This window comes from Ambystoma mexicanum, chromosome 2q (assembly GCF_040938575.1).
Source record: "Ambystoma mexicanum isolate Mex_15411 chromosome 2q, UKY_AmexF1_1, whole genome shotgun sequence".
Lineage (NCBI taxonomy): Eukaryota > Metazoa > Chordata > Amphibia > Caudata > Ambystomatidae > Ambystoma > Ambystoma mexicanum.
This window is the reverse complement of record NC_090924.1, coordinates 409,979,977-410,052,065: the sequence shown is the minus strand read 5'-3', so window position 1 is coordinate 410,052,065 and position 72,089 is coordinate 409,979,977.

Genomic DNA, 72,089 nt, shown 5'->3' with positions numbered 1-72,089 from the left:
GCCTTACTGCCATTTAAGATTGGTGTTCCGCCAATGATCTTTGTCTGAATGCCAGCAAGACTGAGATCCTCTTCATCGACACACCTTCTCTATCCTTTCCCTCACTCTCTAGCCGGCCTCCCTTGGCCCTCCTCCTACTCCCACCTGCAAGGCTAAGAACCTTGGGGTCATCTTTCATTCCACACTTTCCTTCTCCCCCCACATCTTGGATGTCTCTAAAAAGTCAAACTTCCTACTTCACCTCCTCAGAAGTACGCTGCCTTTCCTCTCCTTCCCCCAGAAGCTCATGGTCTCACTGTTAGGGAGAATTCTCTTTTAAGGCTAATTTCCCAAACCTAGTGAATCCCCCAGCAGCTTTGCTGGATTTTTTGGGGTTTGTTTTTTTCTCCTGCTAAGAGTGAGACTCTTTTTCCCACTCTTAGGCATGATTTGAGGTGTACTTTTGACTTTGTATGTGTTCATGGGCTATGGGGTAACCTCTTTTTACTCCATAGAGCATCATCTGTTTTTCCTATGTGTGTTACACAGCACACTAAGTGCAGTAACACAGGGGTATCATAGTGACCCCCAAACATAGACTCCATATCCTGGGACTGACTACTGTCTCCCAGGGCATGTAAAGTCACCATTGGCTTTACTAGTCCAAAATTGTGAACAGAACCAGTACAAACCATCATTTTGTGGAATTACAAGAGGTTAATATATTTACCCCAGGGTCTGTTTCCAAGGGGGCACTGTCCAGTCCCCCCTTGTCGAGTTTCTGGCTGGTGGCAGTGGTTACCACGCAAAATATTCCACAGGAATATTCTCTACGGGATTTTCCCATTGATTTTAAACGCACCACTTTTTGGTGCAATGTTAAAGATACTGCTGCTTTATTTATTTAATAATAAATCTGCGGTTGGGTCTTTTTGCCAGAACTCGCTTCCAAAATGGCGTTTGTATCCGTCTCTGTAACTCTCACCAAGGTCGAGCCCTTTGTTCCACTATTTTGGCGGGCTTCTCCACAGAAGTCCTCCAAGTGGTGCCACTCTGTCTGGGTTCCAAAGGAGGGGTGGAGGGGGGAATAGGCACCCTGGACTGCGTTGCCTCAGCAACCCAAGTCACACTCTACTCTGATTGGCCCAGTGGTGATCCGCCTGGCTCACCACTTAAAATGTGTGATTGACAGCTAGGCTTATGAATGGGGGTTTTTCTGCATTAAAGCAGGGCCTTTGGGACTGGAACTTCAGAAGTCGCCAGAGGACATAAAAATCCGACGAGGAAGAAGCTGAGCCACCTGCAATCCGACGACACCACCGGTGAAGCCCTGCTGCAACAAACTCACCACGTTTCCAACGACAGGGAAGATCTTCTGCTGGAGAGTCGTCTCCCTTTGAACTGGTAGGAACAACCAGTTCGCCCTTTTTTGCTTCCAAAGACGTTACTTGGTCGAATCGCCCATGCCAAGCACCCCAGCAGCTGGATAGACAAGCTCACCACTTTTGACCGCGAATAAAAGGACAGCACCTTTTAATCGGAAACTCTGCGGCTGGTTTCATCCCTGTGCAGTGCAACGACCCCAAACTTCCTCCACGACAAGATCCTCTGTTCCTCTGGCTGGAACAATGAACTGCAATCACTGGCAGGAACAACTGCCCCCGCTGGAGCTTCCTTCCCATTTAAGGAACTGTGTCCTGCCTGGCCTCCCTTTCTACAGATTGCTCAAGATGACCCTTAAATCCTTGGTGTCTATACTGGGTTGGCCCCAGACCTGCTAAACTTTGTTTCTTGAACTATACCAACCTTTTTCTCGAACTCTGCAAAGACTTTTAGTGCATTTTAAACCATGTGATCCTGGGCACATTTCGCTTTGCTCTATTTAAAGTGGGCCTGGCCTATGAACTTTGACTCTACAGTATAACCTGCCTTTCTTCCCTTGCTCTGAACTCTTAAAAAGCGTTGGGAACTGTTTTATTTTATGCTCTGCCTTTTCTCTCCCTTTTTAACCTAAACTATTGGAGTTCCATCTAGGTTAAGCGCTCACTTCTGTCTTAACAAATAGTTGTGCTTAACCCTGACTTGTCTGATAGTTATTAAGGGAGGTGTGTATACTTTACCTGACTGTGTTTTAACTTGCTTTTGATTGAGAGTGCTAGTATATTACTTCAAGTGTGTTTTAAAATAAATAACTCTATACTTTTATACAAAGCTCGGGTCAGTGTTTGTACTACTGTACTTTTAGCCCTATTGTGTATACTCTACATACTGCTTAACTCTTCTTGAGAGAAGTCTGACTGCTCAGCCACAGCTACCAGGTAAATCTGGGTGGTGCAGACTGCTATCAATTGGGTTTACTGCTTGCTCCTGTAGTCTTAATCTTTTTGCAGTGGTCCCTAAGGGAACTGCACAGGATTCTGCCTAACACTGGTGTACAGCGGTGGGATGTGTATTGAGTATACATTTTAGAGTGCTTATAAGGACCTTAGTGCAACTAACCACAAAGCTTAGCACTGAAAAAGCTATTTTCTAACAAGTCAAACTATGGAAAGTTACAGCCAGGAGTCTCTTTCTGCCAAAACTGCTGATTGTTTAAGAGTTCTGTGTAGACAGAAAGATCTCCGTGTGAAGGGCAAGAAAATAGAATTGATAGAAATATTGTTAGCAAACCAAAGTCTGGGTAGTGGTTCAGAGGAACCTACTCCCCCAGCAAATGTAGACAATATAACTCAGGATAATATGGATCAAAGTAATGACAGTATCACTGTAGAGTCAGAAGAGGAAGGTGAGACTGATGTAACTGCTTCCACTAGGCCTCTGCCTGCTCTGCCACCTCAGCCTTTGCCTGGGCCCTTACCAGGTCCCACATTAAGTCCTGAATTCATTGAACTGGAAGAAAATGAGACTTGAACTAGAATTCAAAAGAATAGTGCCTAATCTGAACAAAAGCACCAATAACTAAAGCTCAGAGAAAAGGAGCTCAAGCATGAGCTGGAGATGAAGAAATTATCTGTTGAAACTGCTTCTCTCACCGGATCCTCTAGGAGTTCCAGTCCCAAAAGACCCTGGATGCCTAAAGAGATTGTGGGTATGTATGAACGTAAGTTGGATGTGTTAGATTGGTTGGCTATGTTTGAATATAATCATTGGCTCCAGCGCATCACAGGGAATCAGTTGCTTCCTTGGTTGTTCTCTAGGCTCCCCTCTGTTGCATCTGATGTGGTAATGGAATTGGGGGAGGTGGATGGGATGGACTATACATGTGGAAACTAGCTTTGATAGCTAGATTTGGGAAGACCCCTTCCCAGTACCTTAAGAGGTTTAGGACCCTCAAAAGGCATGATGGTAACCCTTGGGCTACCTGGGTGAATGAAAGTTTGAAGAACTTAGAGGGATGGATTAAGAGTTACAGAGTGAACACTTATGAGGGAATGAGAAATCTTGTGATGTTGGAGTCAATCTATGATGCGTGCTCTCCTTAGCTCAGACAGCACTTAGCTGATTCAAAGGAAATAGATCCTAGAAAGCTAGCTAAGGCTGCTGACTTGTGGGTTGCCAACAGGGCTACTCACAAGGATTCAGGGGTTACTCAGAAAAAGGATGAGGGAAAGCAGCCACCAAAAGTGAATCCGGAGAATTCTAATACCTCCCATACCAAAGAGGGCCACAAACAACAAAATAACCAGGGTAAGCCACCAGGGAAACCCCTTCAGGCTAGTGTACCCTCTGGTCACAAACCAGAAGGAGGTCAAAAGAAGCCACCATTCCAGAGAGCATTTGGAACATGCTATCTCTGTGGGGCAACTGACCATATCAAAGGAGATCCCAAATGTAAGGGTAAACCTACAGGGATCAGCACAGTCTCCTTAGCCTTCACTCCTGAGGAGGAAGCCCAAATGGCTAGTGCTCACTTTGATGTCTTTGCTGAAGAACCTTTGGGTCTTCAAGCAAGTGTATCATTAGGGTCCATGGGTCTGCTTAGTAATCAGAATAGGAGTGTGTATGACTCCAAAGCAGAAAACTCTAAAGTTTATTACATGGACAGTGTTCTTGTCAATGGCCAGGATACTCCTGCCAGGCGAGACTCTGGGGCCAGCAGAACAGTAGTGGATGAAAGCTTTTTCAGGCCTGAGGATGTTGCTTAGGCACCCAAAGGTCCCACTAAGATGTCTGGAGGCCTTGTCCAAATGGTTTGTATTGTACCAGCCCTCATACAGTGTAACAACATGACAGTGAGATTCCTGTCAGTGTTCAGACTGAGGTGCCTGGGAGAGTCCTGTTGGGGAATGATCTAAAAACTCTCGGAGTAGTATCCAGTACCACCAGGTCTCCCAGTATGGAGACACAGAACCTAACCAAATTGGCTAGAGGCCACATTAAGCGACCATTCTACGCCTGTGGGAACCTCTACTGAGAACCCCACTACATGCCCTGGTGTTAGTAAATTGACCTCTAACCCAGGCACATTTCAGGCTAAAAGGTTAGGGAAATGGGAGCCCGAACCAAGCTCCATCATTGTTCCCCCAGTTTTAGAGTCTCTGACTCCCTCTGCTTCTGCTGAAGAGGAGGATAGACCAACTGGACACCTACCTAGGCCTAAGAGAACAAGTAATTCTCAGTGCTGGTGGAAAACCAGAAATGAAAAGTCTAAGGCCAAAAACCTTCAGACTGTTGGACCTTCTACTGAAGACTCCAACTCAAATCCTAGTATTGGGGGTGAACCTCCTAAAATAGGTAAGGATATATCTAAGAGGAATGGGAAGCAGGTAGATTGTCAAACCCCAACCCCTCCAACCAAGAGGCCTGAGATCCAACCTGCTCCCAACAGAGAGGTGGTGAGGAACCTTGGAGGCCCCTTTAGATCTAAGGGAATCCTTTATAAGGACCCCTTGAAAAAGCCTAACACAGGTTCAGATGTTGTACCAACTTCTGAGGGACTGGTCAACCAGATCCCCTATAAATTTAACAAGAAAGATCTTCCTCAAAGGGTTTGTAGGTCATATAGCTTACAAAGGAAAACCTTTGATTTATCCATTGAACACAGGTCAAGGTGTCTCCACCAAAATGCTGATGGTCTCTCTAGGATGTTTATAACCGAGTAGAGGTATGAGATTCGTCCAGGAGTGGATTCAATCCTCCTGTCCCTTAGCTTGGGGGGGAAGGGGTGAGTGTTAGGGAGAATTCTCTTTTAAGGCTAATTTGCCAAACCTAGTGAGTCCCCCAGCAGCTTTGCTGGATTTTTTGGGGTTTGTTTTTTTCTCCTGCTAAGAGTGAGACTCTTTTTCCCACTCTTAGGCATGATTTGAGGTGTACTTTTGACTTTGTATGTGTTCATGGGCTATGGGGTAACCTCTTTTTACTCCATAGAGCATCATCTGTTTTCCTATGTGTGTTACACAGCACCCTAAGTGCAGTAACACAGGGGTGTCATAGTGACCCCCAAACATAGACTCCATACCCTGGGACTGACTACTGTCTCCCAGGACATGTAAAGTCACCATTGGCTTTACTAGTCCAAAATTGTGAAATGAACCAGTGCAAACCATCATATTGTGGAAGTACTGGAAGGGGTTAATATATTTTCCCCTGGGTCTGTTTCCAAGGGGGCACTGTCCAGTCCCCCCTTGTCAAGTTTCTGGCTGGTGGCAGTGGTTACCACGTGAAATATTCCACAGGAATATTCTCTATGGGATTTTCCCATTGATTTTAAACGCACCACTTTTTGGTGCAATGTTAAAGATACTGCCTTATTTATTTAATATTAAATCTGCGGTTGGGTCTTTTTGCCAGAACTCGGTTCCAAAATGGCGTTTTTGTCCATCTCTGTAACTCTGACCAAGGTTGAGCCCTTTGTTCCACTATTTTGGCGGGCTTCTCCACAGAAGCCCTCCAAGTGGTGCCACTCTGTCTGGGTTCCATAGGAGGGATGGAGGGGGGAATAGGCACCCTGGACTGCGTTGCCTCAGCAACCCAAGTCACACTCTACTCTGATTGGCCCAGTGGTGAGCGGCCCGGCTCACCACTTAAAATGTGTGATTGACAGCTAGGCTGATGAATGGGGGTTTTTCTGCATAAAAGCAGGGCCTTTGGGACTGAACCTTCAGAAGTCGCCACAGGACCTAAGAATCCGACGAGGAAGAAGCTGAGGAAGAAGCTGAGCCACCTGCAATCCAACAACACCACCGGTGAAGCCCTGCTGCACGAAACTCACCACGTTTCCAACGACAGGGAAGATCTTCGTCTCCCTTTGAACTGGTAGGAACAACCAGTTCGCCCTTTTTCGCTTCCAAAGACGTTACTTGGTCGAATCGCCCGTGCCAAGCACCCCAGCAGCTGGATAGCCAAGCTCACCACTTTTGACCGCGAATAAAAGGACAGCACCTTTTAATCGGGAACTCCGCGGCTGGTTTCATCCCTGTGCAGTGCAACAACCCCAAACTTCCTCCACGACAAGATCCTCTCTTCCTCTGGCTGGAACAATGAACTGCAATCACTGGCAGGAACAACTGCCCCCGCTGGAGCTTCCTTCCCATTTAAGGAACTGTGTCCTGCCTGGCCTCCCTTTCTACAGATTGCTCAAGGTGACCCTTAAATCCTTGGTGTCTATAGTGGGTTGGCCCCAGACCTGCTAAACTTGGTTTCTTGAACTATACCAACCTTTTTTTTTTTTTTTTTTGTGTTTAATCACTTCGGATTTTTTTACAAAACAAGAAATGAATATCTGAAGTTCCATTTAAATGGTTTCAAATTCAGTGTCTGGTTCGAAGTAAGTACAGATTCTCGAAAAGGAGAAAGGAAAACGACTGCTATTGGAGCGTGTGGTGTCCCGGCGAGCGGCTCTAATACGGCAGAAAGAGTCGGGTGTAAAGAGACCTAACTTGTGTCAGTCCTTTGTTGGAAAGGTCGACAGGCGGGCAGCAGACGGCTATGCTTCTGTGGGACGCTTTAAGTTGATGATATGTTGCATGATGTTTACAGTGGCTAGGGCCCAGCCAGGTTTGTCGCCTGCGATCAACTTATTCCAACAGTTTTCCTCGTCGGACGCTGAGAAGTCGGAGATGTAGTTCTTCAAATAGATACGACGGATTTCTCGAGTCTTGGGGCAATTCAGCAGGAGGTGACGAATCGTTTCTTTTTCTGTTGGGGATTTACAGTGACGGCATTGACTTGTGTTCGATAGGCCTCTAATTGCCAAGATTTCGTTTGTCTCTAGGAGATTTAGGTGAATTCTCAGAAAGTAGAGACGGGCTGCTCTACTTGGGAAAAGTTTGAGGTATGTTTGCAATGTGTCCTGTTTCTTGAAGAAAGGTCGAAGGTGGCTGATGAGTTTATATTTGTTTGCTGTTTCTATGGTTTGAATCCAGTCCCACTCTTTAATTTTTTTGGAAGTTTTTACTGGGTTGGTTATCAGCTCTTCCTTACAACTTTCGGCTGAGTGTAGGAGGGCAAGCATGTTTGATTCCCATTTCAAAAGTGAGTTGCATGATTTCATTTCGAGTTCCTGGTTTATCAGGCGATAGGCGTATGGGGTCCCTGGCATAATGCATTTCCTGTACAGTAGAACACTGTTCAGCGCGACCGAGGTTCCCAAGGATAGCAGACCGAGTTCTCTCCTGAGCGGTGCTATCGGTGTCGATTTCGGGAAACCCAGGATTTTCCTCCAGAATAGCGCTTCCAATTTAGGCCATAGTTCTGCCGGGAGGTTAGGCATGGCGTCTGCACCGTAGGCTACCGTAGGGATCACCTTCTTTTTGTAAAAGTCCCTTACTGGGATTAAAGAGTAACGGCCAAATTTAAGGTCGATTGCCTTTCCCTGGATCGATAGGTTCTTAACTTTGTCGATGAGGGTTTCTTGCATTGATTTGTCTTTCGCAGAGCTGTCTAGTGTAACTCCCAGGAACTTAAAACTGTTCACCGTTTCAATTTGAGTGGCGCCGAGACGAAGATTGATCTTTTCCGCTTTCTTTGATGTTTTTTGGAGCCTCATCGTTTTGGTTTTGGACACGTTGATTTCTAAGTTGTTTTCATCCATGTACCTTTGAAGGTTGTTTAGTTCTCGTTGGAGTCCTATGGGAGTCTGGTCCAATAGGATCAGGTCATCGGCGTACAATAAGCGGCTGATCAGGACTCCTCCCAATTTTGGTGGAAAGGAGCAGATTAGTTTTTCGGAGTCTTGGAAGTCCCCAAGGTAAGTCCAGAACAGCGCGGGGGCGAGTGGGCAGCCTTGCTTAACGCCTCTCGATGTTTTTATCTCTCCCGACAGGGACCCTTGTTGATTTAACCTTACTCTCATTGACGTGCCTGAGTATAAGGCTTTGATCGGGTTCAAGATCTCGGGTGGACATTTCCAGTTTGTTAGTTTCTGCCATAATCTAGTACGATTCACTTTATCGAAGGCCTGTGTTAGGTCAATGAACGTGATATATAAGTCAGGTTTGCCTTCAAAGATCTTGTTTTTCAGTGTGTTCAATATCAGGATGTTCGCGTTCGTACCCAGGTTCTTCTTGAATCCTGTTTGGAGATTGTCTTGGCAGGGGGCGTTGGTTGCCCATCTAAGGAAATGTTGCAGGAGGAGGGATCCAAATAGTTTGCCTATTGAGTCCAAAAGGGCTATAGGATGAAAGTTAGTTGGATCGGCTCTGTTACCCTTTTTGTATATTGGGACTATATTCGCACGGGTCCATGATGGCGGTATTGATCTGGAAGTTGCACAACGAGAAAAAATAATACTCAAGAGGTATGACCACACTTCAGGGTGGGTTTTGAGATCGACGTTTGTTATCCCGTCCGGGCCAGGGGCGCGGGATGGTTTTAATTTCCTTATCTGTGTTAGAATGTCGTCCTGGTCGCTGATGTTAATCCATGCAGAGTTGGTTTCGGGTGTTTTACTCTCGGTAGGCATTGGTTCTTTGAATAAGTTTTCAAAGTGGGCCTCCCATACTGCGGCCGCAAATCCATTTAGTTGGTCAGGAGGGGCTCCTGGAGTAGCCGAGTGAATGAGTGTCCAGAAGTCTCTGGCGTGGTTGCCGTTTATTGCCCTGAGGATGTTTTCTGCGTCTTGCTGGAGCAGGTTGTGTCGATGGCTTCTCAGCCAGTTTTTATAGGTTTTTACAGCTGTTGAGACAGCTGAAGGTTGATTCAGTGTCAGAGCGAGTCTTTTAGATCTCCTTAACTCTCTCTTTTTCTCTTGAATTAGTTTATCGAATGTGTGCCTCCGCTGTGGACGGTTTTCCCTTTTCCTTCCACGTGGGATTCTGAAGGCTATCAACAGAGGAGTGTAGTCAGCCGATGACGGCTGATTTTGTGAGGTAAGGTCTTTGTAAGTTGTTGTTAATGAGTTTACTGCTTTTTCCGTCATTTTCAATCTTGTGCCTTGCGATGTTAGGTGGATCTTATTTGGCATCGTGATCTTGTTTGGCGCCACTGAGATCCAGGTGGTTTCTAGGAGATTGTGGTCACTCTCCTCTGTTCTTTTCACATTGAATGAAGTTACCAGATTTAGTAATGGCCGAGAGACGAAGATGTGGTCTATTGTGGATTTGGAGTTGGCTCTTTCCCAAGTTGGGAGTCTCTTTGAGTCGAGGAAAGCGTGGTCGAGGTTTAGGAAAGTTCTAGATTCCATTAGTTTTAGCCATTTAGATGCCCTTTGGTCGATAGGAGGGTCTTTCGATTTGGCAAGAGGAGGGTTGTCAGGGTTGTGACATTTGATGTTAAGGTCCCCGCATATGAGTATGTGATCGACTTTTTGATTTAAGTGAATCCAGTCGATGTCTCGTTCCATTTCTTTGATAAATTTCGAAGTGGTAGTCGTGGCCGGGTTCCAGTATGTAGTGATGATGACCATCGACTTTGAGTGGCCTACGGTATTCTCTGTGGCAAACGACCAGTTTAGCTTTATCATCAGCGTGTCGTGGGTCTCTTTCAGTTTTTCTATGTTCGTTAGACCTCGACCACTTCGGATTGCGACAAGTAGGCCAGCAGTTGGTCTACCTGTTAAGCCTTTTTTGGCTGCGACTATGTTGGTCACATACCCATCGATGATCGGAGGATGAAGGAGCCAAGTCTCTTGGAGGCAAATGATGTCATATTCGTTCCAGTTAATAGAGCTCGGGGTGGTTAGATGGTGGAAGCCTCTGGTGTTCCATGAGCATAGTTTTATTCGGTCGTGGATCCGAGTGTGAGGGTCTTTGGACGTGTCACAGTTGGTATGGTACATTGATGGCTATTTTTGACGCTGGGACTTCAAGGCCTTAGGCAGCCATGACCACATAGTCTCAAGGGTGGAGGCTGGCGTGGATTTTACCACGTTTGCGTAGGTCTCGTTTTGAACCTTCCTTTGAATTTTCCTTAAATCTGTTGGTTACTGTTCTTCCTGGTTGGTTCTTTGGGGTACTGGGGAGTTCTGAACAGTTGGGTTTGAGGGTTCTTTCCGTCTTCCAATGTCTTTGACACTTTTCGTGAGATGATGCTGGTGTTGATGGACGTATTTTATGTCAGTTTTCCCCTTTGTACGTTTCGTGATGGATTCTGGTACCTCGTTTTTACGGGTTTTTATTTCCCTTGTTGATTCTCTTAAATCGTACCCCTTGATTTGCAGGTCTTCGACTGCTGCTCTTAGTGTTTTATTCGTAGCGGAGGATGAAATATAAAGATGGGAAATTGCCTTGTTATGCCTATGACTTGGATCAACTATCCGGATGTCCGCGGATTTCAGCGCACACAGTTTGGGAATGTAGCTGAAAAGGTCAAGGACTGATCTTCTGTTTAAAATTACTCTTACCAACCTTTTTCTCGAACTCTGCAAAGACTTTTAGTGCATTTAAAACCATGTGATCCTGGGCACATTTCAATTTGCTCCATTTAAAATGGGGCTGGCCTGTAAACTTTGGCTCTAGCGTATACCCTGTCTTTCTTCCCTTGCTGGGAACTGTTTTATTTTATGCTCTGCCTTTTCTCTCCCTTTTTAACCTAAACTATTGGAGTGCCATCTAGGTTATGCGCTCACTTATGTCTTAACAAATAGTTGTGCTTAACCCTGACTTGTCTGATAGTTATTAAGGGAGATGTGTATACTTTACCTGACTGGGTTTTAACTTGCTTTTGATTGAGAGTGCTAGTATATTACTTCAAGTGTGTTTAATAAATAACTCTATACTTTTATACAAAGCTCGGGTCAGTGTTTGTTTGCTCTACTGTATTTTTAGCCCTATTGTGTATACTCTACATACTGCTTAACTCTTCTTGAGAGAAGTCTGACTGCTCAGCCACAGCTACCAGGTAAATCTGGGTGGTGCAGACTGCTACCAATTGGGTTTACTGCTTGCTCCTGTAGTCTTAATCTTTTTGCAGTAGTCCCTAAGGGAACTGCACAGGATTCTGCCTAACACTCACAAGCTCTTGTTTTCCCTAGGTTGGACTATTGTAAGATGCCTCTTTCTAAATCTACCAACCTCTACTCTCCGCCCTCTTCAACTAATCCAGAACAGGACTGCAAGACTTGTCCTTGGCCTCAATCCCTGGGATCGTATCTCTCCAGCTCTAAATTCTCTCCAATGGCTCCCAGTGGATGCAAGGATTAAATTCAAAACCCTCTGTATTGTCCACAAGGCTTTCTGGGGCCTGAGTCCAAAATACCTTCAGCTATCCCTCTGCAAATACCTCCCCTCTTGAGCTCTTCGCTCCTCTACCTCTAACTCCCTCAGGGTCAGTAGTTTTTCAAAGAACCTGGCTGGGGTAGATATCTATCTTCAGCTGGGGCCTCCCTCTGGAACAGCCTCCCTGTCACTCTAAAACTTAAGGAGAACCATCTTTGGTTCCGGAAGCACCTCAAGACCTTCATCTTTGCTTCTGCCTTAGCCCCCCACCCCACTCCCCTGCTGATCAGGACTCTCCTGGCATTGTGAACCTGGCCACGCTCTGTGCTCTGGCCCAGGTTCCTGCTCACCTTGCCACCCTCCCGCACTGCCTCCGGGACACCCCTTGCACTGGGGTCTGTATCTGTACCCATACAGCCCCCTCTTTTTCCTTCCTGTACTTATCTGACTTACCCTGTCTGCTGCCTTAAACTCAGCACTTGCTCAGTAGTGCTGGCTGCACTACCACTTTTGTTGCTTTTATTATTTATTGATTTATTATTATTTATTCTGTTCTCCTTTTCTCCACACTTTCCACTTGTCCCCCCTTCCTTGCACTTTTTCCCCTCCCGTTCTCCCATGCACGTGTGCGTTCTCAATGTCACTGTGTCTAGTAAGATCGTTGTTTTGTTCTCCCTTGTTCCCCTCCCTCCCTTGTCACGCTCTGAAACACTTGTGGATGAGCGCAATAGAAATAAAATATCAATTAAATTCAATTAAAAAAATTCAATTCAAAGTGTTCCCAAAGGCACTGAAATTATGTTCAGAAGCAAGCACTACTTTCACTCCAAGGTCCCACATTTCGGGGTCCTGCAGACATCCAAAAAGTGCAAGCATGAAATAGATCATACAGATGTTAAAATGGGGAATTTTAAATGTAAGTGTGCAATGGATCAAGAAGCCTCTGAAATGATACCCAAAGCCATAAAATAGTGAAAGATAAAAAAATATGTGTGTCAAAGGTACACACTGTTTCACAGCTGTAAAGAAGAAAGGTGTGTGGTGTCACATCAAGATATCCGTTCACCCCTCTTTACAGAAGCTGCCCAGCGGGCAAAAGGCATCCATGTTGGTTTATCATGCAACTTTTATGACTTTCAGCTGCACACTCAGTACTAACAGGAGAACACACGCAAGGTATGCCAAACAATGCATAACAGTTATGTTTCTATGTAACCTTTACTTGAATTAGATTTTAAATGCAAGTTAGGACTGTTACTGTGAAACAGTTTTGCAAACACAAATCTGAAAATATTACTATGTATTGCACAGTCTAAGCAACTCTAAGGAGTTAACAACAATGCTGTTACTTCCCTCCCATGAATGTTCAGGGTCGCCCTTATCCATTACTCCACCATGAGAATGCTCAGCCAAAAGCTCCAAGACCTTCTCTAACTGTCTTTACTCCACTGAGGTGTTTATGCCGAGGCAGAGTCTAAACATTTTAACTTGTGATGTTGTGATCTATTAATGGCTTTCCAGCCTTAGGGATGGGAGGTGCATGGGCTGCAGCAAATGGTAACTTGCCTTCTCTCATTTAGGCCTCCTTCTAACACCAGAGCTGTAACCATAAGGAGGTTTAGTTCTTTTTAATAAACATTTTATTTTTTTAATGATGCACCTGCACTATCTGTATATATTTCATATGTAAACTTTACCATTTGACAATCCCGCATGTAGAAATGTAGTTATATTGCCAGTCTTGGTGCTTTTCATGAGGTGACAGCAGGCAACTAGGAGAAACCAGATAACAGCTTTGAAACCAATATTTCTTATTCACAGCTCCCTCACTTGTGTCCAGTTGGCAAACAGCTTATGTTCAGATCACTTACTCTATAGGATTGTACTTGAAAGTAGGCAATTTGCCCCACTAAGTACCTTTCGTGCACTCAACTCCAGAACATACTGCCTTCTCCAAATCTTCGGCTGCATGGATCTGAAAACACTCTTTCAACTAACATAACATCGAAGATAACTAGCTTGAATTAATTAGAATGTAAGCAATATCTTACTAATCCCCTTAGCCATAAAAACGTCTTTATGTTGTTATGGAACCAAATTGGAACAAGATGGTGAGGAAGGGGCGTAGTTTGGCTGAGATGGACGGTCTGTTGAAGGGGCAGAAACTGGTGAAGAGGCGGAATCTGGGAGAGCTGGAGTAAAGCTGGGCAGGGTGTATGAATACACTTAGTTGGGCCTAACACAGCGAAATGCCTAAATACGCCACTGTTTGTGAAATGCATGAGGTGCAATTTTTGTGAGTTTTGGTGCAGCATCAGCAGGTGTGACCGCAAATCCGCCATTTATGAGCTATAAGAGACAAGACAAGCATTATATTATCAGGTCCAGAGATGCTAAGCTGTGTTAAAGTAGTTTATTGCTCCTTTACAAACAAGACGGTGCATGTAGCAGCCCCAGGCCTCCCTCCACCCACACCAGCAACCAATGAACAATGAGCCCAGGGCTCCACTATAGAATGCACGCACAGAGCCATTCCATGCACAATTAAATCTAAGCAAGTCACGATTCATGTGGTTCTCCATTCAGGTCTTGGAATGTTGAAAAGGCCTGCGGTGTTTCCCCTAGAATATGGAAGTACGTCACAGTTTCACTATTCCCCTTCTGATACTGGTCCTATCACCTCCGTTGAAATATTCATTAAGTGGTTGAATCTGAATTACAGTTTCAAATGATGTTTTGATTTTTCTTTCAAGCGTTTGTGCAGAAGGAAAACAAGCTCTTTCCTGGCACTGGATCAGCTTTCCAAATACTTTCGTTAAAAAAACCTGCGTGTTGATGAGGAAGTGAAAAACTCTGTGAACGAGTTCATTTAAACTGAATTTCTATTACATGTGTACCCGCAGTGTTAGCGTGGAAAGTGTAACGTAGATTCTGTGAGCGGCTGGAAGGGGATTAGAGTGGACCTGTCTACAGCATTTAGGCCACCCAGAAACCATTTGAAGCTGTACCACTGAAGTATTACGATATATATGATTTGCGCTCCCTTTGGTTAAAAAATGCTGTAGATATGTCTTGAATATGCAAGGAACCTGGAATTAGGAACAAACAGGCAGTGTTTGACAGCCTTATGCTTCAAGATGAGGTGGAAGTGTGGGTGGTCATAAACAAATATCTGTGAGAGGTATGGGAAACCAATAAGTTACTCATGTGTTTTGAACAACACTAACTTAGCTTTTGGCTACGTAAGGAAAATGGGAGTGTTTCACTCAAGGCTGCACTATGTAATTAAATTATGAGGATGGCATGTGTAATGTTAATGGCTCAGTTGGCTGAATCATTTTTTGGAACTTTTGTTTTCGCAACTTAGCAAGTGGTTAAAGTGCTGCATTGTCTATAGGTTTCACTTATAAAGACCAGGAAGCAACATAAGGGAAGAGAAACCTGACTAATATGTGGGATTTTCCCATTCATAGCAACATTTTTTTCAAAGACAGTTTTCCTTAATGTGCCAACATATATTTAGGCCGCAATGCCAGGAAATGCTTTGGCTTCTTTGGCCAGTTTCCAGCTTCCCTGTTCCCTGAAAGATGTACCAAACTATGCATATTCTGAGTACTCACATAAGCCGATTGAAAATATGACAACTTCCTTGGTACCAGATTGTGTTGTCCCCAGACAGCATTGTAGATGATACAGAGGGATTTGAATTTAATCCGTGCAGCAACCAGGAGCCATTGCAGATTTTGCAGGGCAGGAGAGATGCAGTTCCTGGGCTTGGGGCCAAAGATAAGTCTTGCTGCCCTATTCTGGATTAGCTGGAGGGGTTGCAGAGTGGATAAAGGTAGATTCAGTAGGAGGCTATTGCAATATTCAAGCCTAGAGAGAACCAGAGCCGTATAACATTGAGCCTCTGGGGGAAGGTGAGAAAAGGTAGAATTCCTTTGAGAAGGACGACCTGAAATTGGGACTACTTGGCAAATTCCTGAGTGTGAGGGAGGAAGGAGATGGAGGAGTCGAGGTTTCTGGCTTCATAAAAGGCAGCAGGGGGGGAGCCCATGGAAGAATGCTAGTCAAGGGAAGATGTAGGGTTCAGGGGTACCAATAGGAGGATCACTGTTGTGATGGCATTGAAGCCTAAATCATTGGAAGCGCACCAGGCCTGGATGGCAAAGAGGCAGTCAGGGATGACGGAAATTGCAAGGGCATCTGAAGTAAGTTTGAAGAAGAGTTGTCAGCAGGAAGAAGTTACACATACAGAAGGAGCTAAGCCACCATGCAGAGACAGCATCAGGACACAGGTTTGTGCTAGTACCAGGAAAGAGATTATCAAAGCAAAAGTGCTTCTTTCAAGGTCACTTCTGGGCCATCTCCTTGTAGTCAGTGACCCTACATTTCATAGAGACATGTATTCACAGTGGTCCTCATCACACTGATCACTAAATATGAAGCATGCAGAGAAAAAGGGCTTGGAATATTGAAAGGACATAAACCCTATGAGCCATCCTGGCTTTCTCTCTGATCAGAGGACCTCACTACACCTTACATCAGGGATACTGGGAATTAGTAAGATAGATGCTAGAAAGCAAGAACCAAAGGTGCAGAGATTGAATAGTGGGGTGGGGGTATGCACATTAACACAAGATGTTTTACCACACAGTTCAGAAAGAGTCCACAATCTCTAACAGAGGGCATTTACTTTCAATAGGGTGATTTAGTTCCTACAAATGATGTCTTTAAACGAGGCTAAAAGCTCTAAAGCGATCTGCCTCTGACACTTGAGTATCACTAAACATGAACCATGTAGGTTCTCACATAGAATTCTGCTTCATGGGCAACCTTGGTTTTATTAGGAGTTAGCATTGACTGCATTGTGGCTCAAGAGTTGGCTTACAGGCATTCCCCACCTGACTGCCTGTCTATATGTCTCAGGTGAAAAAATAGTTTTCACCAGACCGAAACAAAAAAAAGTTGATTTAGAAAGACTGAAAACAAAGTATAATTTGGTCTTTCTAAATCAATGAAAAACCCCTCTCAGCCACCTAAAACTCTATCTCCACTCACCCCCTTCAATCCAACACCAGCGCTTACCTTGGTTCGTCGACTCTGTACTCCCTCGGTGCACAGCCATTTTGTGAATGACAGCTGCTCCCTGTTACGCACACGAGTGTGTGCAGGGGCTGCCAGTCGTGGTCGTGCGAAGGACGTCGTGGAATCAAGTTAAGTGTTTGGGTGTGTACATGTGTGTGTACATGTATGAGTGGGAGAGGAGTGTGAATGTATGTAGTGGTAATGGGAGGGGGCGCAAGTTATGAAATAATATGATATGAAAAGTCATTTATAACGTGCCTGTGCACAAGTGTTTCTAGGCGCGGAAAAGTTAAACAATGTAAAAGAAAAATTTAATGACTGGGGGAGTGTCACAGGAAAGTGTGGTGCGGACCAGGAGCGCAGGAGCGGGAAGGGGCCGTTAAAGGGTGGCTTGGGGGGGGGGGGGTAAAACCCCCTGAATAACAAAAAATAAACAAGGGCACTGCGAGGGTTGGCGACCCAACATGTTATTACAGCATTTTAAAAACAAAACTCCAAAATGACTAAAAAAGAAAAAATGAAGTCTTCTTGGTGTTCGACTTTCAAAACGCAGTAATATCACATAGATCTTGTCTTTAACACTGATTTTCATCTCGCAGGTTATGAGCCGGCCCTAGTGCCTCCACTTGTCTGAGCTGTACAGACAAGGAGATTCTAAAGATCCCTCAGAACAGAGCCATTCCTCCCCAGCGCATATCACAGGGTCAGCGATAACAATCCTCTAGCGGTTAAGTTGGACCCCTACATGTAGCACACTACTTCAGATGCTAATAACTTTGGCCCACTTGAGGAATCTTCATGACACTTTCAAAAACAAAGTAAATAGCTAATCCTTGGAAGGTTTCAGGGCTGGCGGCTTTTCTGACAATTTCTTGTAAGGCAATGTATGCTCTGACAGTACAAATTGCTACGTTTTGGGATCCTTTCGGCTTGAAAAACATGTTTCCAGTGATTTGTTTTAAAACTGGGCCAAAGGGAGGAAAAATTACCTAGTGTTATCTGGTTCTGGGCAGATTATTTTCTTATCCACCTCTTTATTATTGAGGAATAGATGGGTTATTTGTGTGAATGCACCCAAGCTAAGACCTGCAGAAAAAGGTAACAGGCCACTCGATTGGCCAATATAAAGACAGTAAATTTGGTTGGTTAGGAGAGGGCATACATAACATTTTTTTTATTTATTTTTTATTATGAATTAGTTTAATACAATAAAACTTTTTCCACAGATCTCGTTATCTATCTCTATAATTAAAAGTCATCAATGTCCAGTTTTCTAGTTCATTGTCTATTTCAGGTTCATATGTCATTCTTATTCCAGCGTATTCATTATTTTTTCTATCAGGTTTATTCCTGCGCAAGATAATCTTGTGTTTTTTCCATGTAGAAATTCTCTCCATCAGTCTTCTATGTTTTGGTAGTGTGCTGTTTTAAGTACTTGCTCAACACTTCATCTCTCTCCTTCGTTATTTCTTACATTCCAGCAGTAAATGTTTCACTGTTTCCAGTGTATCTTTTATGTTACAGAGTCTGCAATCCCGTCGTTAACTCCTCGACGTCCTCTCGTGTGTAGGAATCAATTTGTCGGAAATACGTCGATCCTTCTTTGTAGAAGCTTGTCTCTGTGGAATTTACTTGGGAATCGCATCAGATAATCAGGCATAGCGTCTCTTTTTCTATGGGCGTTTTCAACATTCCTTACTGATTGGTATGATAGTTTCACTTCTATCGTCTTTATCCAATCAAGGATTTTCAATTTTCCTTTAACTCTTTCAGGATTCTATATTAACTCTGTTGTGTACGAGTCGATCTACGTGAGGTATTTACACCATTTATCTTTCCACAGGTTTAGTAATGTTCCAATTGTTGGTTGCAAGGATTTTGTATCCTGTTACTGGCTCGTCTTGGATTAGTTTTCTTAGTAGAGCAACTGATTTCCAACATACAACCAAATATAGAGATTGCAGGCCTAGCTCAGCTCTTATAGTCGAAATTGCAAAGCACTGGCAGATTTAGGACTGGTTTCTAAAATCTGCTTTCAAGTTTATCCCACGTCCTCCATGATAAATTGAGGCCTGCTACCGCTCTGTATGTTAATATAGGTAAAACGTTCTGTACATAGAACGCTCTTGACGGTATCATTGAGAATTTACCATATCGTCCATTTATGATTTTCCCTTGAGAGCATAGCATCCTTGTGTCAGGAAGCAAAGGGGGAGCAGATATTCTGCTAGATCCAGAGCTTGATGTCCCGTAACAGCGCCTATTCCTCCCTCTATTCTTGCACAAAGCCTTCATTTACCTCATGGAATACGGACACATTCCCACAGTGATAGCACCCATAAACATTCAGTACGATACTATTCTTTCCGACAGCTCTGGGGGTTGCCCTGGAAACGTGGACGCTCTGCGTTTCTAAGGTCACGTGTCTTCTCACGCTGAGCTCCGTTTCTCGGATCACGTGACCGGCGTTCTTTGTATTAATGCCCCGTTTGAACTTGGCTCTTCGCTTCTATTCTATAGCCTAGTGTTTCTTGTGACTATTTTGACCTTTGGATATCTTGACCCCGGCCTGTTTCTTGGAACTCTTGGTTTGCCCTTCTTGTCTACATGTTTGTCCGGATTTCTGCGACCTCTGAAAGTTACTCGACCTGTCCCTGCTTTGCGATTTGGCTCCTGTTTGCTCACGCTGTTTTGACCATTCGAATTGTCCCCGACCTGCTTCTGCTCAAGTGACTCGTCTTTGTTTTACCTGCATTGTTGCTGACCTGGACTGCTTCCTCGACTCGCCTTGGATCTGTGATCATCCCTGAAGGACCTCGGAGTACTCTTCCTTCCGCGGACTCAAGTACTGCCGTCCCACCCGGCGTACGGAACTACAGATGCTTTGTGTTGCTACTTAGGGGTCCTCGTGCTGGCAGTTGGTAGGTGGATCCCTGAACTCTCTTCATCAATGGGAACTGTGTATTGGGACTAATTTAGGCGTCCTCGTGCTGTAGGTTGATAGGTGGTCTCCTGGACTTACCTGTAGTCTCCTGGCTTTATCTTTCTTCACGGATCTGCAAGTAATAAGTTCACTTATTAGAGTCTAACTGCTCTGGTGTTATTCTAGGTTAGACGTCTCAAGTACCTGTATTCATATAAGCAACTTCCTGCTACTCATTCAGGTATTGCCTTCTATTCTTGCTTCCTATATTGGTTGTTATTGATGTTTTTCTGGAATTAATTTTGACTTCCTTTGCAGGCTGGCGGTTCCTGTGGCGTCCATCCATCTTTTGGTTAATAGATCTATCAGGGGGTATTTCTTGACTCCTCTGACAGAAAGAACTTGTCTACTACATGATGGGTTCAACTGCCAAGATGGAACTTCGCTTTTTGGCAAAGAATATTGAGCTCTGTGCTAACATATTCAGAAGCCTTATGGTTGCTACAAGTGACCCACTGGCCGCCCAAGCCAAACTGGTGGCTGATTTGAGAGCCCATGTGACGGCAGCCCATGAGGCCACCCAACGTAATATCCCTGAGACACAGGCTGGCATGCAATCCGCTGGGGTGAGTGCCACTGGCAGTATTCCTGCTCTGACTGCCGCTTCAGGGGCTTCCTCTGCTAGACAGGAAAATGCTCCTGTGGTTCTTGCTGCTCAGCACCCTCTGGCTCTGCCAGAGCGCTTCCATGGTGACCCGAAGACCTACAGACCCTTCATTAATCAATGTCGGTTAAACTTCTTGTTTCGTCCTTCCTCGTTTCCTAATTCGACTACGAAGGCGGCTTTTGTGTTGTCATATTTGGGTGGAACTGCAGCCATTTGGGCTAATCCGTTACTTGAGCAAGGTGGTAAGCTCCTTCATGACTGTGATGCATTGATCGAGGCCATGTCACAAGTATTTGATACCAGATACAAGACCCAGCCACTGATTTGGAGCTTCTGTACTTGCAACAAGAGGATGCCTCTTTGTTGAATTATTTGGCCAAGTTTAATCAGCTGGTGGCGGAGGCAAGTTGGCCTGATGAGAAGAAGGCTGCCTTGTTATATAAAGGTTTGTCTGATACTCTGAAAGACGTGTTGGCTACCGTACCAGCGGTGCCCTCTATGTTCGCAGAACTGTTGGATCTTATCTGGCAGATAAACGCCCGGAGAGCCGAAAGGAAAGGGGAGAAGCGAGGCCCTATCCCTGTTTCAGTCACAACTAATACTCCGGGTCCGGCAATGAAGAACCCATGCAAATCGGGACAGTGCGGGGTTCATTGTCTTCTGAGGCAAGAGTGCAACATAGGAAAAGCAATCTGTGCTTTTATTGTGGTTCCTCTGAGCATTTCTTAAGACAATGTCCTAAAAAAACTCAGAAATCGGGTAAAGCCAGAGCTCGGCAATAGAGGGAGCCCTGTTGCCAAACAGTTTGAATCAGGGTTCCTGTTGTTCTGTTCCTTTTGTCTTGAAAACCACTGTTCATGCAGTTTTGGACTCAGGTGCCACGGGGAACTACATTGATGTACAGTATTTGCGTCAGTGGAAAATCCCTGTCGTTCCTAAGGAACACCCTGAGGTAGTCAATGCGCTAGACGGCACCACCCTACTGTCAGGTTTGGTCACCAAATGTGCCATTGATCTTACCATGACATAGATGTCTGGACATACTGAAGTCATACATTTCGATGTTATCGCAGTCCCTCAATTTAAGCTCATCTTGTCTCTACCATGGTTGATAATACACAATCCTCTTGTGAACTGGCAAACCAGTTTGGTCACGTTTTCTTCTGAATATTGTAAAGGCCATTGTCTATCAGCACAGGAGGAGCCCTGTGGTCCATGCTCTCCCTTGTTGGATTCAGCTGCAGTCATTGGGGCTCTCACTACGTCCCTATCCTAAGGAATATGAGGCTTTCAAGGATGTTTTCGATAAAGTAGAGGCAGAGTCGCTTCACCGCACTGCCCTTATGATTGTCCTATTGATCTGGTGGAGGGAGCTAGAATACCTTCAGGACACATTTACTGCCTCACCCAGAGAGAAAACATTGTTCTTAAGGAATACATTGACAAGGCCTTAGAAAACGGCCTCATTTGTCCATCTCGTTCCCCAGCTGCATCTCCCCTATTCTTCATGACCAAGAAGGAGGGGACCTACAGCCCTGTATCTATTACCGTGAATTGAACGCGGTCACCATACGGAATCAATACCCGATCCCCCTAATCTCTGTCCTTTTGGATCAGTTGGGTACCTCTGAGTTCTTAACTAAGCTCGATTTGCGTGGGGCGTACAACCTGGTGAGGATGAGGAAAGGGGACGAGTGGAAAGCAGCATTCAAGCCCAAATATGGCCTTTTTGAATAACTCGTTATGCATTCGGGTTGTGTAATGCTCCTTCTACATTCCAAAGGTTCATCAATGATGTTTTGAGCGACAGGTTGGATTGCTATGTTGTCGTATATTTGGACAATATACTGGTGTATTCCTCGTCTTATGAAGAACACATGAACCATGTCTCCGCTGTCCTTCAGCGTTTAAGGGAAAGTCAACTATATGCCAAACTGGAAAAACATTTGTTTCACATTCAAGAAGTGGAATTCCTTGGTTATGACATAACCAGTGCTGGCATCAAGATGAGCAATGCCAAGGTCAAAGCTGTTTTGGGTTTGCCCGTACCCAGTACAGTTAAGAACTTACAATCCTTCCTTGGCTTTGCCAATTTCTACTGTCGATTCATCCGCTCTTTCTCTGAGACAGAAGCCCCATTGGCCGCCCTGACCAGCAACAAGCCCCTTTTTGCCTGGAGCTTGGAGGCTCAACAGGCTTTTGACGCCTTAAGGCAAGCCTTTACCACAGCACCGGTGTTACAACACCTGGATCCAGGACATTCTTATTATGTAGAGGCCAACGCTTCTGAGGTCACAGTGGGGACTATCCTATCGCAACTGTCCAAAGATACTGTATTACTGCACCCTGTAGCCTATCACTTGTGAAAGTGTACTCCCTATGAGCAGAACTATACAGTTACGGAATGGGAGTTGTTGGCAGTTAGGGATGCATTCACTGTTTGGAGACACCACTTGTTTGGTACCGCTTCTCTAGTGCAAGTACACACTGACCATAGGAACTTATTAGCTTTACAGTCCTTACAATGTACCACTGCTCTTCATGCCAGGTGGCATGAATTCTTCTCTAAGTACAATTTCAAGCTGACCTATCGCCCTGGACCAATTAACTCAAAAGCTGATGCTCTCTCGAGACTACATGGTGAGTCACCTTGTTCCTGGGGAGGTAACATTCTTCAGGGTAATCAAGTGGTCTGCACTGTACGTTACAGCCGTCATTGGTGTCTTCCATTCAGGAATGGGTAGCGAAGGGACCCAACCAAATACAGGAATTCAACATGGATGTCATCCGTTCCTTGCCTTACGTACAGGGTCACCTTTTTCTCCCCGATCTAGCTACTTGGCGTGCAGCCATCAAGTGGTGTCATGACACGCTGTTAGCTGTCCATCCGGGCAGGAAAAAGACGCTGGAATTGTTGTGACGCTGGTGATGGTGGCCTTCTATGACCCGGGACATGCGGTCCTACGTTTCTTCATGTTCAATATGTGCCCAATGTAAGGGTTCTACAATGAAACCTTAGGGTCTGTTGCAACCATTACCAGTACCTGATCATCCTTGGTCAATGATATCAATGGACTTCATCGTAGAGTTGCCCCCCGTGACGGGATTTGAAACTCTATGGGTGGTTGTGGATTTCTTTTCCAAACTAGCTCTGTTCATTCCTTGTCAGGGGTTACCTATGGCTACTGCTCTTGCAGATTTGTTTCTGCACAATGTTTTTCACTTTTTTGGTCTTCCAGATATCATTGTGTCGGACCGAGGTGCTCAATTTACCTCCCCATTTTGGAAACACCTCACGAGCTCCATAGGCATTGACAACCGTTCGGCTCTTGTCAATACGGTGGTTGTCAGACTGGAGCTGCCTTTGTCTTGGAGGACGCATCCGGTGTTCCATGTGTCGTTACTGAAGCCTTGTACTCAGGGTACCTGCTCGTCCTCTGCCTCTGCCTCTCATGGTCCAGGGTTCTGAGGAATATGAGGTCAATGCCATCCTTGATACTAAAATGGTCAGGGGGAAGAGGTTCTTTTTGATGGACTGGAAGGGCCATGGTCCGGGTGATCTGACTTGGGAACCAGCTGCGAATATTCACGCTCCTTATCTCTTATCCTGTTTTTTGGCTTCCATTGGGGGAGGATACTGTCAGGAAGCAAAGGGGGAGCAGATATTCTGGTAGATCCAGAGCTCGACATCCAGTAACGGCACCTATTCCTCCCTCTATTCCCAAACAAAGCTTTCATTTACCTCATGGAATACGGACACATTCCCAAAGCGAACGTACCCATAAACATTCGGTACAATACTATTCTTTCTGACAGCGCTGGGGGTTGCTCTGCGTTTCTAAGGTCACGTGTCTTCTCATGCTGAGCTCTGTTTCTCAGATCACGTGACCGGCGTTCTTTGTATTAATGCCCCGTTAGAACTTGGTGCTTCGCTTCTGAATTTGTATTCTATAGCCTAGTGTTTCTTGTGACTATTTTGACCCTTGGATATCTTGACCCCAGCCTGTTTCTTGGAACTCTTGGCCCTTCTTGTCTACTTGTTTCTCTGATTCCTACGACCTCTGAAAGTTAATTGACCTGTCCCTGCTTTGCGCTCTGGCTCCTGTTTGCTCACACTGCTTTGACCCTTCGAATTGTCCCCGACCTGCTTCTGCTCAAGTGACTCGTCTCTGTCTTACCTGCATCATTGCTGACCCAGACCACTTCCTCGACTCGCCTTGGATCTGTGATCATCGCCCACGGAGCTCGGAGTACTCTTCTTTCCACGGACTCAAGTACTGCTGTCCCACCCGTCGTATGGAACTAGAGACGCTTCATGTTGTGACTTAGACGTCCTCGTTCCAGCGATTGGTAGGTGGATCCCTGAACTCTCTTCATCAATGGGAACTGTGAATTGGGACTAATTTAGGCATGCTCGTGCCAGCAGTTGATAGGTAGTCTCCTGGATTTACCTGTGGTCTCCTGGCTTCATCTTTCTTCACGGACCTGCAAGTAATACTGCATATGGTAAGAGCGTTCTATGTTGAGTCTTCATTAAAGCACTTAGTTAGTTCACTTATTAGAGTCTAACTGCTCTGGTGTTATTCTAGGTTAGACATCTCAAGTACCTGTATTCATATAAGCAAATTCCTGCTAGTCATTCAGGTATTGCCTTCTATTCTTGCTTCCTATATTGGTTGTTATTGACGTTTTTCGGGTAATAATTTTGACTTTCTTTGCAGGCTAGTGGTTCCTGAGACTTCCATCCATCGTTTGGTTGATAGATCTATCAGGGGGTATTTCTTGACTCCTCTGACAGGTATATTGGCAGAAAGAACTCATCTACAACACTTCGGGTTCAACGGTGAAGATAGAACTTTGCTTTTTGGCAAAGAATATTGAGCTCTGTGCTAACACTTTGCCTTTATTATAAGATCTTTATCCCAATTTTCTTCAACAAATTTCTTTCACTGATTTAAGATTTTCAGGCCCAATCTTCCATTTAAATTCTTTCAGGGTTGTTCTTCTGTTTCCGCCAATCGTCAAAATCTTTGACTTTTTGGTATTTATTGCAAGATTGTTGTTCTCCATGTATGTTTGGAGTTTCTCCAATAGATGCTTTAATCCTCTTTGTGTTTGATTTACCAAAACTAAATTGTCAGCGTAACGTATTGTTGTTATCTTGAAGTTGTTTATTTTTGGAGGATGGTGTTTTGCGTCTTTCAATGCATCTGGGAGGTCGGCGATATATAGCTTAAAGAGGGGTTGCCCCTAGGGGGCATCCCTGCTGGACTCCTCTTTTTGTTTAATGCACCTTTGTTGTGTGTTCATACTCTTGTTGTTGTCTTCCTATGTAGTGCCATAATCGGTTGTAATATATCTTCAGGGCAGTTCCACTTTTTAAATTTTTGCCCGAGCTTCTGGTGATTAACTCTGTCAAAAGCTTGCCTTAAATCTATCAAGTTTCGTGCCAGTCCCTTTGGTACAGCCAGTTTGTCGTGGATCAATGATTTTGGATGTTTTTGCCCAGTCTGATAAGTTTTTCTGTAGAAATGATGCGTATAGCTTTCCGATCACATCAAGGAGTGTTATTGGCCTATAGTGTGACAGATCTTCTCATTGTCCATTTTTATAAATTGAACTATGGGGCTAGTAGTCCATGAAGTTGGAATGTACTTCCATTCTTCTATCTATTTGAAGATTATTAGAATAAACTTCGCCCAGCCTTTTGGATCCTTTTTTAGTTCCAAATTTGTTAGCCTGTCTAGCCCCGCTGCAGAAGAGCTTTTTAGATATTTTATTGCCTTTTCAATGTTGTTCTGGATCATTACTACCAAACACTTTAGAGTAATTAACTATCCAGTCAGCTTCTCTTACACTGTTATTTAGCCTACTTTGCTGGTTTAGAGTCTGGTTATTTAACAGTGTCCACAGATCTCTTCTTGTTTGTTGTCCTATTGCTTTCATCATTAGTTCCCCTTGTTCTTGTGCTTGCTGTTTCTTAAATCCTGTCAGCCAGTTTTTATAATGCTGTCTTTTGGTTTTAATTTGAGCCAGCTTCGCTTAGGGAGACAACAACTTTTTTCTTTATTTCTACAATTTGCCATTTCAGCTTCTTGTTTCTTGCCACTACAAGTTTGCTATATGGATGTTTCGGTTGTAATTACGGTAACTTTGTACCTGTTTTCTTGGTTTATAGGTCATCAACAGCCATTCATATGATGTATCATCTCCCGGCCCTCTTCTTTGTTCTTTATATTTGGTTGTTATTGCTGTTATGGCTGTTTTATTTAGTCTCAGTCGATTGCCGCCCTGGTTTATTTCAAGGATTCCGTTATTTCCGTTTTCCCATTGTTCTTTTTTACTATTCCATGTCAGTCTTACCATGTTATGGTCACTCTCCTATTGTGGAAGGATGTCGAGTCATTTTACCTGGTTTAGCTGGTTTTTCGATATCCATATGTAATCTATTGTAGATTTTTGATTTCCGTTTTGCCAGGTTTCTTTTCCTGGAATATCTCCCATTGTCTGGCTCTTTAACATAAATAAATTATGAGTTGGTTTTTTTGCCATATCTTATTTGATCAAGGCACAGCATGTCTTGTTTGTCAAGGCATTTGATGTTCAAATCTCCACAAATAATGACGATTGGTCTTTCCTTATGTTGTTGTGCCTCTTTTATTAATTCCATTATTGTGTTTATTAGTGTATTAGTCCTTATTTTCACTGGATTCCAGTAAATGTTTATTATCATAAATATTTTGTCCGTTAATTGTACTAGGGCCAATTGTACAAAAGGGCTTGGATTCCCATAATCGATTATTTTCAAAAATGTTGTATATTTTACCAAGATCATCTGTCCTGAGTTGGGTCTTCCTTTTTCCCCTTCAATTGCCGGGTTGATTAGGACTTCATGGCTCTCGCTTTTTGGCGTTTCTTGTAGCAACGTTTCCTGTAGGCATACTATTGTTGCATTTTTTAGAAGATGGTCTGGTTTGTTTAATAGATGACAATGTTCTCTTGTATCCAGGATATCAATAAGTCTTTTCCTTCCTCCTCTTTAGTTGTTTGTTATTCTTTATTTGAATTTGCTAAAGCTTTTAGCTAGCCATTTCCAATCATTCGTCTTGTTTGCAATTTTCGTTTCTTCTTCCTCACATTTCCGTTCTTCTTTTCACTCTTCATTTGGTTATCAACTGTCACCTTTATTGGGTTTCTTCTCATGTGGTCCTCAGTATATTTTATCTGTCCGGATCTTCTTGTTCTCATCTCATCTTTTCTATTTGCTTCTATGTTAATGCCTTCCCGTGTGATCTCTCTTTTTGGTGATAGGTAGTCACTCAACCTGTACCCTGCCCTTTCCAGGTCGAGATTTCCTTTCAGAAGTTGCACTTTCACTTTATGTGAATACATGTGTAGTATTACATGATCAACTTGTTTTTCATCAATATATTCAACTATTGCAATATCGTTGGATGAAAAGTTCTTCAAAGCCGGGATTTTCATTATTAGGTGCACAACATTATTCCTGTTTAGATTAATATGTCTGTTTTCTTTGAGTATACAATCCAATTTTCTCTTTCTTCTTTACCATCTGTTTTTGTCTTGGATCTTATTTCAAGACCTTTGTCTTTTGATCTTATGGCAGGGCCACTTGGATTCCAATCTTGATGTGTCTCCTGGTTTGTTTTTATCCTAGTTGATTGGGACTCTGATCTTATCAGGTCAAGGGTTTTCCTTTTTTGCGCTAATGTTCGAAATTGCACTTCCTCACTTGTTCTACCGTGTTCCTGAGCGTCATTTTCAGAGATTTCGTTTGTATGTGATTCGCATTGTCTTTGTTCATTCCTTTGAACTTCTTTCTCCTCACTTTCTTCTTCAACCTTGTCTTTTTCTGACCATGACTCATTTATTTCTATATAGAAAGATACATCGTCAATTACATCATATGTCTCGTCCAGCTCATCTTCTACTTGGTCTTCTTCTACTGACTTTACATTTGTTATTTCCGTCTTCAGTTTTTTTTTTACTTTTTCTTGTTGTTTGTTCCTTTCAGTTAATTGGACAGTTTATCCTCTTCTGTGGAGTTTGCATTTGAATATTTTGCAAAAATGCATGCGATCCATCTCCTCTATTCTTCGGTATGTTTTTTATGTTCTTTGTCTTTTTTCTTTTGTTTTATCATCTTTGTTTGCTTTGCTTATTTCAGTTTGACCTAGGCTGTTTTCTGTTTCTTTAGGTCTTTTGAACAGATTTTTGTGTACATGGAACACTGAGTATGTTTCATCAGTAGTCTGTTCTACTTTATCTTTATCACTCAACTTTCTACTTTTTCCAGGTTTCTGTCCGTTATCTAAAATTACTCCTGTTTTCTTTTGTGTTTGTCATTTTTTAAACACCTCCTGTTGTTCTTCTTTGTTTGAAGTTTCTCAATTTTCTGTAAAATTCTGGCTCTTTATTTGGTTCCCGTTCAATCTATGTTCCGATATTTCAATTGTTTTGTTTAACTTTCCAATCGCTTTTGCTTGTTTACTTTTTGGGTTGGATTTCTCCCCAAGTTCTAATATTTGTGTATCATCTTTGTATCCTTTCACTTCCATATCCTCGACTTGTGTTTCACTTTCTTTGTCCTGTATTATTTTGTCATTTATATTTCCCATTTGAAATGTACGTGTTCTGAGGCTGTGAGATGTACTCGCCACTCTATCCTTTCGTTCTATTGTGTTTCTCATCCATTTTATTGTATTCATCATGTCTGCCATTATTTGGTTTCTTTCACCTTGCTCGTTCATTGCCATATCCCATAATCTCCTTTGCCACGATGCTGAGGCTTTTGCTTCTTGATTCATCCTCCCGGCATAACATTTTTGAAAGCTGTTGATTTTTGCCCCTGACACTTAAAAGGATTTGTGAGCAACAGAACTGCAAGCATTTTTAAAATAGGCATATGGGAGACAACTGGGCAACTCTACCCCCACAGGTGAAGTCTGAGGGGACCAATAAGATCGCACAACAACCAATAAATGTGGTAAAAACCACAGTTTCAGCTACAGTGTTTGTGGACAGCATGGTGTCAAACCCTGGCAGAGGCCCACAGACCTGGCATTCGGTCTGCAACAGTTGGTTGGGGGCCAGGGATGGAGGTAGAGGTCAGGCCTCAAGACCGTGCAATTTGAGTAAAGCAGATTTAAAGGGCTGTGTATCAGTTCCACCAATATGTATTTTTTATATGAAGATAGTGTGTCCACCCGACGGCAGATTATGCAGTAATAAGTGGGGAAAATGTCCCTGTTTTTATGAATGTATATTATGGTGTCATTATGGCGAGAACGGCTGTAGCCCATAAAAGCTTACTTAATACATTGGAGGAATATTTGGCTCAGCTGGAAACAGGATAAAAGTACAACTCTGTCATTAGGGACTGTGAAGAAAAAGTACAAAAAATTCTCTTATCAAAAAAGCTTACTTAATACATTGGAGGAATATTTGGCTCAGCTGGAAACAGGATAAAAGTACAACTCTGTCATTAGGGACTGTGAAGAAAAAGTACAAAAAATTCTCTTATCAGGTAAGTGGTTAGAAAAATGTGAATACATATGATTACCTATATGTGACAATAGGAAAAGAGCCATGCTGGTGAGACCATATCTCTAAACGGAAAATAGGCCACTATAGTAGGAAGGCCATGGCTAGTGATAATTTTGTGGTCGAAAGTGATAGCCTTGGCCACTGCCCAACATAAAAAACGTGCCTTTTATCAAAACATTTGGTTAGAACCAAGATTGGCCAGTAGAGTAAAAACACATACAAATTTTGATTACTAATGAATGTTCGAAAGCCAGGAACTACCAAAACACCAGAAACTAATGTTTTAAAAAAGTAGGGGCTTCTATATTTTCCGGAAGCGTAGTAGGACCATGTAACGATGAATGGAAAACAAAGCAATTTTTCTGATGGTGATGTTGCACCCATTTTGAGGGACGACTTTCAACTTGATGGAGTTAGTGAGGCAATATTATGAACACGTTCAGGAAGTGATCCTGACAAGATTCTAGCAGACATATTGAAATAATCTCAGGTACTAGACTTCTGACAAAAGAGTTAAACCTATAACTAGGGGAAGGTCCATGGTCATGGTGCCAAGCAGAAATTGTTCCGGTTCATACAAGTGGATAAGGAAATCACTAATAGCTACAGACCCACACCCTTAACTGACAGGGAAAGCAAGATCTACACGATAATAGGTGTAATAGCACAGTGGATGGTGGAGAAGGATGTCCTGTTAGATGCTCAGTCAGACCTTTCTGTTGGTATTGGCATGATAGGGCAATGTTCCCTGTTAAACCTTATACTATTGGTGTATGTGAGTATATATCTTTTATATAATTCTGCATGCATTAGATGGCATTTCAAGCAAAGAATTGCAAAAGCCGGGATGGGGGAGGACATTATTCAGGCAACCCAAAACCTCTACTCTGATAATACTGCATTTGCCCATGATGGAGGAAGAGGTCAGGCCTCAAGACCGTTCAATTTGAGTAAAAGTAGTTTTAAGGGATGTCTATTAGTTCCAGCAATATGTATTTTTTTTAAATTAATGATATTGTGTCCACCCTAGCAGATGTTATGGCAGATTATGCAATAATAAGTGGGGAAATATCCCTATTTTTATGAATGTGGATAATGATGTAATTATGTAAAGGACCGCTGTAGCCCATAAAAGCTTACTTAAATGGCTCTGTTTGAGTAATTCCCCTCCACCTTTCGGCTTTCTCTGCTTCCTCTCTTCCTGTGCCCTGATGCCTGTAGGCTTTGGCGCAATATAAATAAATAAATGAAATAAATAAATGCATTGGAGGAATATTTCACTCGGCTGGAAACAGGATAAAAGTACAACTCTGTCATTAGACACTGTTAGGAAAAAGTGGACACATTTCTCTTATCATATAAGTGGTTCGAAAAAAAATGTTAACACATTTGAGTACCTATGTGTGATAATAGGAAAAGAGCCATGCTGGTGAGACCATGGCCCTCATCACGAGTTGGGCGGTATCCCTAATGGGATACCATCCAATTGTATTAACGTTACCGCCCAACCCTCCTGCAGTATTACCGCCGGATCTAGGGTCGGTAACAGTAATTTCCCATTAACCATTGGGTGATGGGAATTTTCAGCGCAATTAGCGTGTGCTAATAGCGCAATGCTAATTGAGCCCGAAAATGAGAATGTTCCTGGCGCATTTACCCCCACTTATAGCTCGGGGTAAATGCAGCCAGACTGGAGATTGGACGGACCCTTAAATGCAGCAGTAACAGTGTTACTGCTGCATTTAAGCGCTAACGCCCAACTCATGATGAGACCGCATATCTCTAAAATGAAAATAGTACTTACTCAATATATGACATCTTTGACCTGTCCCCTTGTGAAACACAGTAGAATGGCCATAATAGTGTCAAAACCAACAGTATTTTATGTTCTCTCATGAACATTGAACATGCAGCTTTACCAAGAATAATAGCATCACAGCCATGATTCATAACCTGATGCCAGAAGCCATGTTTGATTGGCAGCTATTGGGAAGTCCCATAGAGCTGTGTGGCTGTAATGATGATCTTTGACAGGGACACAGGAATGCTCAGGAACGTAAACTAAGTGACAAATCACACATGAGGGCACAATATCCTTGCCTGAAAACAGGAATAGGAGTTGCGTGGGTGCCTGGCACCAGACGTGACTCTTTTCATATGACAAAGCAGTCCTGGACGTGACTGTGTATCACAGGTAGGAAGAATAGAATTATAGCGGCGTAATGTGGTGTTGTGAAACATTCCTGTCCAGGTCAAAGGATGTTCCATTAGGAAGTCTATTGTTTTAAAGGTAATTGGGCCTCATTACGAGTCCGGCGGTAACCGTGGCGGTAAAGCCGCCCGGTTACCGCCGGACTCGTATTACCATTCCGCCTCCGTGATTCCCGGAATTACCGGGGCATTACAACCCCGGTTTTCCGGGAATCACGGAGGCGGAATGGTGTTAATCCCCATTCCCATCGAGTCCTATGGGACTCGATGGGAATGGGGATCATGGAAACACCGGCAGCATCTCGTAATGCTGCCGGTGTTTCCTCGTCCGCCTGCAGGCGGGCGGTGTTAAACCCGCCAGGTCAGATCTGGCGGGAACATCACCTCCCGCCTGCAGGAGTCGGGATCAGATGGTTCGGAAACAACGGTGGCGGCGGGTTTACCGCCACCGTTATTTTCGGACCGCCTGAGTTATAATGATGCCCAATGTATTTTACTGTTTTATGTATCATTCTAATTGTATAACACCTCATAAAAATGCCAAAAACTGTCTTCAGGTGGCCATTTTGTTGGTACGGGATGCTACACCAGTTTCCCTGTCTGTTTGTCTATAACTCTATGGAAATAAAAGATGACTCTGCTACTGCTGCTGCCGCTGCTGCTGCTGTGGTTAGTGTATTGGACTTATTGGGCAGGTTAACAAATCACCTGTACTTGAAGACTGTAGAGCAAAGGGCCAAATCAGTGCACTACATGGCTCGGATTTATGGTATAATTCTAAATGCAAGGATCTGGTGACTCTACGGAATGGTTTTTAACTATCTCTTATATTTGTCAAAGTCCAGCCCAAATCAGAATCTTTGACAGAAACTAGATGTCTGTGGTGGTTGCACTCTGTCACTTACCTTTTTTGGAAAGTGATATGGAGCCTTCCCAAAGCAGCGGTTTACCGAGAAATGGTGGAAGCCATGATTTTGCATGGTAAATTTAAACTAATTTCCCTCATTGGAACATATCTCATATATAAACATCTATTGTCTTTAAGAGCCGTTGGCCATCCATATTAAACATAACGACCACAGACAAACATTTATCAACTTCCTACCAAGCCTTCCCAATGTTCCAGCTAATTTGAGCTAAAAGTAGACAAAGTTTTCATGCCATACGTTGATATTGAAATAATTGTTTCTAAGTGTAGCAGTATCCTTAAGTCTGCCCAGAAGCCTTCCAACATAAGCAATTTGTAGTGAACTGCCCCTTGTACAGAACTTTCATATTGAGAAGGATTACATTGTTTAAATGAACATTGAAGGGGGAAGAAATAGCTTGACTGGCTGATTTTAAAGTCTTGTGCCAGCTTGGTGTTGCTCAATTTGCTAATCGTTTATGATGTAACTCTTTTGTTGACCAAAGTGATTTCAGCTTCCAGGAGATAAAGGATTGTTCTGATAATGTACTGAATGAAAACTTTTTTTTTCCTTCAGATTGGTTATCTAATCACCTGTTTTGTCTGGTAAAGTAATGTTGATGGACTATAACTTTTATTTTCCAATGTACAAATGGACAAAGCTATACTAGTAGAGCACAGGCAAGATTATGTATGTGATTCTGTCTCTACTTGCTGCCCACTTGCAAAATGTTTGAAACTGTAAAGCATGTGATAATTGAGTGTGGTTTTCTGAATGTATTTAGATGCTATCATGTTGGACAATTTGTTGATAATATGGCAACACAAAGAACACATAAATCTTGGAACATAATGATAAACAGTAAACAAATCTCTCTGATGTGATCTACATTTACATGTTGTACTATTGTTTTTATGAAGTTTGAGCATCTTTTATAAATGTGTGTGTAAGATTTGTTTTTAAACCGACAGGTTAAGGTTAAGTTGGACTCTCCATATGTAGAGCACCACTGCAGATGCTAATAACTTTGGCCCATTTGATGAATCTTCATGACACTTTCAAAAACCTATAAACCTAATTCTTGGAAGATGTCATGGCTGAGGGCTGTTCAGGCAATTTATGCTCTAACAGTACTAACTGCTAAACAGATTTGATGCCAAACCTTTGCAAGGACTTCACACCGCATCTGATTTGGGATCCTTTCGGATAGAAAAACATTTCTCCAGTGGTTTGTTTTAAAACTGGGCAGAAGTGGGCAAACATGGCCTAGTGTTTGGACTTCATCGTAGAGTTGCCCCCCGTGAAGGGATTTGAAACTATATGGGTGGTTGTGGATTTCTTTTCCAAACTAGCTCTGTTCATTCCTTGTTAGGGGTTACCTATGGCTACTGCTCATGCAGATTTGTTTCTGCACAATGTTTTTCACTTTTTTGGTCTTCCAGATATCATTGTGTCGGACCGAGGTGCTCAATTTACCTCCCCATTTTGGAAACACCTCACGAGCTCCATAGGCATTGACAACCATTAGGCTCTTGTCAATACGGTGGTTGTCAGACTGGAGCTGCCTTTGTCTTGGAGGAGGCATCCGGTGTTCCATGTGTCGTTACTTAAGCCTTGTACTCAGGGTACTATTTACCTGCTCGTCCTCTGCCTCTCATGGTCCAGAGTTCTGAGGAATATGAGGTCAATGCCATCCTTGATACTAAAATGGTCAGGGGGAAGAGGTTCTTTTTGATGGACTGGAAGGGCCATGGTCCGGGTGATCTGAATTGGGAACCAGCTGCAAATATTCACGCTCCTTATCTCTTGTCCTGTTTTTTGGCTTCCATTGGGGGAGGATACTGTCAGGAAGCAAAGGGGGAGCAGATATTCTGGTAGATCCAGAGCTCGACATCCAGTAACGGCACCTATTCCTCCCTCTATTCCCAAACAAAGCTTTCATTTACCTCATGGAATACGGACACATTCCCAAAGCGAACGTACCCATAAACATTCAGTACAATACTATTCTTTCTGACAGCGCTGGGGGTTGCTCTGCGTTTCTAAGGTCACGTGTCTTCTCATGCTGAGCTCTCTTTCTCAGATCACGTGATCGGCGTTCTTTGTATTAATGCCCCGTTAGAACTTGGTGCTTCGCTTCTGAATTTGTATTCTATAGCCTAGTGTTTCTTGTGACTATTTTGACCCTTGGATATCTTGACCCCGGCCTGTTTCTTGGAACTCTTGGCCCTTCTTGTCTACTTGTTTCTCCGGATTCCTACGACCTCTGAAAGTTATTCAACCTGTCCCTGCTTTGCGATTTGGCTCCTGTTTGCTCACACTGCTTTGACCCTTCGAATTGTCCCCGACCTGCTTCTGCTCAAGTGACTCGTCTCTGTCTTACCTGCATCATTGCTTACCCGGACCACTTCCTCGACTCGCCTTGGATCTGTGATCATCGCCCACGGAACTCGGAGTACTCTTCTTTCCACAGACTCAAGTACTGCTGTCCCACCCGTCGTATGGAACTAGAGACGCTTCATGTTGCGACTTAGACGTCCTCGTGCCAGCGATTGGTAGGTGGATCCCTGAACTCTCTTCATCAATGGGAACTGTGAATTGGGACTAATTTAGGCATCCTCGTGCCGGCAGTTGATAGGTAGTCTCCTGGATTTACCTGTGGTCTCCTGGCTTCATCTTTCTTCACGGACCTGCAAGTAATACTGCATATGGTAAGAGCGTTCTATGTTGAGTCTTCATTAAAGCACTTAGTTAGTTCACTTATTAGAGTCTAACTGCTCTGGTGTTATTCTAGGTTAGACATCTCAAGTACCTGTATTCATATAAGCAACTTCCTGCTAGTCATTCAGGTATTGCCTTCTATTCTTGCTTCCTATATTGGTTGTTATTGACGTTTTTCTGGTATTAATTTTGACTTCCTTTGCAGGCTGGCGGTTCCTTTGACTTCCATCCATCTTTTGGTTGATAGATCTATCAGGGGGTATTTCTTGACTCCTCTGACAGGTATATTGGCAGAAAGAACTCATCTACAACACAACGGGTTCAACGGTGAAGATGAAACTTTGCTTTTTGGCAAAGAATTTTGAGCTCTGTGCTAACACTTTGCCTTTATTATAAGATCTTTATCCCAATTTTCTTCAACAAATTGATTTGTTGAATAATATGCCCAAGTACCAAATTTCTTTCACTGATTCAAGATTTTCAGGCCCAATCTCCCATTTAAATTCTTTCAGGGTTGTTCTTCTGTTTCCGCCAATCATCAAAATCTTTGACTTTTTGGTATTTATTGCAAGATTGTTGTTCTCCATGTATGTTTGGAGTTTCTCCAATAGATGCTTTAATCCTATTTGTGTTTGATTTACCAAAACTAAATTGTCAGCGTAACGTATTGTTGTTATCTTGAAGTTGTTTATTTTTGGAGGATGGTGTTTTGTGTCTTTCAATGCATCTGGGAGGTCGGCGATATATTGCTTAATGAGGGGTTGCTCCTAGGGGGCATCCCTGCTTGACTCCTCTTTTTGTTTAATGCACCTTTGTTGTGTGTTCATACTCTTGTTGTTGTCTTCCTATGTAGTGCCATATTCGGTTGTAATATTGCTTCAGGGCAGTTCCACTTTTTTAATTTTTGCCCGAGCTTCTGGTGATTAACTCTGTCAAAAGCTTGCCTTAAATCTACGAAGGCTAGATGTAGTTTCTCTGTTGCTTTCAACGTTTGTCACTTAATTATGAATAGGGTAAATAAGTTAAGTTTCGTGCCAGTCCCTTTGGTACAGCCTGTGTGTCTTGGATCAATGATTTTGGATGTTTTGCCCAGTCTGATAAGTCTTTCTGTAGAAATGATGCGCATAGCTTTCCGATCACGTCAAGGAGTGTTATTGGCCTATAGTGTGACAGATCTTCTCATTGTCCATTTTTAAAAATTGAACTATGGTGCTGGTAGTCCATGCAGTTGGAATTTGCTTCCATTCTTCTATCTATTTGAAGATTATTAGAATAAACTTCGCCCAGCCTTTTGGATCCTTTTTTAGTTCCAAATTTGTTAGGCTGTCTAGCCCCGCTGCAGAAGAGTTTTTTAGACATTTTATTGCCTTTTCAATGTTGTTCTGGATCATTACTACCAAACACTTTAGAGTAATTAACTATTCAGTCAGCTTCTCTTACACTGTTATTTAGCCTACTTTGCTGGTTTAGACTCTGGTTATTTAACAGTGTCCACAGATGTCTTCTTGTTTGTTGTCCTATTGCTTTCATCATTAGTTCCCCTTGTTCTTGTGCTTGCTGCTTCTTAAATCCTGTCAGCCAGTTTTTATAATGCTGTCTTTTGGTTTTAATTTGAGCCAGCTTTGCTTAGGGAGACAACAACTTTTTTCTTTATTTCTACAATTTGCCATTTCAGCTTCTTGTTTCTTGCCACTACAAGTTTGCTATATGGATGTTTCGGTTCTAATAACGGTAACTTTGTACCTGTTTTCTTGGTTTATAGGTCGTCAACAGCCATTCATATGATGTATCATCTCCCGGCCCTCTTCTTTGTTCTTTATATTTGGTTGTTATTGCTGTTATGGCTGTTTTATTTAGTCTCAGTCGATTGCCGACCTAGTTTATTTCAAGGATTCCGTTATTTCCGTTTTCCCATTGTTCTTTTTTACTATTCCATGTCAGTCTTACCATGTTATGGTCACTGTCCTATTGTGGAAGGATGTCGAGTCATTTTACCTGGTTTAGCTGGTTTTTCGATATCCATATGTAATCTATTGTAGATTTTTGATTTCCGTTTTGCCAGGTTTCTTTTCCTGGAATATCTCCCATTGTCTGGCCCTTTAACATAAATAAATTATGAGTTGTTTTTTTTGCCATATCTTATTTGATCAAGTCACAGCATGTCTTGTTTGTCAAGGCATTTGATGTTCAAATCTCCACAAATAATGACGATTGGTCTTTCCTTATGTTGTTGTGCCTCTCTTATTAATTCCATTATTGTGTTTATTAGTGTATTAGTCCTTATTTTCACTGGATTCCAGTAAATGTTTATTATCATAAATATTTTGTTCGTTAATTGTACTAGGGCAAATTGTACAAAAGGGCTTGGATTCCCATAATCGATTATTTTCAAAATGTTTGTATATTTTACCAAGATCATCTGTCCTGAGTTGGGTCTTCCTTTTTCCCCTTCAATTGCTGGGTTGATTAGGACTTCATGGCTCTCGCTTGTTGGCGTTTCTTGTAGCAACGTTTCCTCTAGGCATAGTATTGTTGCATTTTTTAGAAGATGGTCTGGTTTGTTTAATGGATGACAATGTTCTCTTGTATCCAGGATATCAATAAGTCTTTTCCTTCCTCCTCTTTAGTTGTTTGTTATTCTTTATTTGAATTTGCCAAAGCTTTTAGCTAGCCATTTCCAATCATTCGTCTTGTTTGCAATTTTCGTTTCTTTTTTCCTCACATTTCCGTTCTTCTTTTCACTCTTCATTTGGTTATCAACTGTCACCTTTATTGGGTTTCTTCTCATGTGGTCCTCAGTATATGTTATCTGTCCGGATCTTCTTGTTCTCATCTCATCTTTTCTATTTGCTTCTCTGTTAATGCCTTCCCATGTGATTTCTCTTTTTGGTGATAGGTAGTCACTCAACCTGTACCCTGCCCTTTCCAGGTCGAGATTTCCTTTCAGAGGTTGCACTTTCACTTTATGTGAATACATGTGTAGTTTTACTTGATCAACTCGTTTTTCATCAATATATTCAACTATTGCAATATCGTTGGATGAAAAGTTCTTCAAAGCCGGGATTTTCATTATTAGGTACACAACATTATTCCTGTTTAGATTAATATGTCTGTTTTCTTTGAGTATACAATCCAATTTTCTCTTTCTTCTTTACCATCTGTTTTTGTCTTGGATCTTATTTCAAGACCTTTGTCTTTTGATCTTATGGCAGGGCCACTTGGATTCCAATCTTGATGTGTCTCCTGGTTTGTTTTTATCCTAGTTGTTTGGGACTCTGATCTTATCAGGTCAAAGGTTTTCCTTTTTTGCGCTAATGTTCGAAATTGCACTTCCTCACTTGTCCTATCGTGTTCCTGAGCGTCATTTTCAGAGATTTCGTTTGAATGTGATTCGCATTGTCTTTGTTCATTCCTTTGAACTTCTTTCTCCTCACTTTCTTTTTCAACCTTGTCTTTTTCTGACCATGACTCATTTATTTCTATATAGAAAGATACATCGTCAATTACATCATATGTCTCGTCCAACTCATCTTCTACTTGGTCTTCTTCTACTGACTTTACATTTGTTATTTCCGTCTTCTGTTTTTTTTTTACTTTTTGTTGTTGTCTGTTCCTTTCAGTTAATTGGACAGTTTATCCCCTTCTGTGGAGTTTGCATTTGAATATTTCGCAAAAATGCATGCGATCTGTCTCCTCTATTCTTCGGTATGTTTTTTATGTTCTTTGTCTTTTTTCTTTTGTTTTATCATCTGTGTTTGCTTTGCTTATTTCAGTTTGACCTAGGCTGTTTTCTGTTTCTTTAGGTCTTTTGAACAGATTTTTGTGTACATGGAACACTGAGTATGTTTCATCAGTAGTCTGTTCTACTTTATCTTTTTCACTCAACTTTCTACTTTTTCCAGGTTTCACTCGGCTGGAAACAGGATAAAAGTACAACTCTGCCATTAGGCACTGTTAGAAAAAAGTAGACACATTTCTCTTATCATATAAGTGGTTCGAAAAATGTTAACACATTTCAGTACCTATGTGTGATAATAGGAAAAGAGCCATGCTGGTGAGACCATGGCCCTCATCACGAGTTGAGCGGTATCCCTAATGGGATACCATCCAATTGTATTAACGTTACCGCTCAACCCTCCTGCAGTATTACCGCCGGATCAAGGGTCGGTAACAGTAATTCCCCATTACCCATTGGGTCCAATGGACCCAATGGGGAATTTTCGGCGCAATTAGTGTGTGCTAATAGCGCAATGCTAAGTGAGCCCAAAAATGAGAATTTTCCTGGCGCATTTACCCCCACTTATAGCTGGGGGTAAATGCAGCCAGACTGGAGATTGGACGGACCCTTAAATGCAGCAGTAACACCGTTACTGCTGCATTTAAGCGCTAACGCCCAACTCATGATGAGACCGCATATCTCCAAAATGCAAATAGTACTTACTCAATATATGACATCTTTGACCTGTCCCCTTGTGAAACACAGTAGAATGGCCATATTAGTGTCAAAACCAACAGTATTTTATGTTCTCTCATGAACATTGAACATGCAGCTTTACCAAGAATAATAGCATCACAGCCATGATTCATAACCTGATGCCAGAAGCCATGTTTGGTTGGCAGCTATTGGGAAGTCCCATAGAGCTGTGTGGCTGTAATGATGATCTTTGACAGGGACACAGAAATGCTCAGGACCGTAAACTAAGTGACAAATCACACATGAGGGCACGATATCCTTGCCTGAAAACAGGAATAGGAGTTGCGTGGGTGCCTGGCACCAGACTGTGACTCTTTTCATATGACAAAGCAGTCCTCAGCTGGACGTGACTGTGTAACAGAGGTAGGAAGAATAGAATTATAGCAGCGTAATGTGGTGTTGTGAAACATTCCTCTCCAGGTCGAAGGATGTTCCATTAGGAAGTCTATTGTTTTAATGTAACTGACAATGTATTTTACTGTTTTATGTATCATTCTAATTGTATAACACCTTATAAAAATGCCAAGAACTGTCTACAGGGGGCCATTTTCTTGGTACGGCATCCTACACCAGTTTTCCTGTATGTTTGTCCATAACTCTATGGAAATAAAAGATGACTCTGCTACTGCTGCTGCTGCTGCTGCTGCTGTGGTTAGTGTATTGGACTTATTGGGCAGGTTAACAAATCACCTGTACTTGAAGACTGTAGAGCAAAAGGCCAAATCAGTGCACTACATGGCTCGGATTTATGGTATAATTCTAAATGCAAGGATCTGGTGACTCTACGGAATGGTTTTTAACTATCTCTTATATTTGTGAAAGTCCAGCCCAAATCAGAATCTTTGACGGAAACTAGATGTCTGTGGTGGTTGCACTCTGTCACTTACCTTTTTTGGAAAGTGATATGGAGCCTTCCCAAAGCAGCGGTTTACCGAGAAATGGTGGAAGACATGATTTTGCATGGTAAATTTAAACTCATTTCCCTCATTGGAACATATCTCATATATAAACATCTATTGTCTTTAAGCGCTGTTGGCCATACATATTAAACAACGACCAGAGACAAACATTTATCAACTTCCTACCAAGCCTTCCCAATGTTCCAGCTAATTTGAGCTAAAAGTAGACAAAGTTTTCATGCCATACGTGGATATTGAAATAATTGTTTCCAAGTATAGCAGTATCCTTAAGTCTGCCCAGAAGCCTTCCAACATAAGCAATTTGTAGTGAACTGCCCCTTGTACAGAACTTCCATATTGAGAAGGATTACATTGTTTAAATGAACATTGAAGGGGGAAGAAATAACTCAACTGGCTGATTTTAAAGTCTTGTGCCAGCTTGGTGTTGCTCAATTTGCTAATCGTTTATGATGTAACTCCTTTGTTGACCAAAGTGATTTCAGCTTCCAGGAGATAAAGGATTGTTCTGATAATGTACTGAATGAAAACTTTTTTTTTCCTTCAGATTGGTTATCTAATCACCTGTTTTGTCTGGTAAAGTAATGTTGATGGACTATAACTTTTATTTTCCAATGTACAAATGGACAAAGCTATACTAGTAGAGCACAGGCAAGATTATGTATGTGATTCTGTCTCTACTTGCTGCCCACTTGCAAAATGTTTGAAACTGTAAAGCATGTGATAATTGAGTGTGGTTTTCTGAATGCATTTAGATGCTATCATGTTGGACAATTTGTTGATAATATGGCAACACAAAGAACACATAAATCTTGGAACATAATGATAAACAGTAAACAAATCTCTCTGATGTGATCTACATTTACATGTTGTACTATTGTTTTTATGAAGTTTGAGCATCTTTTATAAATGTGTGTGTAAGATTTGTTTTTAAACCGACAGGTTAAGGTTAAGTTGGACTCTCCATATGTAGAGCACCACTGCAGATGCTAATAACTTTGGCCCATTTGATGAATCTTCATGACACTTTCAAAAACCTATAAACCTAATTCTTGGAAGATGTCATGGCTGAGGGCTGTTCAGGCAATTTATGCTAAAACAGTACTAACTGCTAAACAGATTTGAGGCCAAACCTTTGCAAGGACCTCACACCGCATCTGATTTGGGATCCTTTCAGATAGAAAAACATTTCTCCAGTGGTTTGTTTTAAAACTGGGCAGAAGTGGGCAAACATGGCCTAGTGTTGTGTGGTTTTGGGCAGACTGATTGCTGATCCAACTCTCAAAAAGGATGGTTGGGAATAACGCTACCAGGAATGAAGATCACCCCTGCTAATAGCGCAGGGAGTCTTGATTCTATTAAAGACAAGGGGGCGAGCATTATGCTTCATCTTCATTTATTTCCTCTCTCCAGCAGTTTCAACTATATACACATTTAAACTTTCCATCTGAAGAAAAACACATTTAAAAAAATTAAACTAAAAACTACATTTCCCTTCTGTCCTAGGCCAACTGTAGTCCCAATGTTCTGGCCACGTGACCGTAGTACTTCCACTTCCTGTTCTCTCCCTCTTCTTGACTGCTTCCCAACTGCAATCCAACTGTAACTGAACTTTTAACTAGACCAACATAGTCTCTGCTCTTTCTATCACTCTGTTCTGCCGCTCCTCCACATTCCAACTTGAAGTCTTACCGACAACACCTCGTCTTCGTCAGAGATGACCTCAACTGTTCTTTTGCTCATCTCCTAAAGACAGATATAACAGAACATGTTAGGGAGGCGGATACACACCCTATTCTGTGAGAAAATTATTATAAGTACATTGTTATGAATCAACAGTACATTGTTATCAAATCAACATTAACTATCCCATGCATCTAGGGCGGGAAAGTAATGCTCATCTCTTTGCCTTTAATGGAATCAAGATTCCCTATGCTATTAGCAGGGGTAATCTTCATTCTATGTCACGACAGAGGCGAGCATTATGCTTGTTCAAAGCTTCTTACCACTGAATCAGCTATGGAATGTACCGGCTTAAAATAGAATGTTCTAAACGTGGTATCATTGGCCCAATCAGCCGCTCTTAGAATGTCTTGCAATGTCGCGCCCTGTGCCAGTGCATTCTAAGTCATTGCGCCCATAAGAGAATGTGTTCCAAACTTAGTCAAATTTATTCCTGCTAAATGCATCACCTCTCTGACCCATCTTTCTATGGTGGCTGTTGCTATGCCCTTGTGTGGCTTTCTACGTGCTATAAACAATTATGTCCTCCCCATTGGCCTCATCTCTGCTGTCCAACACTCATATTATTTTATGCAGGCTGCTACACACCATTTAGGATGTTCCTGCATATATGGATAAACTATCGTCAAAGAGTCTGTCTTCGTTCTCCTGACTAAGTTAAAAGTCACCCCTTCTGGCCCATATGTTTTCCTATTCACATCTAGTGCTCTGACGTCTTGTACTCTTCTACATGACACTAGACATAATAACATTGCTAGTTTTCCTGACAGTTGCTCTAATGACAGGTACTTGTTTCCAGGCCAGTCGGCTAACAATTTCAGCACTACTGACACGTCCCATAATGAGTCGTACTTCCGTTGTGGTGGTTTTCTAAATCTCATTCCTTTGAGCAGCCGAATTACTGCCATGTTCTCTCCTATGGACAAACATACTATTGGTATGTGACCCGCTGATATCGCTGATCTGTCTACCCCAATTGTTCTATCGGCTTTCCCATCTTGAAGTAGCTCCACTAAGAAGTTTAATATCTCCACTAAAGGCGCCGAAACGGGATGAACACCTCTCCTTTTGCACCACTGCGACCATCTGTTCCAAGCAGCATCGTAGCTCCTTCTAGTCGATGGTGCCTACGACACCTCGATAAGGCCAGCAGCTTGCAACGAAATCCCAGGGAGATTCCAACGTCTCCTGCTATCTTGCACGCCATCAGCGGAAGAATCCCTCTCACCCTCAGAGGATGATACAACCCAGATTGGTCCATGAGAAGGCTGTCTCCTGATGGTAGAATTCTCAGGTAATCTGTCACTAGCTCCATAAGTGTCGGAAACCATACTTGAGATTTCCATATCAGGGCCACTACTATCAGTGTTGCTGCCTCCCTGTGTACCTTTGTTAGCACTCTGCTCATTCTCATGAATGGCAAAAATGCTTAGTGCATCTCCCCTCTCCAGTCCTGCAGAAATGCATCTACTCCTGCCGCTGCCGGGTCCAGTCTCCAGCTGAAGTTTTTTCTCTTCTGAGCGTTCAGTCTGGACGCAAACAGATCTATTTGTATTGGCCCCCAGATCTCTTCTATTCGCTGAAATATCTTTTTGTTCAGCACCCAGTCGCTGGAATCTGCTAAGTGTCTAGAGTTCCAGTCCGCTATTACATTCAGCGAACCCGGGAGATATTCTGCTACTACTGATGTCCCTGCCTCTAGGCAGGAATGCCAGCAATCCTTGGCTATTTCCGCTAATAATCTGTACTTCGTCCCTCCTAAATGATTGATGTATCTGACTGCTGATATGTTGTCCATTTTCAGCAGTATACATAAATTCACTTTGTCTTTCATGAAAGCCTTGATCGCAAAGGATCCGGCTAATAGTTCTAGACAGTTGATGTGTAGTTTCAGTTCCTCCGAACTCCACTTGCCTCCTGTCTGCAGCTCTCTGCAGCAAGCTCCCCAGCATGCTCTGCTGGCATCCAACCAAAATATGGCTTTCCCGTTCCAAGCATCCATGTTCTGTAACCACCATTCTAGTTCTGTCCTGGACTCCGGGTCTTGAGGTACTAGTTGATGGTACCGTAAGCCTTGCTGTAAGTGTTTTATCTTTAGCCGTTGAAGGGCTCGATAATGCAAGGGCCCTGAAAATATCACCTATATTGACGCTGCCAGTAAGCCTACTACTCTCGCTATCATCTGCAGGGAGATGACCGGTTTGCTGAGGCAATTCCTTATTTCTCTTTTTATATCCCTTATCTTTCTGTTTGGCAATTCTAGGGTAGCTGTCTTGGTGTCTACGACAAACCCTAGGAATTCTATCCTCTTCGCTGGTATCACCTCTGACTTCTCTCGATTCACTAGGAACCCGAGCGAGGACAGAAGCCACGCCACCCAGTTTGTCTGGTATTGGAGTGTGTCTCTGCTGTTTGCCATCAGCAGAATATCATCTAGGTTTATGATCATTCTTATCCCTTTCTCTCAGATTGTCGCGGCTATGGGCCTCATGAGTTTCGTCAATGCCCAGGGTGCTGAGGCTAGCGCAAATGGCATTGTGGAAAATTGCCAGAATCGCCCGTCCCAGTCGAACGCTAGGAAGGTACGGTACTCATCTTGCACTGGTATCGTAAGATAAGCATCTTTCAAATCTATCCTCGAGAGCCAGTCGCCCTGTCTGAGCGTATCTCCGAGCTGATGGATCCCTTCCATCTTGAAATGATGGTAAACTACCCAACTGTTAATTTCCCTCAAATGTGTCACTGGCCTTACTTTCTCCTTCCTGTATACCAGGAACATATTGCTTATAAACTTCGGAGTTGCCTTGGAAGATTCTATCGCTTGTTTGTTCGCTAGGCTTTGCAGCTCTGCGTGCAATGTTTCCCTCTCCGTTTGCGCTCAGTCAATTTCTTTTTAAATTGTTTTAGTTGATTATCAACTTTTTCAATATAACATCAATTTGGAATATAAAACGATTATCAACAAAATCAATTCAAGTTACATGTTTGTTGCATTTATTTATCAAAACAGAAAACAGACATAAATCTAGACATCTAGAAATAATAAATAGAATGATCAGCTTTCATGCTGGCAATAGTTTTGAGCGTGCAAGGATGATTCAGTTAAGATTTGCAAGATTTAAACTAAGTAAAAATTGAACAGTATCAATATTTATAGACACAAGTTTGGTGTTGAATATATATAACCATAGTTTTTTCTGGTCAATTAGTCTGTATTGTTGAAAATGCTTGAAATAATACTTCTTTCTCTGGGTTACTAAAGCAGACCACTCAGTTAGTAGGTGTCGCCTAGTTTCCTCATATTGTGATACATTACAGAATCTACATGTTAAGAGTGCAGGTGTTTCTTGTTTATATTTTGCAGTAAGCCTTGTTGGCCAAAGATTAAATCTCCATCTCATTAGGGCTTGAGCATACTTAAAATTAGGAAATATCTTTAAATATTCAGGTATTACAGCTAGGGGTTTTATAGAGAAAGCTCGAAATGAGACATATGTATTGCATTTCTGCCAAGTTAAGTCCCAGTTCCAGTACCAGAGCTTTTTCTTTGCTTTGTCTGGGTTTGTGCACAGTAGTTCTACTGATATATCTGCATCATGCTTTTACACTCATCCTCCCAGGGATTGATATATGGATGTGAGTTAGATTCAAGCATTGTAGCTAATACTGGAGTTAAGTTCAAGTCCTCTACAGTTGCTAGCAAAATTTTTCTATATGCTGCAATGACCTGCCATGCCACCATGGATGCAAGAGAATTGAGACCGAGCTTGAATCGAATAATTGCTATTGGAGTCACTGAGGGTAAATTTAAGATTCTTTTCCAATAAATACCCTCGAGGAGCACCGAGTTCTGGGGTTTTGTCAATAGTTTTGTCTGTGCTCCGTAGATAATGGATGAAACTACTTTTTTTTTATAATAGATTCTTGCGGGCATATAGGACAATTTTCCGAATGTACTCGGAATTGTGTGGGCTTGAGCTGTTGAAGCTTTCATCCTAGTTCGCAATTCTATTTTGTATGGTAGATCCGAGATGTGAGTATTTATGTTCATCCCTAAGTATTTATAGTAATGAACTTGAGTTAACAAATTATGTGCTAGTTTCCAGTTACATTTTTTTTGTTCTATCTCATATTATGAGTAAATATCATCATCATGGATTTCCCTACGTTAATACTTAAGGAGTTAGTTGCTGCATATATATCTAGAGCTGCAAGTTTTCTATGAAGTCCAATTGGAGTCTCATTCATGATCACCAGATCATCCGTGTAAAGAAGATACAGGATATGTTTGTGTCTGAAAAAAGAACTTACTGAATCAAATTCATTACCAATGTCCCGAATAAAAAAATAAAAATATATTGAGGCGAATATGCATCCCTGTTTAAGGCCTGTATTTGTGCACATTTTTTCAGATTAAAGGCCATTTTGTGCAAGTTTAACTCTTAGGGATGCACCTGTATAAAATTGTTTTATAAAATATAAAAGATGTGATGGACATTGACTAATGGACAGTTTTTCCCAGAGGAACAGAGTCAAAAGCATGTTTAAAATCAATAAAAGCTATAAAGACTGGTTGTCTCGTTAAAATCGCCTGCTTTTTAATTGCAGTAAGAATAAACAAGTTAAAAAAAGTACCTACATTTTTAATAAAACCTGACTGATAAAAGTCTAAAAGTTTATTATCATTTAGCCAAGTGATAAAATCTTTTAAAACAAGGCGTGCAAAGATCTTGCCCGGGGTATCAAGGAGTGCGATTGGTCTATAATTGTTTGGATCCTGACGATTGCCTTTTTTAAAGATTGGTATGAGAATGGCTTGTTTCCAAGATTCTGGTATTCGAACCGTCTGGAGTATTTGTTTAAAAATCAAGAATAGAATTTTTGACCTTTGCTGTGGATGGGCTTTCAGAGTGCCATTAGATAGAAAGTCAGGTCCTGGGGCGCGAGAGGAACTAAGTTTATTAATTAATATCAGGATATCAATTTTATTCAAAAACTAGATTATAGCATTCAGCTGTGGATAGCTCTGATTTCACAATTGGTTCTTTGCTGGAATTAAGAAGTATATTAAAATGGTGTAGCCACGCTTGGCTACTGATAGGATTTATTCTTGCTGTATTAGCAGCATCATTATATTGTGAGTTTAGCATTTTCCAAATCTGACTTAAAGATTTGGCAGTCATCGCTTTTAGGATAGACACCGCATTTATTTGTTTTAAATTAGCTTTAATCAGTCTTGTTATAATTCATTTTAAGTGTGTGTCTTTGTTGTTAAGCCGTGATTGGCGATAACAGCCTCATGTCTCTCCGATATTTAGTTTTTAGTTGTCTAATTTCCAGATTATCTTTGTAGACATGAACAAATGTCGGTCGGGAGTGGGCTGAGACGGTTTCACGGATTAAGCACATATGATCAATATATGATAGTTTAGGCAAAGTGATACCTGAAGGTGATTTTGACAGAGCAGAATATAACACATCTAACTTTCGTTCCGACCATATGATGCAATTTCTGCTTGGATTCAGATTTATGGGCAAATGTATTGAAGACTGGAGAGATACCTCATGGGGATGCCACAGCGTGGCTAAGATGTTATGGTTACCCGCAGTATTAAGAATGCTTTCAAAATGAATAATGCGATTGAGTGCGTGAGTAGATATAAACGTATAGTCTATGGTTGATTTAAACAAGCCATTAGACGAAGTGAAAGCTGGGGGTACATCTCCCCTTATAATCCCATTCAACAATGTTAGGTTCCTGGATTTAATCATTAAGTTCCATTTGTCAGCTCTAGTTGGAGTTGCTTTTTTGTTTATGTTTAGGCAACTGATATTAAGATCACCTGTTCTGATAATCATTTTTATATCTTTGTGTCTTCCACGATTAGATCTAGTAGTGATTCGACGTGGTCAAGAAAAATATCTTCACTATGAGATTTGGGGTTCCAATATAAATTCATTAATGCTGCAGATGGAAATAGCGGATGATGTGGATTAGAAGAGTAAAGCTTAACTAGCTGAATGCCAAACACCAGGGAAGCCCAGGATTCTAGGACTATGTTTGAGTGAATTTTGACTGCAACTAATTGTCCGCCACTCGGTCTCCCTTTTAATTATTTTTTTGCTGGCATATGATTTATTTGAAAGTCTGGCCAGATTGGCGCCTTCGTCAACCATGTTTCCTGAAGAGCTACTATGTCATATTTATATAAACTTACAGCTTGGTTAGATAGTAAATGCTTAAATCCCCTTGTGTTCCATGTTGCAAAGGAACACTGATGATATTCTACAAGCTCAGGGACCTAGTGAGGGCAGACTGTTTTTGGCATTAATGCCTTAGATAGCCAAGTCCATTTGGAACTCGGAGGGGAATTAGTTTTGAATGGCCGTGTAGATTGTGCATTATTGGGAGAACACAAGCATGAGCACTGTGTAGGGGCTTGTTCAGAGGTCTTCGACTTATTTGGATTAGATGTAGCTGGAATTGTAGATGCTTGGAGTTGAATTAAAGAGCCATGAGCTTCCAATTTTGCTCTCATATTACAAATAGTTTGTTTTACTATGATAGAGGGTATGTCTAGTCGTACTACGTCTTTCATTGGTGAATCTAAATAGCTTATTGCTAAAATGTCATTGGAGTTAATTGCTGTTAAAGACCGTTAGGATAGTAGACCTATGAGGAAACAGATCTCTTGATGTTCTGTCCAACATGGTTAACACCAGGTTATCTGTATGTTGTGGATTTACTGGATTGGCTTCTGCAGAGGATGCTGCTGCATTAGCATATAACTGCTTTGGAACATATGGTAGTGTTATTTCTTGCCTATGAGATTGTTGAGAGTGGGGCGCTGAAGAGGCAGATATGCTGGCGCTGTTAGTAACTGAGCTGGTAATAGTATTTCTTTTTTAGCTAATGTTCTAAAATTAGGGCAGTCTATGTCTAAGTTAACACATATAACTTGTCTGCTGTTAACACATTTGTACTTTGGAGAGTGTAAACTTTTGTGTATGCTCTCTGTGTGAGACACTGGGGTAATTGGATAAACAGATAAATTCATCAAGTCTTCGTCCGTAATTGGGACAGCTGATGCATTCATCACAGGCAGTGGTTGTAGAGGAAGTATAACATTAGGCATTGGAGCAATACTCACATCCTCTGGCTGCGGTATCATAGATCGTGAAGCAACTGCTTCCTCTGCATCATCAACCTCTTTCTCCTGGGTAGCGGTGTCCTGTGGAGGATCCCGCTTGGGTGGTTTCTGCAATTGATCTTGATTTTTCAGAGCTTTGATACATTTCTTTACCACTTTTGCTTGATTTTCTTGTTTTTTTCGATTTTTGTTGCTGGGATTCCTGATTAACTTTTTTATTTTTTATTTTTTTGAGAGGATTGAATAAATCATATAGGGAGATATCTACTTCCTCTTCCTCTGTGATAATCGGGAGGACTTTTCCTGATAGATTGGCTGGAAAATCAACGTTGATTTGCTGAGCAGTAACTGAAGAGGTAGTAGAGCCTGATGCTGCCGTGGAGGAATTGCTTCTGTGTGGGAGTGTGGGGTCGTTTGGGCCCCCCCTCCTAAATTCAGTACGATGTGCATCACTTGCTCGACCAACAGTGGGAGTCGCTTCCATTGCCCTTATGCTAATGAACAGCCCTTATGCTGACAATGCCATAGGTGGGACTGTTGCAGAGACACTTGGCATCCATTTTGTGCACCCTCGACTCCATTTTGGACTACGCCTCACTGTGATAATATGAAAAGGCTTCTCTCCCCTCTGCAGCGCCTCGCACACCGCGCTCATGGCCCCCACCTTTTCTCACTGTGCCTGAAAGCTTTGCAGCCCCATTCTCACGCTTGAGCCGGAGGTAATTGCAACAAAACAAATGTAACATCTCGCCCTTCCTCTGAGGTCACTGTCCCATGTGTGAACTGGCCTGAACCATGCCTTGTAGCTCATCCATGCCCACAAACCTGCCTCTGGCCTCTTAAACCCGCTATTGGAAAATTACTGCCAGTGTAACCCTGTGTCCCTGCAAGGTATTCTCTTGATGTACCAGATACACGACCCTGCCATGAAGCCCACTCCAGTGTGCCCCCAACTAAAATCAGACCTCTGTCACAGTATATTGCACCCTAGAACTAACAAATGTCATCATGTCCCCTAGTTTCTTTGATGCGCTCAGACTCACCCACGATCGATGTTAATACACTTGTCAAGACTCCTAAGCCCGGTACTCCACATAAGTCTCAATAAGTAATGCAGTGATTATATGAATACAATTTATAGGTTTATGATGATTTGCTCAGAGGGTACAACGTCTTTTCTTCGCCTGCTGCTACATCGCCAGGCTTTCAATCCTGCACATTCCATCAAATATGCCCATAGTTTTTTTATGGGGGGGTGGGAAAGGGCAAATAAGGGTTTGGGCGGGTGGGCAATAGTAAAAAATAACAGGCCGATTCATGGAATCAACGTGCGCCGAAAAAACGGCGCACGCGTGCGAAAACGTGCGATTCGCAGTGAAATAGTGAAAATCGCAGTGCAAGTGCGATTATCGCACAGAAAATATTGCACATCTATTCATGGAAGTCCGTGCACGCGCGAAATGTGGGATGTGCGCTGAAAAAGTGCGCAGCGCACGCTGGCGCACAGGTCATCGAACGCCGTGCGATAAGGCCACAGCGAATTCGCACATAGCGCGGCGCACATAACAAAAGTAGGCGTAACACGGGACGTCACACGCAGAATGGGGAACAACTCGTGAAAATGTGGGCGTCACGGGGGAAGTACAGGAGGCAAGTGCGCAGAACGCCCACACGCTCGCCTACAACACGTATTCATGGAATCGAATAGGGAAAATCAGCGCACGGCCAAAGACGCGCACAGGCCCATACATGTCCGCCACACGAAAGCAGGTGGCAGCGTCCCTGCGCAGGAAAAAAATGTGCGCCAAAGTCCTACACGCGCGAGAAGGCCCACACGCGATCGGGCCTGGGGAAGCGTATGCGTGTATTTCAGGGGTGCGTATGAAGTTCCACACGCAATTGGCCTGGGCGCATGTATTTCAGGGGAGCGCGAGAAGTTTCTCACACGCGATTGGCCTGGGCGCGTGTATTTCAGGGGCTCGCGGGTGTTTTCACATGCGATCGGCCTGGGGGAGCGGGGTACGTGTATTCCAGGGGCTTGCGGGTGTTTACACACGCGATCGGGCCTGGGGGAGCGTGTGCGTGTATTTCAGGGGTGCGCGTGAAGTTCCACACGCGATTGGGCTGCGTGCAGTTATTTCAGGGGCTGGCGGGTGTTTTTACACGCGATCGGGCCTGGGGGAGCGGGGTACGTGTATTCCAGGGGCTCTCGGGTGTTTACACACGCGATCGGGCCTGGGGGAGCGTGTGCGTGTATTTCAGGGGTGCGCGTGAAGTTCCACACGCGATTGGGCTGCGTGCGAGTATTTCAGGGGCTCGCGGGTGTTTTTACACGCGATCGGGCCTGGGGGAGCGGGGTACGTGTATTCCAGGGGCTCGCGGGTGTTTTTACATGCGATCGGGCCTGGGGGAGCGGGGTACGTGTATTCCAGGTGCTCGCGGGTGTTTTTACACCCGATCGGGTCTGGGGGAGCGGGGTACGTGTATTCCAGGGGCTCGCGGGTGTTTTCACACGCGATCAGGCCTGGGGGAGCGGGGTACGTGTATTCCAGGGGTGCGTGTGAAGTTCCACATGCGATTGGCCTGGGCGCGTGTATTTCAGGGGTGCGCGAGAAGTTTCTCACTCGCGATTGGCCTAGGTGCGTGTATTTCAGGGGCTCACGGGTGTTTTCACACGCGATCGGGCCTGGGGGAGCGGGGTATGTGTATTCCAGGGGCTCGCGGGTGTTTACACACGCGATCGGGACTGGGGGAGCGTGTGCGTGTATTCCAGGGGTGCGCGTGAAGTTTTTCACGCGATTGGGCCTGGGGGGGAGCGGGGTACCACTCACCGTCTGCCTTGCGTGTAGAAGAACGCGTAGCCAACACCCGATGTGAAGTAATAGCGTGTGAACCCCAACGGATGGAAAACACACGCACCGCACGAAAAGCAAGTACAGAGCAGTGTAAAGGCACGCGGGATCTCCAAGCCCTGCCAGGGCAACGCCCGTGCGCGAAACGCCACAGACGCGCTTACGCTGTAAGGGCCTTTGGTCCAATGAAATCGCGTACGCGTGCTGACGCGCTTACGCGCTAAGGCCCTTTCCTCGAATTTCACGCTGACGTGCAGGATTTTCACGTGCCAAATCACTCCGTATCAAGCTGGCCACGCAAAAACACACGGAAGACCACGCTCCTGCCCAGAAGGCCGAATCACTGCCCCCCAGTGCCCCGAGCAGCCTCCCACGTGCCATCTGCTGCTGCCTGCCTGCCTGCTGCCACCGTGCCCTGCCATTTGGTGCCTGCACATCAGCCATCTGCAGGGGTCCAGTTGCTGTGTCCACCCCTGCTGGAACAGAAGACTCCCCACTCGGATAACATTGCTCCACAGCCCAGCCCCAGGACCCAGTTGCCCACCCACTCCTGCCCCTGGGGTTGCCATGTCGGGCACATCAACATCTGACACCAGTGGCAACCCCCGGCCAGAGGGGCAGAGGGGCACCAGCTTCACTGCCACCGAAGTTGGTGTCCTGGTGGAGCAAGTCCTGGGGCAGTATGATGCCCTCTTCGGATCGTCCCGCGCCAACAAGGAAGGACGGGAGAGGATCTGGGCCGACTGTGTGGTTGCCATCAACGCGGCGGGGGTGGCAACCCGCACCATCCAGAAGGTCAAGAAGCGCTGGGAGGACTTGAGGTCCAGGACCCTCATAAAGGCCCGGCACCTCGTGGAGGGGGGCCGGGGCCGCATGAGTTCCATCCAGATGAGGGTCCTGGAACGCATACACCCAGCGCTCCACGCCCAGGTCCTTGAGAGGGAGACCCGTCTGGAGTTGAGCGGTAAGTGGCCAAGCATTGCTGTGTGAGACAGGGCATGTTGCAGTGTGCTGGTTGTCTGATACTTGCCTGCATGTGTGACATAGGCCATGTACGATATGATATGATATGGCATTTGTAACGCGCCTATACACAAGTGTTTCAAGGCGCAAGTACGCATGTATGTGTGCAGGGACATCATGGTAATGCATGTGCGACCAGTAATGTGTGAACCGCACGGTTGTTGCATGTGTTTAAATGCGACATGGGGAGCCCTATGCAGATTGCACACATGAGAGCATGGCAGTCTCTGTTCCTGGACATGGGTGGGGGTGAGGGATGGGTGCTGATGCCAGGTACATATATGGTATCCATGTCTGTGTGCCTGACCTGCGTGTCTGTGACTTGTGAATGCCATGGATGCATGACACATGTCTGTGACAATTTACATATTCACTGATGCAGCCTAGTCATCCTTACATGCACTGTGATTGGGGTGTACGGGGCCAGATGGATGTGACTGAGGTGAAGTGTGTGCGTGTGTGATAGGCATGACCCATGATGCATGTGAGTACCATTGCATTGTATGATTCGAGAGTCCATTGGACATGTATGGAAATGTCCATGGCATGCACCATGACTGTCACTGTGTGTGTTTTGCCTGGACTGACACATGTGTTGTGGAGTGACATGATGGAAGTGTACTTTGACAGTGGCACTCATCTGCTATTGCTTCCTGTCTAGGGGACCATTGTACAGTACCCTGATGCTTGTGTTCTATGTCTCCCTCTACGCAGCGGCTAGTGAAGAAGAGGGCGGAGACGGCGCTGTGGAGCAAGGCGGCAGGGATGCCCCCACGGCTGCAGCGGAACGGGTGGGTGAGCCCCCACAGGGGCCTGCTACGGCGGTAGACGGTGAGAAGCCATCCAGGTTGGTGGTTTCCACAGAGGAGGAGGAGGCCGCCACTGAGGTGCACATGGGGCCTGGTGGGGGCATCCCTGCTGGTGCAAGTGGTGCAGTCCAGGGGCAGGGCAGGAGGCAGCACAGGTCACTGTGGAGGGGCCTGTGCATGTCGCTGTCCCTGACCCTGTGGGTGCACCACCATGCACCAGCAGGGATGCCCCGTACCAGGCCCGTCCGCAGGTAGAGGGGATGTCCATGTCATCTGACTCCCCTCCACCTGCGGACGAGGGGACCCCTGGCCGTATGGAGAAGGTCCTGATTGGGGTCGCGATGCGCATGGCTGTGATTCGTGATGCCGTGCGTGCTTCCCAGGAGGAGCACGCACGTCATCACGAAGAGCACCGTGCCGACGTGGCCCAATTGGGATCGTCCATGTTCGGGGGTTTCCTGCATGTGTCGGCCAATCTGGCGGCCCTCTCCTCCTCTGTGGAGACTATACGCCAGTCGTTCTCCTTGCCGTCTTCCGGCCCAGATGCCACCAGGGCCCCCTGTGGACCTGCCCTGACCAATGCAGCCAGCTCGGTGGGGATCCCATCCTTGCCACAGTCGGGAGTCAGAGGTCCAGCAGGGGTGGACACCACAGCAACTGGACCCCAGCAGATGGAGGATGTGACGGCATCATCGGGCAGGGCACATGCACGACGGTGTCGGTGGTTTCCATCAGCCTGGATGCCGTCGTGCTGGCACAGGCAGTTGCGTCGGAGGCAGCAGCAGGCTCAACGTGGGAGGCATCATGGCTCGGGCCATCAACATCAGGGGTGCAGGCATCGGCCGGAGGGCAGGAGAACCCTGGAATGGGAGTGGCTTCCGTGTGGGAGCGGTTGTGCCAGCAGATAGGTGCGGAGCGGCAGCGGGCAGAGGAGGAACGGCTCACAATGGTCAGGGCGGAGGACTCCATGCGGAGGGCGCTGAGGCGGGCTGAGTGCCTCCAGGGTCTTCGCAGGGAGTTGGAGCTGGACACTGCATTATCCCTGCGGGACCTCGGGGCCAGGGAACATGCCCGCCTTCAAGCCATTGACCAGGAGTTCGATGATGCCCTGGCCCATGACAACAACCAGTGAGCCGTCGGACTAGCCCGCTGCCTTTGTATATAGTTATATAGTTAGTGTTAGGTTTCCTTTAATTTTATTTTTTTATTTGGTTGCGATTGGACAATGCGCCACATTTTTGTATATAGTTCAGTTTTTAGTTAGTTGTCATAGTTAGGTTTCATTTGGTTGGGCTCATGGACCCGGGATTATCTTGTAAATAGTTCTTCAATGGCTTTTTTTATTTTTTGGATTTTTTTCATCGCCATGGAGCAATGGTTTTGGTTTTTCATTTACACTTGGATTACTTTTCTGACTGTGACTTTGGACACCATTCATTTTGATTGTGCTGTGTGTTTTTGATTTTTTTCATGGACATTCATCTTCTTTTGGTTGTTTTGCTTTGTGGTTTTTCTCATTTCATTTCCATTCAAGTTGATTTTCAATACATTTTTATTTTCATCCTTCAATGTGTCGTATCATCTCATTGCTTTCATGCATGTCATGTTGGGTGTTTTAACATTCACTTGCAGCCATTGTGTGTGACAGACATGTGTTCATTTGCATTATTTACATTGGGTGTGTAACATGTAATTGCCTTTGATATGTGGGTGGATGTGATAGTTGGTTGGGCCTTTTGGCAGGGGAGGATGGCCATTACGGACATGATTGGGGATTGTTGGGACCCAGGTGCAGGGGGGCATGGATGGGACATGGGCGAGGGCCTGGTGGAGGGTGCCCCTGCACTGCCGGGGGGTAGGGGGGTGGGGAACATGAGTTGGACATGGGTGGGGGCCTGCTGGCAGGTGCCCCACAGTGCTGGGGGGTGGGGGTGGTGGGAGACATGGGTGGGGGCCTGGTGGAGGGTGCCCCTGCACTGCTGGGGTGTGGGGGTGGTGGGGAACATGAGTTGGACATGGGTGGGGGTCTGCTGGCAGGTGCCCCGCAATTCTGGGGGTGGGGGTGCAAGGGGACATGAGTTGGTGATCATTAGTGCAAGGAGACATGTGCCTTTGCTGGGGGGCATGCCCACGTTGGGTGGGCTGCCTGCGGGACATGACCAGGGATGCAGGGTAGTCCCCTGTGGTGTGGGCTGCCTGCAGGGGCCGTGGAGGGTGTACAGGGAACACCTGGGAAGACCCACACTGGCAAATCACATGTAGGACTCCCCGGCACCCCTGAAATACACGTACCCTGCTGAAATCGCGTGTAAAACTTTCCGCGCACCCCTGAAATACACGCACAAGCTCCCCCAGGCCAGATCGCGTGTAAAACTTCGGGCGCACCCCTGAAATACCCGCACGCAGCCCAATCGCGTGTGAAATTTCCCGCGCACCCCTGGAATACCCGCACGCAGCACAATCGCATGTGGAACTTCGTGCGCGCCCCTGAAATACCCGCACGCAGCCCGATCGCGTGTGAAACCACCCGCGAGCCCCTGAAATACATGCGCCCAGGCCAATCGAGTGTGGAACTTCTCGCGCACCTCTGAAATGCACGCGCCCAGGCCAATCGCGTGTGGAACTTCTCACGCACCCCTGAAATACACGCACACACTCCCCCAGGCCCAATCGCGTGTGAAACCACCCGCGAGCCCCTGAAATACACGCGCCCAGGCCAATCGCGTGTGGAACTTCTCGCGCACCCCTGAATTACACGCACATGCTCCCCCAGGCCAGATCACGTGTAAAACTTCACGCGCACCCCTGAAATACCCGCACGCAGCCCAATCGCGTGTGAAACTTCCCGCGCACCCCTGGAATACCCACACACAGCACAATCGCGTGTGGAACTTCACGCGCGCCCCTGAAATACCCGCACGCAGCCCGATCGCGTGTGAAACTACCCGCGAGCCCCTGAAATAAACGCGCCCAGGCCAATCGCGTGTGGAACTTCTCGCGCACCTCTGAAATACACGCGCCCAGGCCAATCGCGTGTGGAACTTCTCGCGCACCCCTGAAATACACGCACACGCTCCCCCAGGCCCGATCGCATGTGAAACCACCCGCAAGCCCCTGAAATACACGCGCCCAGGCCAATCGCGTGTGGAACTTCTCACGCACCCCTGAATTATACGCACACGCTCCCCCAGGCCCGATCGCGTGTGAAACCACCCGCGAGCCCCTGAAATACACACGCCCAGGCCAATCGCGTGTGGAACTTCTCGCACACCCCTGTAATACATGCACACGCTCCCCCAGGCCCGATCGCGTGTGAAACCACCCGCAAGCCCCTGAAATACACGCGCCCAGGCCAATCGCGTGTGGAACTTCTCACGCACCCCTGAATTACACGCACACGCTCCCCCAGGCCCGATCGCGTGTGAAACCACCCGCGAGCCCCTGAAATACACACGCCCAGGCTAATCGCGTGTGGAACTTCTCGCACACCCCTGTAATACACGCACACGCTCCCCCAGGCCCGTTCGCGTGTGAAACCACCCGCGAGCCCCTGAAATACACACGCCCAGGCCAATCGCGTGTGGAACTTCTCGCGCACCCCTGAAATACACGCACACGCTCCCCCAGGCCCGATCGCGTGTGAAACCACCCACAAGCCCCTGAAATACACGCGCCCAGGCCAATCGCGTGTGGAACTTCTCACGCACCCCTGAATTACACGCACACGCTCCCCCAGGCCCGATCGCGTGTGAAACCACCCGCGAGCCCCTGAAATACACACGCCCAGGCCAATCGCGTGTGGAACTTCTCGCACACCCCTGTAATACACGCACACGCTCCCCCAGGCCCGTTCGCGTGTGAAACCACCCGCGAGCCTCTGAAATACACGCGCCCAGGCCAATCGCGTGTGGAACTTCTCGCGCACCCCTGGAATACACACACACGCTCCCCCAGGCCAATCGCGTGTGGAACTTCTCGCGCACCCCTGAATTACACGCACACGCTCCCCCAGGCCCGATTGCGTGTGAAACCAGCCGCGAGCCCCTGAAATACACGCGCCCAGACCAATCGCGTGTGGAACTTCTCGCGCACCTCTGAAATACACGCGCCCAGGCCAATCACGTGTGGAACTTCTCGCGCACCCCTGAAATACACGCACACGCTCCCCCAGGCCCGATCGTGTGTGAAACCACCCGCAAGCCCCTGAAATACACGCGCCCAGGCCAATCGCGTGTGGAACTTCTCGCGCACCCCTGAATTACACGCACACGTTCCCCCAGGCCCGATCGCGTGTGAAACCACCCGCGAGCCCCTGAAATACACGCGCCCAGGCCAATCGCGTGTGGAACTTCTCGCGCACCCCTGTAATACATGCACACGCTCCCCCAGGCCCGATCGCGTGTGAAACCACCCGCGAGCCCCTGAAATACACGCGCCCAGGCCAATCACGTGTGGAACTTCTCGCGCACCCCTGGAATACACGCACACGCTCCCCCAGGCCAATCGCGTGTGGAACTTCTCGTGCACCCCTGAATTACACGCACACGCTCCCCCAGGCCCGATCGCGTGTGAAACCACCCGCGAGCCGCTGAAATACACGCGCCCAGGCCAATCGCATGTGGAACTTCTCGCGCACCCCTGTAATACACGCACACGCTCCCCCAGGCCCGATCGCGTGTGAAACCACCCGCGAGCCCCTGAAATACACGCGCCCAGGACAATCGCGTGTGGAAAATCTCGCGCACCCCTTAAATACACGCACCCAGGCCATTCGCATGTAATACTTCTCGCGCACCCCTGAAATACACGCACACGCTCCCCCAGGCCAGGTCGCGTGTGTTACTTCTCGCACTGGTACAGGGTTGGCGCAGCCCTTTGCGATGGTTTTGTGATCTTGATGGCTTTTCCTTGCGCGAGGGCGTTCTTGGGGGCGTAACTGGCGCTGCTGCAGGGTCGCTGCACCACTCTGCGCCACGTCTGCTTTTGGAGGTGGGAATCCATGAATACGCTGTGCGCGGAAATTGATTTTATCGCACGCGGCTGGCGCAGACATTCGCATGGGCACGCTGTGCGCCAGCCGCGTGCGACACTTTTGAGAGGAATTACATGAATCGGCCTGTAAGTGTAGGTGGGAAAAAAAACCATGAGCACATTCGATGGAATATGCACATTTAAAAGCCTGGCGATGTAACAGCAGGCGATGAAATGACATGGAACCACTCAAAGGAGCTGTAGTGACTACTATTTAGTGCATGGCTAATGGTAGTATCTCATGGTAGCTTAGTTAGTGGCCACCATGCTTCACAACGACTTGACCCTCACCCACCCTCGCCTGGACACAGACAAACGGACCTCGTGACGCTCACCCTCCCGCCAACCGAACAGCCAATCCGGAGGGAGTAGCACCTTTTACCCAATCCTGTGTCCATGTAGTCCCTTATGTGATGATGTCAACAATGACGATTTTTGCCTTCATAAGTTCATGTAATTTTAATGTTTGCCAGAGTGCTCTGGGGCAGCAGAGTTCTCTGGATGCCAATTTTACATAAAAGACAACTAACTATCGCAGCCTGTTCTCTTAGTCTCATTACCCGTTGGGGTGTGTCTTATTTCTTTGCGTTGCTTGTTTAAGATGGGGATGGGCCTTTACATTTGGTGACCCCCCGCGACGTGATTGGGACAGGTGCCCCGAGGCCCCATGCTGTGCGGTGAGATCCGGGACGCCCCGAATCAAAACCATCGCCTCCGTGGTTGACCAGTTTGTGCGCACAAAAGAGAGGGTCCAAGGGTTCCCGTTTGACAAATACCCAACTAAAAACTGCTCGCCAAGGCGGGCCACGGCTTGGTTGGGGTGCGGACCAGATTGGGGATAGACCATGAATGGTGGCTCTCGGACCACCCAACTGACCACATGAGTACCGGCTGTGAGAATTTTAAAGGAAATGAGAGGGTGTGGGAGAAGGGAAACAGGTAAAAAAGCGGGTAAAAAATAAAAGTAAGAGTAAGGTTCAGGGTTTGTGTGAATGTCACTGAGGCTTTTTCTTATCTATCCTTTATATGGCAATTAGGTTTTGTGGAAAAAAGAGGTAAAGAGAAATAAGGGAGCCTAGCACGAATGGGGTAGAAGGCAGCGCCGCATAGCATTGTCTCATCCAGTGCAGGGAACAGGTGAAGATAAAGAGAAAAAAGTAGGAGTCTCATATGTTTAGTAAACTCAGAGTAGTAGTTTAGAATATTCTTTTTCCGTGTGTGCAGAGTTATTAGAGAGGTAGCGTGAGGGGGCTCAGTGGTGAGGAGTGCATGAGAAAGCAAGAGTGAGGAGTAATAAAATGAAATAATTAAAAACCGGGGTAAAGGGAAGGTGGTTCATGTTACATTTTCTATGTTTTCTACGTGTTGAAGTATTACATGTTGTTTTGCCAGTAAGTATTTCTGTATCTGTGATCTGACAAGCACAAGGGTTAATGAGAAATATTGGTAATGAAAATTGTGATTCATGTTGAGAAATAATTCGAATATTGGTAAATAATTAATATTTCCTGTTGAAATAATTTGTGGTTCCAGCAGTAGGGTGTAAGTAAAAAGAGTGTTGAAATTTGTTGGTGTTCAGAGTTAAACAAGATTGAGTAGACATGTTACAGAAAGGAGATTATTAAGTGATTGATAGTGTGTATTTATACCCAGAAAATGAGTTCAACACAAGTAACAGCAAAAAATACATCATTATGGGAGGGACCACACCATTAGCACATATTTGTCAGCATCTCTCTTTGTATAGTGAGAAAATCCAAAAATATCATGATCAATGGGTGATGGAAAACAAAGGAGACAGTGTACTGCCAATATAGCCGGAAGGAGGGTCATTTTTTGATAAGAGGGTATTGGATCTAGTATCCACACACCTGCTCGCGAAATACAGGGGAAAGCAGTTGCAGAATAGAAGGGAGGTGCTAGATTTGTGGTGGATGTTTGAAGAAGTTGCACCTAGTGGCGAGGTAAGTAAAGACACAATCATTGAAAAAGAGAAGGGTCAAGAGGGGAGGAGATGGGGCTTCAGGGGCAGAATGCGCGATAACCACAAAAGAGGTTGACCCCACGAAAATATACCCATTACTGACAAGGCCTGCGGTAGGATACAGTGAGCCTCTCTATGTGCCAGCGTGCACCACACCCATTACCCGGAGAACAACATCAGCCACCGCCCCACCTCCATATGAAACAGGAGGGCTATACAGCCCAACGAGCGCCCCACCAGTGAAATCAACGCGGTTAACAAGAGACTTAGACAGGCAGCTTGCACACACACAGATGGAGATAACACGTTTAAGGGCATTATGTGATAAAGGCCAAATGTTGCCGGGGGAAGTACCACCATTAATTTTCTGTTGACCTCACACCCCCGCCAGGGAGATCCACACCGTCCCCGCCGCTGTCGGCACCAATACCGAAAGGGCAGGAACAAGAGTGGCAATCAGGTGAGTTCCTGTTCCATTTAAATGGCAAACCCGTGAGAATAATACGACCTGCAACCCCAGACAGCCAGAATGGGGAAGAGCAAGGAGGGAGGGAACCGGAGGAGGAGGTAGAGGAAGTAAGGAGTGATCTAGATGAATACAAAGAAGGAGCTGCGGCAGCGGGATCTCCGCTGCCATTCCACTTTGACCAAGAGGATGAAAGGGCTGCACCAAGATGGCAAGGGAGATTAAGACAAAGAGTAGGGAACATGATGGTGAGTAAAACAAAAAAGGGAACGGTAAGTAAAAAAGGAGGAAAAGCAAATCTACAAATGCCTCTGATACACAAGGGAGCATGTAGGCCCCACTACATACCGTGGGCTCAGATGGACAAGAATAACTTGCTGAAACTCCTCCCTCCACTTTCGGGTAGGGCGGGGAAATGTATACATGCATTAAAAAAAAACACAGCAGGGGTACCATTGGCAATAGGGGATGTGAAAAGTTTGCTGGTGTCTGCTGTTGGTGATCAAGCAGATGCAGTGTGGGTGTAGGCAGGGTTCCCGGGAGTGACTACGAACTGTGACCGCCATGATGGGTCAGCATTTAATAATGTTAAGAGCTCAAGTATGGGATGCATTGCGGAGAACGTTTCCAGACACTCCAAACTTACACTTTGTGATGCAATGCACTATGGGAGAGGAGGAGGAGCCTACGCAATTCATCCTCCGGGTGCAAGACCTGTGGAGAAGTGAAACGGGTACACCTGGGACCAATCTACCACCTTGTTCTACTTTATAATAAAAAAAGGGCTCCCGTAGGAGGTACAGAAGGCCTTGGATAAAATAGCTGGGATAGAAGGCAAGGGCTGGCCCGAGATCCATAGCATAATTGTACACCATTGTAGGAGGATCAAAGAAAGAGAAAAGGAGATAGCACAGCAGAGGTGGGCAGACGAGGCAAAGTTAGTGCAAAATAAATTAGTGAAGGTCGCGGCGCTGAATGCAACAACATCAACTGACAGGTAGGGCGAAGGAGAAGAGGGCGTAGGAAATACGCCAGCAAGAATGGCCGCAACATGGGCTGCAAATGGACAGGAGCAGTGGGACGGAGAGGAGCAGTACGGAGGGCCCCAATGGCAAGGGAGGCCAGCAAGAGGATGAGGTGGGTACAGAGGACCAAGACGGGGATTCGGAGGAATGGGAAACAGAGGATTTGGAGGGCCTGGGATGAGGGGAGGACCGCAAGGATCATGTTGGAACTGCAGGAGGTAGGGGCATTATTCAAGAGAATGTAGAATGCGACCTATGGGTTATTATCAAGGACAGCCCCCAATGGGAAATGAGCAGCAGTATGGTCACCCACACCCAGGCAGTCCCTATGGTTTACCTGTGGGAGGGAATGGGCAGACCGAGCAATGTTATAATGAGCCCCAAATGCAACAGAGACAGCAGCCACAACAACAACCACAGCAGAGTGGTAAGCCACAACAAATGGCAAGACAGAATACTATGGCCAATGCGAATAATAATATATTTGCAACATCAGCTAATGGCTCACCAACACCTTTTCGCAGTGTAGCAGTGGTGGGAGATAACATATTCTCTGTTCCTGGAACGGAGACATATGCAGATTAGGACAGCCACAGAAACCACTTGCGTGTCCAGTCCTATCCACTACCCTATGTGCAGAAGAGGAACCACTTGTGGGGGCAGAGATAGGCAATAAACAGTTAATCTTTATGGTGGACTCGGGAGCTGAAAAATCATACCTCATGAAAGGCCGGTTCCCGCTCTCGGGAAGAAATTTGGAAAGACAGTGGTTCTCTGGGGCTATTTTAAAAGTTCCTTACACAAAAGATCTTGACATAACGGTGGGGGGGAAAACAGTGCGAGCGCCTCTACTGTATCACAAAGACTCGCCAATAAATTTGTTGGGAAGAGATCTCCTAAGTAAATTGAACATGACAATTTCTTTTACTGATCAGGGAATAGTTTGTTCCAGCCCAGGAGTGTGCCTGGCACGAGCGATATTGATGATTAGTACAATGACAAACGAAGTTGCGGTAAGAGGGATGCGCATTGACATGGATATGTTCATTTATGGTGTCAGGGTATTAGCAAGGGTGGTGCCAGAGATAACAAGAAAAGAATGGAAGGTACCTTCAGATTTTGTCTTCCACCCAATTGTGAATACAGATATTGTGCCAGGAACAGTTCATTGATCTAGAAGGGGTACAGTTTTCGAGCAAACGTATTGGGGTGATAAGACTGGACAGACATGGGTGCAAGTGGAGAACAGTGCTGTGCATAGACCCACACATAATGTTGCGCGACTTAACTGATGAAGAACTGTTCACTGACAATGAGAGTGATGGGGAAATAATAATAGAAATTAGTGTACCATGTGACATCATGATTCAACACAGGGAGATACACAACCCTCTCATGGCTAGTGTTAAGGTACCACCTACTATATTCGAGGAAGATATGGAAAAGGTCCTACCAGAAATATGGACTTCAAACCCCCATGATGTAGGGCTATTACAAGAAGTTACGCCAATCAGAATAACATTAAAACCAGGTGCCATACCCCCTAGAGTGAAACAGTAGCCACTACTAAGGGAAGCGGAGGAAGGAATAAGAGAAACAATAAATGCACTGCTAGAACAAGGAATAATAGTGCCATCAAATTCACTGTGCAACACAGCAATTTTTCCGATCAAAACACCGAAGGGCGGGGCTTGGAGGATGATCCAGGACCTCCGCCCACTTAATGATGTCATACAGAAAGAGTTCCCATTAGTGCCTAATCCCGCATCAATATTGTGTAGCATTCCTAAAGATGCTACGTGTTTCACAGTGGTAGATTTGAAGAATGCTTTCTTCTCAATACCACTTGACCTAAGCTCCCTGTACTTCACAGCATTTACGTTAGGGGGGAACAGATATGAACATTGCAGGTTGCCAGAGGGCTATTGCGAAAGCCCAAGCATTTTCAATAGAATTTTGCACGAAGATCTTGGAAACATTGACGGAGAAAGCACAATAATACCATACGTAGATGATTTACTTGTCTGCAGTAAAGTGAAGAACAGTGCAGGGCTGATTCAATAACATTGTTAAACTTGCTGGCCGCATAAGGATACAAGGTGGACAAAGGTAAGCTGCAATATTTCCTAGCAGAAGTACTCTACTTAGAACAGCTAATTTCAAAAGATGGCAAGAGAATTTTACCAGACAGAGCAGCAGCAATACGTCATTTGATCATACCAAAAACAGTAAAGGACATGCAAAAATTTCTCACCATCTGTAATTACTTCCGTGCATGGATACTAGATTATGCAGCATGCACACACCCATTGTTACAGGCTCTGAAGGAAGCGCAAAGGAATAATGTCCCATTAACATGGACAGATGAAATGATGGCACAATATTTCAGACTGAAAGACCTCATTGCACACGCACCAGTTTTGGCAAACCCAGATCACGACCAGAAATGTTACTTATTCTCACACTGCAATGGAATTTTAATGACCGCAGTGTTGACACAGAAAACATCCCTAGGCCACAAGCCATTGGCCTATTACAGCAGTAATTCACATGCGAACAAGCTCTCGCTGCAGCGACATTCACAATAGAAAAAAGTGCCACCATTGTAATGGGATGCTGAGTGACCCTATACGCAGAACACTCACTCTTTGCGATTCTAGAAAGGTCCAAATCAACACTGACAACACAAAGGGCAACCACCTACAAAATAATAATAGAGCCCAAACGTTCATGTGGTCAGGTGCAAGACAGTGAACCCAGCAACATTCATCACAGAACCGTGCACAGTTGAAGATATTCAGACACATGATTGCGCTACATATGAGGGAGAAGAAGATGATATTCCCAAAGCAAGTGAAAATGCATTAAAGGAGGGAGAAATATACATTTTGGATGGGTCAGCATCGATAGACAGTGAAACAGGAGAGAAGCACATGTGGATGGCAGTTGTAAGAATGGAAGAGGAAGAATATGAGATTATTGTACAGAAACGTCTCCCCTCTCATTACTCAGCTCAAGCAGCGGAATTGATAGCGCTAATTGAAGCGCTGCGCACTGCTAAAGGATGTGCAGTCACAATATATTCTGACTCGCCATATGCTACAACAACAGTACACTCAGGACTGTCATGATGGCGATGAAGTGGGTTTTGAAGGGCAGATAGTTCGCCAGTACAGCATGCCGCATTACTAAATGAACTAATAGAAGCATTAGCTGAACCGTCAGTAGTAGCTTTGGAGAAATGCCAAGCACACACCAACAACACAGACACGATCTCATTGGGGAACATGGCAGCAGACGCAGCAGCGAAAGAGGCTGCATGTTTTGATATCCCACAAGCAATAGAATGCATTGTAAAAACACCAAGCACAGACACATTAGAAGAAGGATACAGTCACACACCAATTGCCCAAATAATTGAACTACAAAAACGTGCTCCTACAGAAGAACTAGAACAGTGGGGGAAAAGAGGATGTAAACAGTCAACAACAAATCTAATATGGAGACAAGAATTAACAGGAAAGGTAGTAATGCCAGAGGAATTATTAGAAGTAGCATTCCAACAATTGCACTTCCCAACACACGTGACCAAACAACACATTGCAGCAGAAATACAGGAGCATTGGTTTATTCCAAACATAAAAAAAACACTTGTCCAAATTAACAATAGAGTGTATTACATGTCAAACACATAATTCAGGAATGACTCTAAGAACATTGCGAGGAACACTACCGTGCCCTGTAGGTCCATTCAGAGAGCTCCACATTGACTATGCAGCTATGGGGGAGAGATGTAACTGAGCAAGGTACCTAATTGTGATAGTGTGTCCCTTCTCAAGGTGGGTGGAGGCTGGACCCTGCCCGCACCCAGATGCGAAAAGTGCCGCCAAGTTCTTAGTACGGGAGGCTTTTCAAGGTGGGGTATATGTGACGTAATAAGATCAGACAATGGCACACACTTTGGGAATTACCTTTTCAAGGAAGTAACATTGTTACTGGAGATTAAGCACAAACTGTGTTCAATTTATCACCTGATGGCTAACGAAATACAGAAAAGATCACCGGCCTGCTAAATAGCAAGTTATCAAAGTTATGTAACATGCACAAGAAGAACTGGCTCTATTGCTTGCCTCTAGCACTGTTCCAACTCAGAACACAGCCAAGTAAAGACCATCATTTGAGCCCGCACGAAATAGTGACCGGAAGGCACATTCATACGGTGCTCTCCCGATTGAGAGGAGCTTCAGACGCACAAAGAGCTGCCACAGTGCTGGGGGATGAATTTAAGGAATACCTCACCCATTTAACACATGCAGTGCATAGCATAGCAAAACAAATGCCACCACCATTTACAGAAAACGCTGCAACAGACACCACAATGCCAGCAGATGACAGTCAAAAGGGTCAATTAATGCCAGGAGAAAAAGTGTATGTGAGAAGTTTTGTGCAGAGATGGAACTCTCCGAGATTTCACAGGCCCTATGAAGTAATATACTGCACACACATTGCAGTGAAAGTTAATGGATTGAAATATTGGGTGCATCTGTCAGACGTGAGAAGAGCACGCAATCCCTCAGTGTGAACAAAATGACAGCAATCAAGTTGCAAGTGGGTAAAAGAAAAAGTGTACAGGAACAAAAGTAGAAATGAGCAACATTGAAAGAAATTACCAAAAATTACGTTGACGTTATGTGCCTTCTCTCTTTCTCTATTTCACCCTTTCACTCTTTCTTCATTTTTTTACTCTCTCTCTCTCTCTCTCTCTCTTTCTCTCTCTCTCTTTCTGTCTCTCTTTCTCTCTCTCTCTCTTCATTAATGATAAGAAATGTGTTTTACTGCGTATATAGAAAAATGAGTGTCAGTGCTAAAGAAAATAATATGAGATGTAAGATAAGTTTATTATTGATATAAGTTAAGGGACAAGTAATAGAATAATGTTAAGGTGTGCACACCACAGAAGTATAAATACTGTAATAGAGTAGTTGAAATTGAATATGTTGACAGTAAAATGTTAAATTATGCATGCATGTCACTTAACAATTTTATATCGCCCCTTCAGGTGAAACAATGGCAGAAAGGAGTGCACTCACCGATTACGGCACCATGTTAGTTAGCGATAGGGTAGCTAGTAGAGTTAACAAATGCTATAATATAGAATGTGGCATAAAATACTATGCAATACTTTTTTCTACAATATTATTTTTATGACATGGTATTATACTGTGTCTTTCATTATTGATAACATGAAAGAAGGGGGTAGTGGGGTAAATCTAATACGTGAAGGCTCAGCACTCATCTCGGTGGGTATAAAGACCATGTGGATACATAATCCCTCAACCACTGCAAATCTCACTACGTGGCATAAGAATCGCACAACAATAGCCCCCCCTTTTCCACTTACTGCTATCACGCCAAGTAATGTGAATGAGACCAATCAGTATGATGGGGATTACTTTTGGGAGAGTGAGCCTGATTTGATAGATACTGATGTACAAGCAACCACAGAACCTACCTCATAGGGCACTATACTGCACATTAATATTGCTGCTACCAACAAATCAGAGACCCACAGGCCTGGCAAGCTGCTAACGAACGTAATGACACAGCATGGGCAGGTATCTTTCCCATACACTATCGAAAAATAAAAATGATCAATAAGAGGGAAGGGAGGAGGAGGAGATGGAAAAGGGGGGCGGGAGGGAAAAGATATGATATCTACCATGGCCTGGAGTTAGATGAAATAGAAGACCCCCGCCACCCAGACCAGTCTAACAAATGGTACTCAGACATGAGTGCAACAGCAGAACAAGCGACAAACAAGAGCTGCTATGTTTGCTCTCTCATACCGCACGCATCAGGAACGCTGTAACGCCCATCGGAGCTGACGTGACGATTGAGCCTTGGCAGTTTTTGAATATTGTAAGTTTCGGTGATCAGTGATCACCTATCGCAGCCTGTTCTCTTAGTCTCATTACCCGTTGGGGTGTGTCTTATTTCTTTGCGTTGCTTGTTTAAGATGGGGATGGGCCTTTACATTTGGTGACCCCCCGCGACGTGATTGGGACAGGTGCCCCGAGGCCCCATGCTGTGCGGTGAGATCCGGGACGCCCCGAATCAAAACCATCGCCTCCGTGGTTGACCAGTTTGTGCGCACAAAAGAGAGGGTCCAAGGGTTCCCGTTTGACAAATACCCAACTAAAAACTGCTCGCCAAGGCGGGCCACGGCTTGGTTGGGGTGCGGACCAGATTGGGGATAGACCATGAATGGTGGCTCTCGGACCACCCAACTGACCACATGAGTACCGGCTGTGAGAATTTTAAAGGAAATGAGAGGGTGTGGGAGAAGGGAAACAGGTAAAAAAGCGGGTAAAAAATAAAAGTAAGAGTAAGGTTCAGGGTTTGTGTGAATGTCACTGAGGCTTTTTCTTATCTATCCTTTATATGGCAATTAGGTTTTGTGGAAAAAAGAGGTAAAGAGAAATAAGGGAGCCTAGCACGAATGGGGTAGAAGGCAGCGCCGCATAGCATTGTCTCATCCAGTGCAGGGAACAGGTGAAGATAAAGAGAAAAAAGTAGGAGTCTCATATGTTTAGTAAACTCAGAGTAGTAGTTTAGAATATTCTTTTTCCGTGTGTGCAGAGTTATTAGAGAGGTAGCGTGAGGGGGCTCAGTGGTGAGGAGTGCATGAGAAAGCAAGAGTGAGGAGTAATAAAATGAAATAATTAAAAAGCGGGGTAAAGGGAAGGTGGTTCATGTTACATTTTCTATGTTTTCTACGTGTTGAAGTATTACATGTTGTTTTGCCAGTAAGTATTTCTGTATCTGTGATCTGACAAGCACAAGGGTTAATGAGAAATATTGGTAATGAAAATTGTGATTCATGTTGAGAAATAATTCGAATATTGGTAAATAATTAATATTTCCTGTTGAAATAATTTGTGGTTCCAGCAGTAGGGTGTAAGTAAAAAGAGTGTTGAAATTTGTTGGTGTTCAGAGTTAAACAAGATTGAGTAGACATGTTACAGAAAGGAGATTATTAAGTGATTGATAGTGTGTATTTATACCCAGAAAATGAGTTCAACACAAGTAACAGCAAAAAATACATCATTATGGGAGGGACCACACCATTAGCACATATTTGTCAGCATCTCTCTTTGTATAGTGAGAAAATCCAAAAATATCATGATCAATGGGTGATGGAAAACAAAGGAGACAGTGTACTGCCAATATAGCCGGAAGGAGGGTCATTTTTTGATAAGAGGGTATTGGATCTAGTATCCACACACCTGCTCGCGAAATACAGGGGAAAGCAGTTGCAGAATAGAAGGGAGGTGCTAGATTTGTGGTGGATGTTTGAAGAAGTTGCACCTAGTGGCGAGGTAAGTAAAGACACAATCATTGAAAAAGAGAAGGGTCAAGAGGGGAGGAGATGGGGCTTCAGGGGCAGAATGCGCGATAACCACAAAAGAGGTTGACCCCACGAAAATATACCCATTACTGACAAGGCCTGCGGTAGGATACAGTGAGCCTCTCTATGTGCCAGCGTGCACCACACCCATTACCCGGAGAACAACATCAGCCACCGCCCCACCTCCATATGAAACAGGAGGGCTATACAGCCCAACGAGCGCCCCACCAGTGAAATCAACGCGGTTAACAAGAGACTTAGACAGGCAGCTTGCACACACACAGATGGAGATAACACGTTTAAGGGCATTATGTGATAAAGGCCAAATGTTGCCGGGGGAAGTACCACCATTAATTTTCTGTTGACCTCACACCCCCGCCAGGGAGATCCACACCGTCCCCGCCGCTGTCGGCACCAATACCGAAAGGGCAGGAACAAGAGTGGCAATCAGGTGAGTTCCTGTTCCATTTAAATGGCAAACCCGTGAGAATAATACGACCTGCAACCCCAGACAGCCAGAATGGGGAAGAGCAAGGAGGGAGGGAACCGGAGGAGGAGGTAGAGGAAGTAAGGAGTGATCTAGATGAATACAAAGAAGGAGCTGCGGCAGCGGGATCTCCGCTGCCATTCCACTTTGACCAAGAGGATGAAAGGGCTGCACCAAGATGGCAAGGGAGATTAAGACAAAGAGTAGGGAACATGATGGTGAGTAAAACAAAAAAGGGAACGGTAAGTAAAAAAGGAGGAAAAGCAAATCTACAAATGCCTCTGATACACAAGGGAGCATGTAGGCCCCACTACATACCGTGGGCTCAGATGGACAAGAATAACTTGCTGAAACTCCTCCCTCCACTTTCGGGTAGGGCGGGGAAATGTATACATGCATTAAAAAAAAACACAGCAGGGGTACCATTGGCAATAGGGGATGTGAAAAGTTTGCTGGTGTCTGCTGTTGGTGATCAAGCAGATGCAGTGTGGGTGTAGGCAGGGTTCCCGGGAGTGACTACGAACTGTGACCGCCATGATGGGTCAGCATTTAATAATGTTAAGAGCTCAAGTATGGGATGCATTGCGGAGAACGTTTCCAGACACTCCAAACTTACACTTAGTGATGCAATGCACTATGGGAGAGGAGGAGGAGCCTACGCAATTCATCCTCCGGGTGCAAGACCTGTGGAGAAGTGAAACGGGTACACCTGGGACCAATCTACCACCTTGTTCTACTTTATAATAAAAAAAGGGCTCCCGTAGGAGGTACAGAAGGCCTTGGATAAAATAGCTGGGATAGAAGGCAAGGGCTGGCCCGAGATCCATAGCATAATTGTACACCATTGTAGGAGGATCAAAGAAAGAGAAAAGGAGATAGCACAGCAGAGGTGGGCAGACGAGGCAAAGTTAGTGCAAAATAAATTAGTGAAGGTCGCGGCGCTGAATGCAACAACATCAACTGACAGGTAGGGCGAAGGAGAAGAGGGCGTAGGAAATACGCCAGCAAGAATGGCCGCAACATGGGCTGCAAATGGACAGGAGCAGTGGGACGGAGAGGAG